A 71,816-nucleotide genomic window follows, 5' to 3' on the forward strand; every position below is an offset into this window, starting at 1 on the left:
TAAAAAAAATGTGTATATATTTGTATATTGAAATATTTCCCAGTGTCATCCCGGTGTGAGGGGGGGGGGGCGTCGGGCACTGGTTGAAGCATAATGTATTCAATATTTTATTTTCGCCTGGGGGAGGGGGGGACGTACTTTGGGGCAGTCCCCCCCCTCCCTCCCCTTCCCCTACCAGACGAGATACGCCTTCCAGTGCCTTCCATATCCTTACGAGAACCCCACCATCTCCACCGGCCATAAAAAAAATCGTACGCCCTCGGTCACGTGGCACATGCCTCAGTGTCACATTGCGTTAGCAGACGTCTATTGACACAGAGCGACTTGACACATGTCAATGCTAAACATACGGCGCTGTTAATTTGTCCGCGGCGTCGCGGAACCCGGATGAACAACCGCAGGGAACTCTCTAACCTCGGTCAACACCGGTGACACGCATGCGCAGGGCGGGAGGGTGTCGTCTGTTTAGATAGGGTAGCTTTAATTACCCGCAGTAAGAAAAACGTTATGAAATGTCAATACAATTTGGTATGGGGTTTTTTTTCTTGTATAATCATGTCTAAAATAGCATACATCTCAGTTTAAACAAAACGCTTGGGTTTATCTTTATGAAATTTTCATTTTTTTTAAAATAAATTGATCTGAATATCTCTATTACAGTGGTTCTCAAAGCTAGTGCTTTATCTGAATAATCTATTACAGCGGTTCTCAAGCCTAGTCCCTAGTGCCTTTGTCTAAATACTTTATTACAACGTTTTCTCAAACCTAGTCCCTATTGCCTTTAAATGAATACTCTATTAGACCGGTTCTCAAATTTAGTGCATTTGCAGTTATATTGTTTTTATATGAAGAAAGTTTGGCATACATAGTTGAAGAAATATGTGTATTATTTTGGTGGGGAAATATCAATCATACCTAGTTAATAGGGTCATATTTAGAATTAGAAATATTGATGTTTGTGTGAATAAATTGTGATTATATTAAGGTGAAGAAATACTGAATATGTTAACATGAAAAAATATTACCCATATTTAGATGAGGAATTAATTATTGGTTATATTTAGATTGAGAAATGTTGGTCAAATTTAGATGAAGAAGTATTGTTTATATCAAGAAAAAGAAGTAGTAGTCATATATGATAAAGATAAAATCGGTCATATTTATTTTCAAAATACTACAAATTTTTAAAAAATGAAGTATAGTGGACTAGGTAGATTTGAACAACTGCCCTAGTTGAGCTTGAGTTGGGGATGAAAGTACTGTAATACTGTACATACAAACATAATTTATATATATATATATATATATATATATATATATATATATATATATATATATATATATATATATATATACATATATATATATATATATATATATATATATATATATATATATATATATATATATATATATATATGCATGTATATTATAAATATACATATGTATATATATAAATATATATATATATATATATATATATATATATATATATATATATATATATATATATATATATATATATATATATATATATATATATATATATATTATATATTATATATATGGTGGAATAAAACATGGTACTGTACTGAGGTCCCACGTACCCAAATAAGTGACATGTTTAACACGGCATAGCGTGATGTTTTTTTTTAACCTGACGTTAGGGCCTATCTTAAAAAACACTCAATTAGATGCTAATTTTGCAGGTGTTACGAGCATTCAAATAGAGGAAATGTTTATCTAAATATTTTTTTCTCCTAATCCTTTCCTCACCCGTCCCCTCCTCTGTAAATGGGGTCAATGGTTAGCCAAGCTGAAACAGGGGTTGAGGAAAATTGAGACCGACAAGGGAGATTATGTTGTGGTTACTGCCCTTATGGTTGTTATACTTTCTTAAAGCAGGGAATAATTTTGTTTTAAATTTACTTGTTGTAATAACAATAAAATACCAGAAAGCCAGAAAAATAAAATAATTTGTATGGTCTGTTTCATATATGATAAGCATATCATTACATAGAGGGAAAGTGTAGTTAATTATATGCAAGTTTTGTTTCTCAAAGTCAGATTCTCATTAAAATGCGTGATCGCAAGGACATAATTATACCCAGTAGCGTAGCGAGGGGGGGGGGGCGGGTGGGGGGGGGGGACATATGTCGACCTTAGGGGGGCGCCAAAATGGGTTGGAAAAGTAAATAGAAAGGTTGAGGGGGTTGCAAATCGAAAGTGTTTGAGGGGGGGGGGTGCAAATGGAAAGTTTGAGGGGGGGGGGGTGCAAATCAAAATCTCGAGGGGGGGTGCAAATCGAAAAGTTTGTCCCCGGGCGCCGGGAAGGGTCGCTACGCCTCTGATTATACCTACTAAGAAATATTATTTATAAATGAAATTGTATGTTTAATGCTGAAGGAGATTTTAAAATTGAAATAGCAATGCAGCAGACGTTTAAAAGTATAAAACCAAACAGTGGTAGAACTAGCGTTATCAAAGGTACATAACTCGATCAGTATGTCTCCATTACGCTTGTCAAGGATTTGCCTCAAGTGGTCCTTGATATTCTCAGTCCCATCCACTCCAAGCGCTGGTGATTAGGATTGGGGACCTAGCCGTGTTTGCACAAACTAGCAGTTTTACCCGTACAGAGTTCGGGCACGCAATGTGGGTGGGTTAAGCGCCAAGCTGAATAAATTCAAACCGGTTGATAAAAGAAAAATTGCTTTGAATTAAAACTATTATATAAGTAATGTTTTTTATATTTGTATTTTTTTTTTGTTGGAGTGGGGGTGGAGGTGAATAGTCAATATGGTTGTGTTTTTGTTTTCGAATAAAAACTTTACTATTATGGTGTAAAATTCGCATGGGAAGTCCATAAGAAAAAAGAAAAGTGCTGTTGCATTAGTGTTGTCTAGGAGGTACGGGAATTTAGAAACAATGCATGCGTGAGATAAGGGGTGAGTGACATAGAAATGTGAGCTATGGGGTTAATTAGTGTAACAAGGGTTAAACTCAACGCGGGATGTTAGGAGGGTTTCTATTGTGTTGGTTGTCAGAGGATTTTTTTTGGTGATTAGTGGTAGAGTAGAGTAGAGTAGAGTAGAGTAGAGTAGAGTAGAGTAGAGTAGAGTAGAGTAGAGTAGAGTAGAGTAGAGTAGAGTAGAGTAGAGTAGGGTAGGGTAGGGTAGGGTAGGGTAGGGTAGGGTAGGGTAGGGTAGGGTAGGGTAGGGTAGGGTAGGGTAGGGTAGGGTAGGGTAGGGTAGGGTAGGGTAAGGTAGGGTAGGGTAGGGTAAGGTAGGGTAAGGTAGGGTAGGGTAGGGTAGGGCAGGGTAGATTAGAGTAAGGGTAAAAGTAAGGGTAAAAGAGTGTCGGGAGGGGAGGGGTGTGGTAATGGACTGGAGTAGGAAAGGATGTGGAGTGGGGTAGAGAGCAGAAGGGGGGGTGGAGTGTGGAATGGGGTGGAGAGAAGTTGAAACGAGTAAAGATGGTGTAGGGAGTGGGAGGGAATAGAGGGTGTATTACTAGGTGGGTATTGTAGGGTAAGGTGTCGCTTTGTTCTAGTAGGGTGTCATGGTGTTCACATAAACTACCTGCTCAGGTAAGATGTCGTGATGTTCACATAAACTACCTGCTCAGGTAAGATGTCGTGATGTTCACATAAACTACCTGCTCAGGTAAGATGTCGTGATGTTCACATAAACTACCTGCTCAGGTAAGATGTCATGATGTTCACATAAACTACCTGCTCAGGTAAGATGTCATGATGGTCACATAAACTACCTGCTCAGGTAAGATGTCATGATGTTCACATTAACTACCTGCACAGGTAAGATGTCATGATGTTCACATAAACTACCTGCACAGGTAAGATGTCTTGATGTTCACATAAACTACCTGCCCAGGTAAGATGTCGTGATGTTCACATAAACTACCTGCACAGGTAAGATGTCGTGATGGTCACATAAACTACCTGCCCAGGTAAGATGTCATGATGTTCACATAAACTACTTGCTCAGGTAAGATGTCGTGATGTTCACATAAACTACCTGTCCAGGTAGGATGTGATGTTCACATAAACTACCTGCTCAGGCAAGATGTCGTGATGTTCACATAAACTACCTGCTCAGGTAAGATGTCATGATATTCACATAAACTACCTGCTCAGGTAAGATGTCGTGATATTCACATAAACTACCTGCTCAGGTAAGATGTCATGATGGTCACATAAACTACCTGCTCAGGTAAGATGTGATGTTCACATAAACTACCTGCCCAGGTAAGATGTCGTGATGTTCACATAAACTACCTGCTCAGGTAAGATGTCATGGTATTCACGTGAACTACTCGCTTAAATAAGAAACGAAGAAACATTTATCTATGTGATCGGAGGCTACTGGGGGCAGATAACGTATATTTATCTGTTCAAGGATTATAAATAACCACTAGAATGCTCATAACAACCCGGTTTTGTTTCTGGTCATAACGAACATTTAAATATTATATTGATTCTTGTTTATATTGCAACTAAATCTAACTCCCAAACTAAATCTAATTAAAATCGCAAAACTACTATCTCGAATATTCCTATGAGGCTAAATAAACCTTCTACAGCTGAGAAAACTAATTAAATTAAATCTGGGTTTTCTCCCTTTTTGTCCTCGACATTCTCTCCTGTCAACTGTCACCACCAATTTATGTCGCATTAAAACTATTTAATTAATTTTAGTTGACTTAATTAATATGTTATTATTGATCAACACAGAGAGGAAGAATAAATGCACCGAAAAATACAGGTGAAATATACATTTTAAAATTCGAATTAACGCTGGTTTCAATTTCGTTGGAATTAGTTAATTTCTTGGATGCGAATTGAAAAGTAACTTTCGATTTGGGGACATTAATTTTCTTTGCTGACACGACCTCAAGGTTAAATTGCTTGTAGGGGAAGTAATCGTCATTTGTGTGTAGAAAGAAAAGGGAAAAAACTACAGGTAGTTTTATATTTCGAAACCACATCTTGTTTTGAAAAAATGTTATTACTTTTTACCAATGTCTTTTTGTAATTTTAATTACTTTGTTATTGAAAACAAGTTATAATAAATACTTTGCCATTAGCTTAACAACCAAAAAGCTTATAATATATTACATTAACGTTTTATATAAATTGAAAACCTATAATAAAGATCACCTAATTTTACTATCAATTAGAATTTCGCCTCAACTATGGAATATTTGATAAGTAGCTACACAATTTTTCTTAATATAAAAAAAAAAACAACATTTCTTAATTATCTAACTCAGGGGTCGGCAACCTTTTGAGACGGAAGAGCCAAAAGTCACAATTTTCAGAATTTCCCAGTTTTTAAAGAGCCACTAACATTTTTAGTTTAATATTTTATTATTTGATTAGGACTAAGTAAATAAATGTGATTTATTTAAATTTTAAAGTTTTAAGTTTTTTAAGTTTTAAAAATTGAAATAATATGTATTCTTATAAAAACATTCCCTTGTTTTGCCAGAATAATAAACTTAGTAATCAAATAATATAACTATATGACTATCCCAATCCACTTTAGAAGCTGTTAACTTTTTTCCTTCTTTACGGATATCACCGGCTCAGGAGGTGTCTGCCATTAGCCAGGCAGGCCTCAACACGGGCTAACTTCCACTAACTAGCTTGAATATATGTTCGTTAACCGTGTATCGGTCGCTTGTCCTTTGGTTCTCACCAGGCTTATCTTCCACACCAATGAACGCAGGGTTAACTCATACCACATAGTCTAGTACCCGGTTCAACAGTAGGAAGATTATAACTAAAAAATAACTACGTCGCTCTCGTCAAATTTATGATTACTGACACATATGGGAATGCATTCTGAATAAAATAATATTCGAAAAAGTCGGCACTAGGGCAGTGGTAAGCATGTAATTGTTGCCACGGGGCTGTGGGGCTGGGCCTGGTGCCCAAGCGGCTGTCAGCTGTCCGTATACTTTCTACTGCATATATTCTCAATGTTCTCTGATAAGTGTTTTAATTCTGTTTAAAGTTGATTTTTTTACATTATATGTTTGATATGAGTTTTGAAAATGAAATAATACAACTATTAATATTTGTGCAAGGGGCTGGAGAGCCGCATCTTGACCGCAAAAGAGCCGCATGCGGCTCGCGAGCCGCAGGTTGCCGACCCCTGATCTAACTGAATTTAATTATTTAGAACTTCAAAACATAATTTTGTTTCTTTAAAATGAAAGGTCACATAATTTGCAATTATTTTGCCATAAAAATGCAATGTTTTTGATGCATCTATGTTTAAAATACAATTAAAATAATACAAATATCTTACATATAAATCATATCCAAAGAAAAGAAAGAGGGCAAAAAGATGTTTAGTTTGCTTAATTAATATTGTAATGTAATAAACTTTTTTCAAATATCAAAAAAAAAAAAAAAAAAAAAAAAAAAAAAAAAAAAAAAAACTTTCGGAATGATAGCCTACATATTACTAAAATATCGGTCTTACATTTCAGATTATGCAATTTTTAATTAGATACATGATTACAACGCTTACGACCAAGTTACGACTGTGTTATGATTATCACTGCACGATTTTGATGGATACATTTATGATTTTAATCTAATTAAAAACAAAGCATAACAATGTCTCTAGCTGATGAGCTTTTAGCCGATTTAGAAGAGGGAGGTGAAGAATTAGAAACTATCGACGAAGATGATGAGGAATAAATTAACGACGTTGTTGATGATATCGGCATGTACAGCGATCGCCAAGTCGCTGGTTCCAATGTTCGCAGTGTTGCAAAACTGAAAGATAGTAAAGAACTAGCAAAAATTCTTCAAGACATAGAAGAGTACTCAGCCAAGCCAAAAAGAAGTGCAATAGCTGGACCAGTAGAGGTTGACCCTGAATACAAGCTGATTGTTGATGCCATTAACATGACAGTTGAAATAGACAATGAGATTAATGTTATTCACCAGTTTGCGAAAGATATTTATTCCAAACGATTTCCAGAATTAGAATCATTAGTACCAATGCCTCTTGAATATATCTGTACAGTGAAAGAACTTAAAAACAACATTCTGTCTTGAACGATCAAAGAATAATGAAATTCTTCAAGAAATGTTAACTCCAGCCACAATAATGGTGGTAAGTGGTACCGCATCCACAACACAAGGAACCGAGTTATCAGAGAAGGATTTAGCATCTGTAATGGAAAGCTGTGACATGGCTATTGAATTAAACAAAAGTAAAACAAAAATATTTGAATATGTTGAGTCAAGAATGACATTTATTGCCCCTAATCTGTCTATAATATAAGGCGCATCAATAGCTGCTAAACTGATGGGAACAGCTGGTGGGCTTACTAATCTTTCAAAGATGCCAGCATGTAATGTCATGCTGTTAGGGAGTCAGAAAAAGACACTTGCTAGTTTCTCTAGCACAAACATTCTACCACACACTGGTTTCATCCAGAGTTTCTTCCAGGCATCTCTTCGAAAAAATTTTACCGCCCCCCCCCCCCCCCCCCCCGAACGAAATGAAATTCATATAATTTATATAGAAAATATATACTTTTAACAGTGTCCGCCCCCCCCCCCCCGAAGAAAATTTACCGCCCCCCCCCGAAAATTTCAAGTGCCCCCCCCCCCCCCCCCCCCCCCCCCGTTGAAAAAAGTCTGGAAGAAACACTGGTTTCATCTATTACAGTGACCTTGTTCAGAAAATGCAACCAGAAATGAGAAGAAAAACCGCTAGGGCGATTGCGGCTAAAAGTACATTAGCTGCAAGAGAGGACAGTTTTCATGAAAGCGTTGACGGAGCAGCAGGTGACAGATTTAGAGCTGAACTTGATACTCAAATGGACAAGATGACAGAGCCGCCTCCTGTCAAATTTTCAAAACCTCTTCCTGCTCCCATTGAACAGTCTAAGAAAAAGCGTGGTGTTAGACGAGCAAGAAAAATGAAGGAGAGATTAGGTCTGACAGAGTTAAGAAAGCAAGCCGACAGAATGAACTTTGGTCAGATAGAGGATGATGCCTATCAGGATGACCTTGGTTTCTCAAAAAAAGTTAGTGGCTCTTTAAAAATGGGAAAGTTTTGTAGATTATAACTTTTGGCTCTTCAGTCTCAAAGGGTTGCCGACCCCTGTTCTAGTGTGAATAAAGGTTGGAAGTTATTTGTTTTCTGATTAGCCTACTCTTGCCAAGTTTTTATGAATGAACCACGTTTTTATTCATAATTATATAAATAGTGATGCATTACTATTCCTAAAGATAAAATTTCCTTCTTATTAATGCACAAATAAAAGCTTGCTCGCCTATTGAGCGCATTGCACGTGTCTTTGTAAAGCATGACCCTATTAAAGCTAAATATAGCCAACTTTGTTAGAAAAAAAAATTCTAGATCTAGATATGTTTAACGAAAGTGCCATCTTTATTTTTTTTCTTTTCTTTGACCCACCACAGTAGAAATAGCTGGCACTTCGTGTTCCAGTATTCGTTGTATCTTATCTTCTGCCCTCACCCCCCCCCCCCTCCACACCCTCCTACGTTAATTGATCTTGACACTTTCCTGACGCCTGTCACTGCCAGAAGATATTCCTGATTCCTCCCCCACCCCCTTTAACCTCCCACCCCTCCCCGCCACCCATAAAAAAAAGAATAACAAGCTACCTGGAACGTGAAAATCTGGTCTGGCAGATTCGTATGTGGTGTGTGTTTGCCGGTTAGTGGTGTGTGATTGCCGGTTTGTGGTGTGTGTTTGCCGGTTAGTGGTGTGTGATTGCCTGTAAGTGGTGTGTGTTTTCCAGCTAGTAGTGGGTGTTAGAGGTGTGTGTTTGCCGGTTAGTGGTGTGTGTTAGTGGTGTGTGTTTGCCGGTTAGTGGTGTGTGTTTGCCGGCTAGTAGTGTGTGTTTGCCAGTTAGCGTTGTGTGTTAGTGGAGGGTATTTGCCGTGATGTGTTTTTTCAGGCTTGTTCGTATGTCTTGAATGTATTCCGGCTGATTTGTGAAAATGAAAAATCATGATTTTTAAAAATCTACTAAAAACGTCACAAATAAATGTAACTTTGTAATTAACTCAAAATAATTATCCTGTAAGTGATTAAAATAATTAAAGTTTGTCCTTTACTTTTTAATGATTTTGGGCATATATTTATAACACGAATTGGGTAAAGGGGTGGCCTATGTGTATGGAGGGGTGCGGGTGATCGGGTGCGAGGTTCCCTAGACATTATATACTAGCGTGGGTTGTGGTAAATGAAAATGTTATTTAACGTTATGTATGTTAAGAGTTGGTTTAATTTATAAAATATTATAATGTATGCACCCATGTTTATACTTAAAACTACTAGCAATTTCTGCCACACAGTCAAAGGGAGGCTAATCTAACATAAACACCAAAGTTCAGTAACTCCATCTGAAACGTTTGTTTTTTTTTTCGCTTGGAGTGACTCTGTTAAATAAAGCCAATTACGTGAAAGACTATCCCTAATCATCTGAAGACGTTTATAAACAGGTCGTGTTATATTTGTGAATACAACCCCACTCCCACCCCACTTCTACCAACATTATTAACATGTCGTGTTTTACCTTCACAGTTACAACCAACGCCCCCCACCCCACTTTCCCCCCCCCCCCCCCCATTCCTCCCACGCTGGTGTTGTAATGTCCTAGCCAATAATTTTTTTTTCCAAATGTATGCCACTTTTCCCTTGACAGCTGTGTGAAGCAAAACATTGCAAAAATAATTAATGTTTTAAAAAAATGCATGCGATGTGTTTATGTTTTTATTTTGGCCATGTGGCTTTTATGTAACTAGAGTGAGTTAACAAGCGCTTGGTTATGTACAAAATATTTTTTATTTTATTTTTTTCAAACACAGGTAATACGATGTGATAAAATAAACGCTTCATATTTCACTATTTTCCCCCATCACCCCCCCCCCCCCCTCCAATAAGTGAAATTTAATTTACATAGAAAATATACTTCTACCGTCCGTCCACCCCCACCCCATGGAAAATTTAGCCCCCCCCCCCTCCCTCCAAAAAAGTACCCCACCCCTAAAAAAAGTTTCAAGTGCCCCTCTCAAAACAAAAGTTTTGCCCCCACCCCCTTCCCGCGGATAAAAAAAATGAAAGAAACACTTTTTAGCTTAGTGCCTTACAGTACATTAAAGCTATCATTTCCAAACAAAACTCTCATATTCTCTCTCTTGTTTCTCATCCAGGAAGGAACATGATTTGAGCGCCATTTTGAAAAAACTCCAGCGCGAGCAGCAGACGAGACAGGCCAGCGACGCCATGAACCGGAAGGAGATGGAGCAGTTTGTGTCAACACACTTCCCCTGGATGCTTCAACTCCACGTCCTTGAAAACTATTTCACACACGGTCATTTCGTATCGGAAAAATACCACCAACGGTACACGCATAGCTCGATAAGCGTGTTGACCTACTTTCAGGACCACGGCGGGAATTTCAGTAAATGTCTTCGCGGAGCCGGAGCAAAACACCACCAAGCCGTTTCACCGGAAATGACATTCGGGAATAGACATACATGGGATACTGTCAACGAAGGTCTTTATAAATTCAAACATAAGTTTAAAATTCATTACGGACACGCTGCTTTTGGGATATGCCAGTCGCCCGTTTGTGAAGAACCCAGGAGTATTTCTGTTGAAAAACCTGCTACGGTCAACGGTCAAGTTCTTATCATGCAAGATCCTTTTCTATTAGCCATCGCCCATTACGGAACTTGTTTGATGGAGCCTGGTGATAATTTTTTATGCCAGATGGCTCATAAGCCAGGTACAACGTTCGAAGACTGGGTTATCCTACGTGGCAGCGTTGTTTTCAAGAGCCTGGTTTTTCATTCTGGAATCTGCAGTAAGCCCAGCACTGCATTAAACAATATTTCTAAAGGACACCTTCCACTTCACGATGTATGTGAGAGGAACCTCCACCAACACTTACAAAGTCTCGAGCCAAAAATGTTGAAGTATTTATTAAACTACATCTTAAACCATCTCCAGACATGGTTCGCCCTTGTTGGAGTTTACGAAGATTTGAATCATTCCTTATACATGCTGAATCATGTTTTTAGATTACCACTTCACGAATGCGAATTTCTTTCCCATTTTGACGATACATCTTTTGATCAACACGTTTTTAAAAATATGAAAGCAAAAGTTAAATCAGAAACAGACCAAAACACTTTTGGCTACACCACAACTGACCTCTCACTTCAGTCTTTACTGAATTCAAGCAGAAGTGAAGTATCCTTGCTGGAATCTTTGAGCCGGTTAGAAGCAGACGTAGCCAAACAAAATGTACAAGAACCAAAAAGTATTCCTACCCCTGATAGTGACAGCACTTTACTATCAGACTATGATATCATTGATATTATCAACACCAGTGATAATAATAATAAAAACGATAAAAACACCTTTCTTGAAGACAATGTTGATATTCCTGAAAATTCTTATTTTGAAGATTTAAATTCTAACGACAGTTCATTAACATTTGAAGAAGATTATGAGGATGAACGTGCAATAGATGATATTTCTAGTCTAGATGATATTTTTACACAGCATATTCTGTCATACAAGGCAAGGAGACTGAAGACAAATACAGCATGGGATGAAGCTTATAACAAACTTGTCAACGATGAGCGAGTTTTAGCTGCTCTGTCATTCGACATCCAGATATATAAAGCTGTGAAAAAACTGTACAAAGTCCAGAAATTGTATTTCATGAATTCCAGATTATGAATTGTGATATGCCTATGTTTATATGTTAATTTAATTTATGCTTATGATGGCCATCTATTTATAATTAAAAAGGTAGCCATATTTTGATAGGATGGAGATTTTTACACATATTTTATGTATGTGTATATATATATATATATATATATATATATATACATATATAGATATGTATATACATATATATACATATATAAATGTATATATATATATATACATATATAAATATGTATATATATATATATATATATATATATATATATATATATATATATATATATATATATATATATATATATATATATATATATATAATATATGTATATATATATATGTATATATATTGTGGCCCATTAATGTGATCCTTTGTAATGGACATCCATTTAAATCTTACAGCTTGTCATTTTTTAAACCTAAGAAAATAGCTCTATAGTTTGGAGTCTTCTACACAAAGTTCTAAAATAGTAAATTCCTGCAATTCCCACTACAAAAAAAGCTAGGTCATTAAAAACTCAGAGTACGGAGTACGGCTAACTGTAGAGGTGTTTAATCAAAACTATTGGATTGATAATTATTTTTTGTATTACCTCACTTATTGAAACTTATTCCTAACTGTTGCTTCCATATATAAAAGATTGCAGTTTCACATTTAGCAACATTTGAAGTGACTATTATTCAGTGAATCCACTGACTTTTTAAAATGTCATTCTTTATTTCACAATAGGAAAAAACCCTTCCTCTCAAAATATTAACAAACGCTTATCAGAATATTAACTACAAAAATTATTTGAACACTGAACTAACAAGTGTTGACATCAATATTTGTAATAAACTACCTTGCTGAGTTTGATAATTTCTTGATAGAAATTTTTTTTTTAAATATTAGCCACTAGTCTATTATAAAGATAATCTGACTTGAAATCAGATTTTGAACAGTAAACAAAGATAATGTACAGAGGTAGCCAGGAGTATTCAGCCAGTCCAGGACAAAACTAAAAAGCTGCCAAATAGGACTTAAATTTTCAATAACAGCATCATTCCTGTCAGTTCACCAGGAATATACACAATGTTCTGGCAATCCAAGATAACACAGTGTATAAACTTGTTAAAGAGGTAACACCCCCTTAGGTCAAATGTCTTGTTTATGTCACATTTCAAGTAAATATTGTCATTTAAAATGAATTGTATTTCATGTTGTTTTGTTTATACCCTCCATATAACTTATAAAGGAAAATGTTTTATTTATTGTTTCATTACTTCTTTTTTTTGTTTTTCATACTTTGGAGGGGATTTCTACCAGCACCATATGGTGGGATGATTCTGACCTAAGCTCCCATAGCCTTAGTCCACCCAAGAAAAATCAGCAAGGCAGCAGCTGTTGGATGTTTGTTTTCTCTCTTAGATGGGTTGCTGTCCCCAGCTAACAAGCCTCATCTGCCTGGGGTCTGAACTCGGGACTTGTGGTCCTAGCAACCATGAGCTCTCACTCCCAACCAGGCTTATTGTTTATTAATACGTTATAGTAACCTTTTTCAACATAAAAAAATGAACACAATTATCATGAGTTAAAATTTTAATGATGACACAAACAATGTTATCACATGTACACACACACACACACACATCCACCTCCCACACCAACCAATTGTACATATACACACAACACACACTATTCCTTGACCTCCACAATCTGTCTCTTGCGCTCTGGTACAAAGGGGACAGCACCAGGTTTGCTGTGAAACCTTCTGTTGCTCTCTCTAAGGGAAACAAATCAATAAGATTAAGATTCTGTTCTACATAGGAAAATTTAAGCTAGAATCAGCATTGCAACTAGTAAAGATTTTAAATATTTATAAAAGTAAAATAACACTATTACTATAAGAATATAAAAATATAATACTTTAAAAATCATAAAATTGATTAAATAGAAAATTAAAAGTCAGTTTATTTATTTCAGAATTTATGAAAATACAGAGCGGTTTGAATACTACTTATTAAACGAAAATTTTAGGAGATATATTTGAAAACTATTTTGTATAGATGAATGTGCTATAGTTTACATTAGGTCCTTCAAAAAAATATTGTTTAAAACTTAAATAACCTGTGTATTTGTTAGAGTTTTAAAAACGTAAAGAATAAAATAAAATATTTGTGAGATCGATAAAAAAACCAAATACTGTTTAAGAATCAAATAATTAGCGTATGTAAGGAGACAAACTGAAGACAATTTTATAAAAAAATATAGGTGAGGATAAAATCTTACTTTTTCTTCTGTGCTTCTTTGATTTCTCTGAGCTCTTTCTTTTGTTGAAAGATCAGCTTGGGCAGGTGCCTGTGTCTGGCAATACGTTTGATCTCTGGGAAGTCTTTGAATGTTTTCTTCAGGGTCTCTGCTGTGTTCATTGCTGTCTTTTCTCTTGGTTTCAGCTGCAGAATTAAAAGTTAAAAATAGTCATTTTTTAAGTATGTTTCTAGTGCATCAAGGCCGCTTATTCTCTCAGTTTTAGTTACAAAATAAAACTGGTCATTATAGTATATTTCAAATACATATTTTCAAATTTTGTCTGCTGTCTTATAGGTCTAGCTATAAAAACTAACATAATTTTAAACTGCATTCTGTTTCCTGCTTAATAATTTACTTTTTCCTTTTTAAATATCAACTTTTTAACTTTCTTAATTTTAGATATGCTAAATATTTTTTGGTCAATTAAAAGGTAAAAACATAAAATACTTTTAACAAAAAGAATACAACACAGGGTTAACTAACAGAAACCACCATGACACAGTCATAACAAGAGAACTCGGCTAAACTGACGTCCTATATAATTTAAATCTATGAGTACTGCGCGGGTACAAGCAACTACTCACCAATCCTAATTTCTCTGAAGCTCTGGCCTTCCACAGACGAACATTCATCTCATCAGATCCAGATAAAATATACTTGTTATCCATAGACCACAGGATGTGGTTAACTCGCTGCATCCGTTTTGTTGTATACACATCTCTAGAAATATATAGATATATATGTTTTAATAAAAAGTTAAAAGCTCAGTTACCCATCCAGATATAGAGGTAGCCAGGGCAGAGTTTATCTGAGTGTGACCTCTGCATATGAAGTGATAGTGTGGCTAGTACTATGCCCACAAGCCTTTACTCTCCCTAATTTTTGTCAGGTACCATCTGAGCTCAATGAAATCATGGACTTTTTACAGACTCAGAACCGGAATCTGAACTCGAAGCTTTACTAGTGGCAGTAACGCATTCTAATATCTGTCCATGTTGTTCCATATATATTCATAAATTACCAAAATTACCCTGACAACAAACAAATCAATTTTACCAGCACCAGTTTCTTGAACTACACATTACAGTGCATAGAGAGTTGGCCTAATACATAACCCAACATTGAAATTTGGGTTCTTAAATAACAGCAGCCAGTATCTCAATAAAAGCAAAGTAACCCATTCAAAATTGAAAGGCAACAGGGCAGATGAAGTAGAGTTCTGTTTGAATGACCTCAGCAAATAAAGAAATAGTGTTGTCAGCTCTATATCCATCTGGCTTTCCGAGTTAGGTTGGGAAGACTCAGGGATGTCCTAAAGACTCTAATCCAGTTACCAAACTCAAGTATTCAGTTCAGCAGTTGTACGCTCTACCACCCTAAACCATCCCACCCCATTATAGATCTAGTATTAGCAGAACTAAAGCAAACAAGAAAAGAAAATCTAAAGCTAGAACAGCAATTTTCACCTGCTATGGCCTTCAGCTACATTGAATATCCTAACAGATCTGTCGTAACCGGCTGTCGCAAATTCTTTTCCAGTCGGTGCGTAGTCCACATCCATCACTAAAATGTAAAGATTTTTTATTTTAGTATAAGAAATGGCTCATCAAATAATTAGAACATGTGGGCTTAAACATAAAACTTGTTTCTTATAGCTTAGAATCTATACACAGTGGCAATCACCTGCTGCTATGTGATCTTCATGCTTGTTGGAAGCTATAGTAAGATTCCTTATGTCGTATGTGTATAAACTGTAAAGAAAGTTAATTTTAAAGTCAGACACAAGAAAATTTTAATTAACAATCTTTGCAAAAATAAATGATACCACGAGCATTGTTTATAGTCATAACAATAACATGAAAAATAAGTTATAACCTGTACCTAATTATAATAATAAAGCCTAAGATTTTTTACTTGACCTGCTTATAATCATATAAAATCTAAGATTATCGACCGCACCTATTAATAATCATATAAAACCAAAGATTATTGCATCCACCTACTTATAATCATATAAAACCTAAGTTTATTGCTTACACCTTCTAATAATCATGAAAGACCTAAGATTATTGCATCCACCTATGTATGATCATATAAAACCAAAGATTATTGCATCCACCTACTTATAATCATGTAAAACCTAAGATTATTGCATCCACCTACTTATAATCATATAAAACCTGATTATAATCATATAAAACCTAAGATTAATGCATCCACCTACTTATAACCATATAAAACCTAAGATTATTGCATCCACCTACTTATAATCATATAAAACCTGATTATAATCATATAAAACCTAAGATTATTGCTTACACCTTCTAATAATCATGAAAGACCTAAGATTATTGCATCCACCTATGTATGATCATATAAAACCAAAGATTATTGCATCCACCTACTTATAATCATATAAAACCTGATTATTGCATCCACCTACTTATAATCATATAAAACCTAAGATTATTGCATCCACCTACTTATAATCATATAAAACCTGATTATAATCATATAAAACCTAAGATTAATGCATCCACCTACTTATAATCATATAAAACCTGATTATAATCATATAAAACCAAAGATTATTGCATCCACCTATGTATAATCATATAAAACCTAAGATTAATGCATCCACCTACTTATAATCATATAAAACCTGATTATAATCATATAAAACCAAAGATTATTGCCTGCACCTACTTATAATCATATAAAACCTAAGATTAATGCATCCACCTACTTATAATCATCACATGCTGCTGTAAATACAAAAGCTTGCATTGGGTTCCAGCTGATAGCATTGGTTTTCATCCTCATGATCAGCTGTAAGGGAAAAAAAGGTTATTAGCTAATTATCATTGATGAAACAAAATGGCACAAACTATACAGAAACTGATCTTATACTTACAATAAAGGTTGCATTTAATAAAAAAAAATACACCATCAGTTTTAGACTATTGCTTTGAGTAAAGCTTAAATGGTGACATGTAACTCAGTTAAAATTATGAGCTAATTTAGTGCTTTCATTACATTTTTTTAGCCTTTGGCATGTAAAATATTGTTAGTTATAATATCAGAAAAAAATGCGTTACAAAAGAGTGTCTAATGACTATGACCAACAACATTTTTGTGGCAGCATTAAAAAATAAACCCATAAAAACTTGTCATGTTAATGAGATTAGCAGCTCTTATTCTTTGGTGGCCAATGGGGAGCAAAACAGCTGCAGCCAAACCTCTCCACCTGACTTGGTTTTGGGCATCTCTCCTTATCTGAGCCCACATGAGCCCCAGCAGCCTTTGCCTCTTCTATCATTTAGCAACACATCAAACCATATTTTAAAAAACTTGACACAAAAATGTACACTGAAAAATATATGAAACAAACCTTCTGTACACCTGAGCCTCCCCTTGTGTCATACAACATTATACTTCTGTCATCAGCAGCAACTGCTATCAGATGTGTCTATATTGACAAAATAAATTAAGATATAAAATTAAATAAATCATCTGAAATAATAAAAACTATATAATAAAACTGTTTACAAAATCCTTTATTAAAAAAAAAATTAAATAAACATACATTAAACACTTTCTACTTACAGGTGCAATATCAAAACTTCATTTAAGTAATTTCTATGTGGTAACATTGCAAAATATTTAAGTGATCAATGCAATAATTAATGTAATCAGGCAGCTCCAGACCATATTGATTGAATGTAGTGCTCATCAACAACAGAGGAAGGGGAGCTTTAAGTTTATTGAAAACCCCTAATTTTAAAATGTGATAAATTATTTAAAGTGCTTTAAACGGATTTTAACTTTTTATATTAAAGTATAAGTAAAACTGTTGCGAAAATTGAAAATAAACATAGTTGGTCTAGAACCAAAGATACTTTTTAGATAAGATATCTGACTAGTACGCTACCATTTACCAATACAATAAGTTAAATAATGATGTAATGGGAAAAGGATGATCCTTATGACAAAATATAGCATTTTACCCTTCTTGAATGAAACAATGTAGCTCATATTTTCCTAGCCATATTAAACTTCATGAGATGCACTCTATCTAAACCCAATACTTTACCTCTATTTTATTAAACTTGACATGATGCATACTGCCTAAACCCAATACTTTACCTCTATTTTATTAAACTTGACATGATGCATACTGTCTAAACCCAATACTTTACCTCTATTCTATTAAACTTGACATGGTGCATACTGTCTAAGCCCCATACTTTACCTCTATTCTATTAAACTTGACATGGTGCATACTGAAGCCCCATACTTTACCTCTATTCTATTAAACTTGACATGGTGCATACTGTCTAAGCCCCATACTTTACCTCTATTCTATTAAACTTGACGTAGTACATACTAAGCCCCATACTTTACCTCTATTCTATTAAACTTGACATGGTGCATACTGAAGCCCCATACTTTACCTCTATTCTATTAAACTTGACATGGTGCATACTGTCTAAGCCCCATGTATAAGACTGGAATGGCTGTGCTCTATCCCCTGCCCATACATCCAGGGACTGACCACATGTAACAAAGATGTCCTCCTTCTCATGGTGGTCAATACTCTGGTACACATTCTAAAAAAAAAATACAAAACTTATAACAAATACAGGTTTTCGGAAGCATGTGAACATTACGGTAAAAACTAAAAGCTTCCAGACAGCAAAGTTCAACGGTTGAAGGCATGACTGCTGAGCTGTAAGTTACATTTTTATTTCCCTGATTTAGACAATACATTAATGTAAGCTCACTTTGTTTAGTATTGTTCTCACTGGATCAGGGTTTATGATCCCCTCTTCAGAACACGCCCAGAACTTTATATTGGCATCTTGTCCACACTAAAACAAAATTAAATAAATATGTTTACTATTTATTTTTTAAAGAAAACTAACTTACGTTTAAGAAATGGAAATTACTATGTTAACCTATTGTGCATGTAGTTAAATAAAAGTAATGGATTCAATTTGAAAAAATTATTTTATAAGAATATTTTATTTTATTTTTTTTTAATTTTTTTTTAACATTGATACAAGCACAAGCTGTTAATCAACTCGTTTGCTTCTACAAATACTATGTTACAACAACAGATATGCAAGCTTTTAAAGAAAATAACCAAATAATCTACTTACAGACAAGAAACGCTCTCCAGATTTGTGTGCACACAAGCTGCGTACTATCCCACTGTGAGCAACAACACTACTCACACATGTTTTACTAGCCAAGTCCCACAAACGAATCTGCAAGTGAGACCAATTTGTAAGCTAAGCACACATTAAAAAATATTTACAAGACAGTTGAGTAATAAATATTTTTTTTAAATCCCTAAATAGAGAAACACATTTTATCTTTGGATGTGGCAAATTAAAATGTACGAGCCGACCCGCAGCGTATCATACGCCACTATTTAGTTGTTTTATTTTTCTACTTTTCAGTAATTCATAATTTGTGAATTCGACAGTACCAATGCTGCCACTGAAAATATTTGCTTTAAAACACTAACCCCCCCCCCCCCCTTTCCCCTAACCCCGACCCTACACCCCCCCCCCGTGAAAGCAGCCTCCTCTTAGTTATTTCTTAGTTACCTCCTGTAAGTTTAAAATCGAACTAAATTATCTGCCCCTAATAGAAACCCGACTCTACGGCTCGACGATTTGTAAACATTTAGAGTGAACACAGCTCACCAGACAATGTGGGGGTGGGGTGGGGGTGGTAGTGATAGTGATAGAGAGAAAGAGAGGGGACTGCAAGGAGGCGCTTGCAGCTTGTTTTCTAACGGCTCCCAGAAGAGAATTATATATATAGATTAAAGTGTTCAAAGCAAAACATTTAAACAACTTTTCAGAAATAAAACTACAAAGTATTTAATACTAATTAGAAAAAAGTTAAAATTATTCTATTTTGAATACCATTTAGTACATTGTTATTTGTACTCTAATGGGTTAAATGTTTAATTCTGATGTGCAATAATCTTGTTTATTTAATCCATGGATACAGTAGTGCTTGTAGCAAATTGGATCTTTTGGCTGGAATCACTGTTAGGATCAGTAAAAAAGCCTATCCTTTCTTAGCACTAGTTTTAGAATGTAAAACCATAACTTACTTCACCATCACTGGCTGCAGACAAAACATGAGACAACCTTGTGGGGAACTTTGCAAGGGCTTCCACACTGTCTCTGTGTCCCTCTAATCCACACAGGAAAGGCTTGGCAAAAACCCTCTCAAGCTTAGTAGCATTTAAAGCTCTTTGATACTCCCGATCCATGGCAAACGGGTGCAGGTATGCATCAGGATTTAAGGGTGCTGTTACAAAAAAGAAGATACAATATAGGTTAGGCTGACGCTCCTCCTGTGACATAGCGGACGGAGTAGTCTAGCGGTAGAGAGCTGGACTGCTAACCCGTAAGTCTCGAGGTCGAATCCGGGATCAAGTCAGCAGACCGTCCCTGAGTCCACCCAACTCAGATGGGTACCTAACTCACGAAAGGGAAAGTAAAGGCGGCTGGGCATAGTGCTGACCACACAATCTCTTCATATGCCGAGGTCACAGAAACAGGTGAACTCTACTTCACTTGCCCCATAGACTGTCAGGTTTGAAAGGGAAACTTTACTTTACTCCTGTGACATAACAAATTCTTTCCAGGTATCTCTGTCCTGGTCTAGTCTCTCCAACTGTCCCAAGGTGTCTCCAATTTTCTTGGTGTATACAATACAGGTAGTAAAATAATTTAATGGATATTAAAATACATAGAGTGATAGTTCTTGTTTCCTTCATTTGCAACAAAGGTCTGCACCTATTAAGCTTTCATCTGAACTAGGGCTCGCTTCTAAAAAAAACGACAGCGCCTATTAAATTTAAAATCTAGCCACAGAGCAGAAATTACCACTAACCCATTTTTTTTTCAGTGTGACCTCAGTCGACTTCTAACTGAGGTCTGCTAGTCTTCTTATTATTAAAATTGTTATTTGTATGTAAGACTATAAGGAAATGGAAGATGTCCAAAATTGTCTGTGCTGTGTCAGAAACTTTTCAGACTAGTTAAGGTTTTTAATGACCCCCACATGGAAACTTTTGTATAACCTTTTAATTATTCAAAAAACCATGTGTAGATGTGGTTATAAAAACTTAATTGTGTTGTTTCAGTATAACTTTTCTAAAGATTGGATGTATTTGATAATTGTAATATTTTAGATATTAATACAAAAGTAAAAGCTTGTTTTCACTCTTCACGAAACCCCTCCTCCTCATCAACCATCATCACAAAAGTACAATAATTGTTTATGGATGACCCTAAAGTATAAAAGGTATTTTAAAATTAGATCTAAACTTGCGACTTTTTGAGTACTAGATGTGGTACAGAAATTGTAAATTTAGTTTTGCTTGCTTGTACGTATAATAATAAATATAATAATACTAGGCCTATTTATTACTATTTAATTGTATTGTATTTTTTACTTTTTCTTTGCTGCTAAAGCAGAGCTTGTGTGCAAAAATTTATTTAATAAGAAGGAAACTGAATAAATTATGATTTATAAATAAACCTTACAGATCCAATAAATTCGCCTGCTCACGTTTTATCCCAACATGGTCGAGTGTTCATCGTGAGTTCATATTCACTTTAACTTATCTCATAGCTCTGATAATAGGTATTTGACATTGTGGTGGTGTCAGTTTTGGGGTCATTGTGAGTTCATACAATTATAATTATAATGTAGGTAGCCTAAATATTTAATATTTATTTTTTTTTAATATAGAGTATCATGCGTGAGGATACTTGATACTTGTAACAACAAGTCAATACAAACTTATCCGCTTTGCAATTATGAGTTTTGTACTTTATCCATTGCCATGAAACTCTTAACTGACACAAACATATTTTCAACAGTAAAGTAAATTATCAAAAACTAAACACAAATTCATAGGCTTGTGTTTTCCTAATGTTTTTGTCTGTTTTTGGTTCAATTGGTTCAATTTGGTTGTGTTAAAAATACGCTCAACTGGAGATGAACGTGAAGCAGGCAAGCAGGGAATAAAATATGCTAAAGTGGAGTTTTATAATTTATTTCAGTCTCTATTCTAGAATCTAGAGATCTAGATCAGTTTGAGTCGCTTTCTCTTCGTGCTCCGAAGTCTCTCCACTTGTGTCCACTACCACTTCACTTCATCCACACTCAAGTGTCGAGTGTGGACGGCACGTTGCACGGTACCCGGTAGGGGTAATCTATCGTTTTGGGTACGTAAAATCGCCCGCAACTTGTAATGTGAAAAACAGGTGACTCCTTAAATTTTAATAATTATTGCACATTTTGAGGAGGATTTATGTTTTGAAAAATACAAAAATGTTTCCTTGTTTCATTTATGTACCTGTTTTTAAACAATTGAATTAAAACTTTTCAATAATAAATGAATACTAGCGATGTTTCCAACAGATGCAACCATGCTCATTTACTATAGCAGCCATCTTGTTTAAGTACTTTCTTTGTTAACTTATAGCGCGAGTCAGGGGAAGGCAACTCTATTTTACAAATGGCTGCTGTTTATATAGGAAATCCTGCTCGCAAACACTGCTGTTTAAAGTTAATTTCTTGCCTATATTGATATATTTAGCTATTGATTTAGGTTTATTATTCATTTATCTATAATATTTGACACAAATATATCACAGTATACTTCTATTAAAGCCTTGACAATGAGGTAACTTTTTCGTACATTACTAGCCGCGGGCGATTTTACGTACCCAAAACGATAGATTACCCCGGTAGGGCCCGGTAGGCTACCCAATTCTCTTTGAGTTTTAGAGGTCCTAATAATACAAGAACAATAATATAATTTATAATTTACACAAATTTAAATAATTCTCACCTTTATGTATATCAAGTTTTGTCTCTCTTCTATAATTCTCTGGGTTTCTTGATAAAACTTTCATTGAGAAAGGCTTTTTCTTTTTAACTGCTGCTGCCATGTTGTTTTTATCTTTAATTTTCAAACTGCTAGGCTACTGCTACACTGTAGGTCTAGCATATAACTATTTCCTACCTCCTTAAAGAAGAATGTACAAGGCTAGTCTACACTGCACAAAATGGACTAAATTTGATATTGAAATGTACGATGTTGATGATAACCAAGGCCTAGATCTAGAATCAAGTAAATTACAATGAAATACGTTTTGTAAATTAAGTAACAAGGAAATGTTCCAATAAAATATTAGATTATTATTAGTCTAGATCTGTCTCATCTACCAACATTCAAAATGAAGTTATTTTTATGAAAACACGGCACCACTCACTGTCAGTACAACTCACAACACACAAGGTACAACAACTTCACTCAACATCACCACACACGATATCAACTTTACACAGTTCAGTTTAACAATACAAGTTCACAGTACGGTAACTAATCCAAATGTTGGTCTTGATAATTCGAAATGGCCTGGTGATAAAAGGCTAGAAGAAAATGCAAGACATAGATCAAGATCTAATCTAGACATACCTGTAATTTTGGAAAACATTTTTTGGTTTCATGCTTTTTAACCTTTTTATGCTTTTTTTTTTTAGATGTGCATTTTAGATCTAGATCTAGATAGATTATGAGTGTAGTAGGCCTATGTTGAGTGATAGTGTGATAGTTGCATTCAGTCAACTGGGGACACCCCAGTGGTAGTACGGTAGTTTCAATTACCTTAGCTTGCCTTAATATTACTATTACATTGTGTCTACACTTGCAAAATGTACACTATAACATCTAGAAAATAACTCACAACAAGTAGATCTAATTATCATTTGAAAACATTTTTTCACACAGAACATGTAGGCCTATTCTTAGGTAAGGTTTTTTCTAGACATGTATAGTATACACGTCGCAAGTGTAAATGCGGGTTTAGAAATATCAGAAGTCGATACTTCAAATAAGGTGGTATTCGCAAATGGGTTCGCTCATAAAAATGTGGGTTCATTAAGATTGATGGTTTGTTTACCCTTCTTGTATTTTACCCCACCCTTAATAACTTTATCATACTCATAAAAATGTACTCCATGTATGAAATGTTAATAAACTATTCTAAATTTTTTATATTTTTATCCTTAATTTTGTATTTCAGCTACATATGTAACAAGACCACAAGCATCAGAACTTGTTTGTTTGAACTAGTTTCACCATGTATATTCAAGTGTCAACAATTACAAATCCCAGATGTTAACCTGCTTTAATTTCAAGCCCAAATTGAACATCAGTCATGTCGTTGGCTAAGTTTTTGCCTATCACCCCTGAGCAGGAAGAACTGCTTTGGGAGAAGAAGCATTTAAGTCTCGACTCCTCCTCTGGTCTCCTCCAGGCTGTTATTTTTTACCTGATCAAATGCTTTGGGCTATGGCAAGGTAAATTTGTACGTCTGCTCACCACAAATCATGTGACATTTGGCGAGGATGAGCTTGGTAATTTCGTAGCCATTGATGTGCCTTCAGTTACGAAATCCGGACGAATTGTTAAGCGGTACGACGACCCGGATAATCCGAGAAGCATTTATAAAATTATTAAAATCTATCATGGGTACCTAGCCAACGAAGGGCCTTTTTTAGTTCGTCCAATATCATCGATTAAGGAGTATGTGTGTTATAGTCCATGGCCAATAGGTATTGGTGGCATTGATCAAACAGTCAGTAACCTTATGAAAGAAATTGGCTGTCATGAGTCGTACACTAATTGTTCAGTCAGTCTACTTTCAGTGGAGATTCTCAAGAATATTGGAATAGGTTGTCACTGCATCGGAACTTGGACGCTCCGGCTGTGCTTTAAATCTGCTAAAGCATTTTTTAAAGATGCGGTGAAGTCGTGTACAAAAGTGAACTGCGAGGAGAAGAACCAGCAGGTGTGCCTGCTAGTCAGCAGACTGCTGGATCCGCCCTACCCCCCAGAGAGTGCCATGCTACTGGCAGAAAGAAGACATGTAGGGGACTTGTTTAAAAATAAAACTATTCACTCTATACCTCCACTGAATACGCAAGCTTTCAACTCCTGGCTGGGGAACATTAAGACAGAACCCATGGAGTTTAATGAGGAGGTGGTGTACCAAAACACTGAAGAGCTGGCGCAGTCTTCTTGCACCACATTCTCACAACAGTCTACCTTAGGGAGCAGCCATAAAGTCAGGGTCAACACAAAACTGAACAAGTCCAATGCCGCAAACTCTTCTGCTTCGCCGGGTAATAAATCTCTTTCAAAGAAAAATGATTTTAAAATTGTTGCTGTTAAGTCTATTTCTGAAAAAGATTTCTGCGTGCAGGAAAACGGCAGGGAAAATTCCTCAGTAGCGGGTGTTTCAAAACATTCGGATCCGAGCCATGTTGGTAAACGAAAAGTTCCGTCAAGTGGTCAGGATTTAAATGACGAGCCAGCTCTACAGTCTAAAATACCAAAGCTGGAGCCTGGTGAAGAAACGACAAATCCAGAAACTGAGAAATCACATTTTATTGGCAGGCAGATAAAAGAAGAAATAAATGAAGATTTAGTTGATGATTTGCCAGTAACTTTTATTAAAAGTGAAGTCACTGACCCCACTGAAGATGAGGGGTATAATTGTTCTAACGAATTCAATGCGACAGATGAATATAATGCAACGAGTTGTTGTAATGATTATGACGCAACTGGTTGTTCTAATGAATGTGACACAGCAGGATGTTCAAATGAGTATGATGCAAGTGATGTATCTATTAAACAAGAAGTAATTTCTAATGATGATTTAGTGGAAGAGGCTGATCTTGAACACGAGGATTTAGATGAGAACACACTTTTATCTAGTAAAGTGATCCATGACAGTAAATCATCATTAGTATTAGGACATGACTTTGTGTTAGAGGATTGTAAAAAAGAAGGAATCACACCTGGTGGGATAGCCCACATTACACCTAAAAGTAAAAGAGGCAACATAAATGACCTGTCTTCAGATAGTGCACCAGGTGAGAATGATAATCATGATGACTGTGCAGATTTGAGCCAGGTGGGGGTACAGTCCCACGTAGGGACGGTCACACTAACACCAGGTAAGAATGGTAGTATCAGACAGGTCAGGGGTGACAACACTGCCAGTACTCACATGCACACAGAGCCTGTTGTGGACACAGAGGACAGTGCAGACTCACTCACTGGCACTGAACCCATTTTATCCAACACCATTAAACACGGATCTACAACATCCTTGAACAATCAACCATCAACGAGTGTTAAAATTCTATGTAAAAATACATTAGAATCTATGAATAACCAAACTGACTGCTCATTACCATATTCTGATACTTCAGATTCGAATCTTAATTCTAAAATATCTTTGGCTTGTTCTTCAGATTATATTCCCACAAAACAGAATTTCCAAAACGAAATTTCAAACTCTTCAGCTATTCCATGTAAAGTACCAAAACAGAATTTCAAAAAGTCAACCAGGTCTAGACCTGGCTTAAGACTGAAAAGAAATCAAATCTCACATTATCTTAAAAGAAAACAGCTCCAGCACTTGACTCCGTACATATCTGCTCTTAAATCAAAATCTTTTCCCACCACCTCCTCTAGCTCTGAGCCCATCCCACCCCCGGCGTCACTTCTTGACTCGGAGAGAATCAACATGGTCACTAAAAGTGGTATCTACTACTTCAAAAGCGACCACGGCATGCAGGTGACTAACCAGGTGCTTGAGATTAAAGAAGAAAACAATTCCCGGAGGATTACAATCAGTGATATCCCATGTGTTAATCCATCCCTACCCCAGGCTAGGTCGGACACGGCAAAGAGCAGCGAGTCCCCGCCGTCTGAGTTCAAGTTCGGCAACTATTTCCCCGAGGGCACAATGATACCAGCCAGTGGATTAAAACTTTTAACAAAGTGCGGACCTAATGGATTAGAAGTTGTTCTTAAATTTGACTTCTGCAAAGATTCTTAATGCTGAAGTAATAATATTGTAATGTTATTGTTTTGTTTATTTACTACATTGAAGCTATCATCAAGGGTAAACTTATATACATATTTTATTTCAGCCATATAATGTTGAGGTTTAAAACAGTGAGAGGTAACTCTTATATTACTTAATCGTACTCCTTTATTTAATATACCATTATTTGGTATTGATAAATCAAATGAGAATACATTTTATCACAATTCATTGAGACTGTTAAAGATGTCTTATAAAATAAGTCAATAACAATTAACGGCTTAACTAATTGCCTGTCTAGGTATCCATGTTGTGAAAGCCTGCAGGCAGTTAAACCAGTAGCATAGGGGGGGGGGGGGGGGGGGGGGACATATGTCCCTGGGTGCCGACTGTAGGGGGCGCCAAAATGGGTTGGAAAAATAAATAATAAATTGAAAGGTTGAGGGGGTGCAAATCAAAAGTTTGAGGGGGGGGGTGCAAATTGAAAAGTTTGTCCCCAGGTGCTGGGAAGGGTCGCTAAGCCCCTGAGTTAAACTCCTATTATAAGACGTAGACCACTTAATTTATCCTATTTAAAACTTGTTCAACCCACCGGTACATTCTGTAGCAGCTCCAGAAATCATCAGCATTGGATTATAAACCAATTAGTTTATTTACCAATCTTAATATTACTCATTGGTCATTTTGTGATATATATTAAGATAATAAAGATAAGTATGATGGTACATACATTTTAATCTTTAAAAAAGTTGGGTTGTTTGTTCTTTAATTTGCAGTACAATACTGTAACCATTAGGCAATACCCTTTTAATAAGGTTTTTATCCATTCTTTCTAATTAAGTAAAAGTGAAGTTTGTGTAAACAAATTAATCTACTATGATAAAGTACTTAGTTCCTCGGTAAATAACACACTGTGTACTCATAGCGGAATTAAATTTGTTTTTGATTGTAATATTTTTTCTAGCTAGCACACAGATGAGCTATTATTTTTCCTTGAAGTTTGGAAAACAAGAATTGTATAAAATAAATTTATTTATTTCCATGTAATGTTTTTTGAATTGTGAAGTTTGTTTTCTATTGAGTAATATTGACCTTGTCAGCAGATAACTGTGTTGTTGATTGTTTTTTATTGATTTATGTTGATCTTGTCAGTTGATAACTGTGTTGTTGTTTGGTATTTACTGATGTTGACCTTGTAAGTCGATAACTGTTTTGTTATTTGTTTTTTTATTGACAAATGTTGACCTTGTCAGTTAACATGTAAGTTACATGTAAGTTTTTTGCAAACACGTACAATTACAAAAGCGTTCAATTGTTCACTTTGTTCTCTGTAGGGCTACTGTGATCTCTCTGTGGCTACTGGCTAACTCTCTGGCTACTCTACTCACTCTATCATTACTTATTAAGTACCTGAAGTAGTAACCTACGTTATTACTAATAACAGGATCCATACTAACTAATCCATAGATACAGTGATATTTTTTCAATGTGTGTGCCCTAAGCCAACATCCTCTCAAGAAACTTTAAAACTTCCATTTGTCTATTACAAGTTTCTTCCTGTATTATTAGTTTCCCCTTTTTCTAGTTACAATGCTTTTAGCAATTACGATTCTTTTGGGAAATAGTCTGGAATATAATCTGATGTACTTTCTTGCTTGTTTTTTCCAAGTAAAGGGAAATAACTTTCACTACCTTGGTAGCAATATAGGAATCATCTCCCTTCGATATTCACACATGACAACGCCATTGAAGAGATATTAAAAGAAGTATGGATTTTCCATGGCACTTCTGAATAAATATAACGTTTAAAGTGTATTTTGTCAAGTCGTTTGAAAAAATAAATTTTCTATCTTGAACTTAAAAATTATTTTTAAAAAGTACTTTAACGCTTAGACTTAACCAATGCCGAACCAGTACAGCCGTTAACAACTCAACCTAATGCTAATTTAGTAGCACGTAGATCTTCATAAAAATGTAATTTTAATCATTTGTTTAAAAGGACGAGTAGGCCTATATCAATCTTTTTACTGCTCATGGGCACTGAGAACTATGTTTCTTAAAATAATGTTTAAAACTTTTCTTAAAACTATTTTAAGTGCATGGGTCCGTTAAGCAACGTGTCTACATATGACAGCTTCTGGTAGATCAGAAAAATTTAATAACGCATGTTTATTATAATTGATTTGTTCAGCGGCTATAGCCTCCATGCAGAAAAAAGTAACTCATGTTACGCCAACCCACCACCGCACACTCTGTCAACACGGAATCGAGACACTAGTTTGATGGCCACAATTTGAGAGTCCCTGTATAAGTGCTCAGCTGGAACAAAAAAATCAATAAGTCGATGGACATTGGAAAATATTTAATGGTGCGGCAAAATGGTCTTTCGACATGACATTGTGCGGCAAAATGGGCGTCCGGCACGGCGTATTGCGGCAAAATGGGCGTTTGACACGGCATATTTTGTTGAAAAAAGGGCGTACGTGACGGGATATTGTGCGTCTAAATGGATGTTCGATACAACATATGCGGCAAAATGGGTGTTCGGCACTACATATTATAAGTTAGATCATATTGTTTCGGAAGCAAATACCTATTTGTTTTTTATTTGGAACGTCTTTTATTAACCAGTAATTGTGGATTGTCTTTCTACATCAATTAAACTCGTGTTCTTATATTGTTCGGTTTTCTGGTAATCAGAGAATTTTTTTGTGAAAACAAAATGAGCTATCTCAGAAAACTATCATTATGAACAAGTCATATACGTTTTTTTAATCGATTAAAGCGAACCTTTTATGGCACACCAAGTGTAAGGTCCTTGTCACAATACATGACGGCTGTCGACAAAACAGAGACAACACCAGTTATCGGTACTGACATGACATATACCATCACTGACAATCAGAGGCGTAGCGACCCTTTCCGGCGCCTGGGGACAAACTTTCAATTTGGCGCCCACCACCCCCTCATATATTTTTATATTTATAATGCAAAACTGCAGCTAAAATGAGCTTTTAATTTTTTTTTCTCAAACCCATTTTGGCGCCCCCCCCCCCCCTAGGGTTGGCGCCCGGGGACATATGTACCCGCCCCCTCCCCTCGCTACGCCTCTGCTGACAATACATATAGCCCTGCTGACATTTGAAATAGCAACTTAGTTATCAGTTTACACTCGGACTTGAATACACAACACAGTATCGTCCACTTAACCTACTGATATCGATTACGCCCGCGCTGGCTTGAAGCAAACATGCGTTCACCTGCATGTCAATAAAACAAAAAAAAAACAATACAACCTATTGATAAAAAAAATTGCTAGTGGCTGTTCTGGTATGTTTACTGGCTTGGGCGTAACACAGAGACTAATCAATGAATAACTGAAACAGTAGTAACTTAAGCTAGTTAGTTATTTTTTTGGATATGCTGGTCAGTAGATGCAGATGAAATAGTTTACCTGTTCTTGTCACCACGACATTTGAAGGAGTAGTTTAGTGGATTCTATGCTTAGCCGCATTTACTTTCCCTGGCATGAGTAAAGTCAGGTACCCATCATGGCTGAGTTGACTCAGAGACGTCTCAATGTAACAAACGAATCAATTTTTTGATAATTGGTCTTCATCGGTAATTAAAGTTTTAATAAATATTTAATTATTCTGGTCCGAATATAAATGGAACTCATTGCATGCCTGATAGTTCTATGTGTGTATATATATATAGGCCTATATATATATACATAAAAGTACATATATATATATATATATATATATATATATATATATATATATATATATATATATACATATATATACATACACACATATATATATATATATATATATATATATATATATGTAACTAGGGTAGGCCTAGCTACTAGTTACAAATCTGATAACGAACGATAAGCCGAGACGCAGTATTACAGTCTGACGCAACATAGCAGGTGGCTTATTGGATCGGACTGATAACAATCTCAAAGCCAACGCGTGCTATTTTGGGAAACGGTACGAGGGGATTCAGACGGCCTGTCAACTTTGATTGATAGGATGCAGATGTTATTTCACGGACTGTACGATTAGAACTGCGCAACTAGTGGTCGGAGACATCGAGTACAAGTATCGATTACGGAGGAATACAAGTACGAAGACGAGTACGGATACAAGGGATAAATAGGAGGGGACGGCGAAGCTCGCTCTCTTTCGATAGCTCTTCCATCTTCATCGCTCGCTTTAGATCAGTCAGTCTGTGTGACATATCAAGTTGGTTATATTGTGTTAAGAAGGACAATAGACATGTGGATTCCGTTACATGAAGCCTAGTGAGGACTGTTAGGGGTCAGTTGATTCAGACTATTATTGTGAAACATTCCTGTTGATTCATTGTGTTATATTGAAGCATTTCTTGATTCATGTAATAAAAGGATCAATAGCGAACCTGCATCTTCGAGTCTTTCTACTGTAGTCGATGTTGTGTAGCATGAGTGGTTCAACTCGTTACAATTGGCGTTGTCGGGCAGGATAGACTCGGGGAAGGTCACATTTGGCGCAGCGAGCAGGGTAACTGTTCGCTCGTTACAATTGGCGTCGTCGGACAGGATGAATTCAACTAGACTTGCCGCTTTAGGCACCCATAGTCAACCTTGTGCATAACTGTGTTTAGTGTGTGTGTGAATTCGGACATTCAGGAACTGTGAAAATTGAGGAACGAGGAAAATTTTTTCATACACACACGGTAAGAAAGAACTCTTTTGTTTTACTTACGGAATAAAATGTCTACTCTGGACGAGAAGCAGACCCATATAGTGGTCCTACCCAGAGAGTCCCACATTAACAAATTTTACGGGGACGGGGATCCAACTTTAACCAACAGGTTCAGTGAAGAGGTCAAAGCGGCCTGGGCCTCGAGAGGTATGTCACCAGAGGAAAGATTAAGACTACTGATGGGCAGTATAGGAGAGACGGTTAGGGCAGAGGTCAAATGCCACGATAAAACCATCCAATCAGATCCGGATAAGGTGCTGGATCTGATTATGGAGACCTTTGGGGAGAGACGGTCGGGATCGCAACTGCTAGCAGGGTTCGTAGGCTTGAGGCAGAGATTGGCGGAGAGTGTGATGGAGTACTCACACCGGATGAACAGGGCCTTTGATTCGGTAAAGGTCAAAACACCTGACATTGATGTGCGCCTACTGAGGGACCATTTCATTGAGGGGCTGGCAACCCCGATCCTAAGAAGAGAGTTGAAAGAGGAGGTCCACAAAGACCCGCAGTTGACCTTCCTTCAGGTCAGGAACTCAGCGATCCGCAGGTCCGAGGATGAGGACCAATCGAACTGTTCGGTGGACAAAGTCTCTGTGCCTGAACAGAGACAATCCCCACCCACAGGGGCCGACACGATGGAGACCATGATGGCTCAACTGTTGGCCCACCTAGATAAGGTTGACCAACGTTTGGAGAGGTTGGAAAGCAGGTCAACAGCTGAGAATCAGGAAAAGAACGGGACAAAACAGGGACGGGTTGGACGGCCGCGTCCTGCCAAGCCATCACTCCAATGGACGGCCGACGGTCGACCAATTTGCTTGTCCTGTTCACAACCCGGACACATGGCACGGTACTGTCCGGTGAAACGATCGCCCTCTGTAAGGCAGGTCAAGGCTACAGAGCGGCGAGGTAATGACTTAGTAAACAAAATGACAAAGAAACACAGTAAGGAGAAAAAGAAAGGTAAAACACAACTAATAAAAAAAATGAACTGTGAAATGAACTGGGATGTTGAAAAGTTTCAAGTGAACAATTTGTTGGTAGAGAAAAATGATGATAAGAAGGAAATTGGTAGACTTAAGAATGAGATCTCAATGTTAACCAGGAAACTGGATAGGGAAAGGTCATGCAAATTAAAAGCACAGGAGGAATGTTCATCTTTAGAGTGTCTGTTATCGGAAGAAGTAAATAAAAATAGTAGACAACAGAACAGTGTTGGCAAACTAGAAGAAATGAAAGAGTCTCAAACAAGACTTGAAGAGAAATTATCCGATATTGAAAAAGAACTTCAAAGTACAGCAAGGCTGGGATCCATCGAACAGCGATGGGCAGCAGAATTGGCACTCGTTGACCTAGAGAGAAAACATCGCCCGGGGCGGTCCAATGGCAATGCGGACGCCTTATCAAGGAATCCTTACGAGAGACCGGGCGATGAGGAAGAAACGCTGACAGGAATATGTGAGGTCAGAGCGTCAACAGATATCCCTCACGGGGTGCAAGTGAGGCAGAACGGACAGACCGGGGTGGAGCACATATCCACAGAGCCCGGACATATGGACAGTAGTGATTTTAATTGCCTTAATCACAAAAAGATAAGAGATGCCCAGAGAACGGATAGTGGCTTACAACCGCTATTGAAATACGTCCAGGAACAAAAATTCCCAGGAAGAAGGGAAAGAGAACAATTTGGTCGAGAAACAAAGAAAATACTGAGTCAGTGGGACCGTCTCAGTATAGAGGATGGTGTTCTCATGCGGAGAATCCATGACCAAATTGATGGGACAATACACCAGGTGGTGGTGCCTGGACAATTACGAGAAGAAGTGCTAAGGTTGGCACATGACAGGGCAGGACACCAGGGTCAGGACAGGACGCACAAAATTTTACGACGGAGGTGTTACTGGCCCAATATGGAAATGGAGGTCAAACGCCATTGTGAGGCTTGTGTGAGGTGTCAGCATGCGAAAATGCCAGTTGTCAAAATGAGACAGCCATCAGGACACCTACTAGCGACAAAACCACTAGAGATTGTGGCTATGGACTTTACGTCGTTGGAGCAATCATCGGATGGGACGGAACATGTGTTGGTAATGACTGATGTATTCACCAAATGGACGGTGGCGGTGCCCACGCGAGATCAGACTGCCAAAACAGTGGCAAAGGTCTTAATAGAACATTGGTTCATCAAATATGGCATACCAAGACAATTACACTCTGACCAAGGAAGGGCTTTCGAGTCAGAAGTAATTAACCAACTGTGCAGCCACTACGGGATCAACAAATCTAGAACAACCACATTTAATCCGAAAGGAAACGGACAGTGTGAACGGTTCAACCGCAGCATGCATGATTTGCTGCGTACGCTAGAACCTGAACAGAAAAAACGTTGGCCTGATTTTCTCCCAGAGTTGGTATATCTATACAACTGCACACCCCATGCCACAACCGGCTTTGCGCCACACATGTTGCTGTTCGGACGGGAGGCTCGACTCCCTCTTGATTTGTTCCTAGGAAAAAGGGAGAGTATGACTGGCTCATACACCGCACTGGAATATGTGAATGAACATATGAGAAGAATTAGAGAAATGTACAGGGTAGTACAGGAAAGACTAGAACATGAAGCACGGCGAAGGGAACCGCCGGTACAGACAAAGGACCCGCCACTCAAACTGAATGACAGGGTATTACTGCGTAGCCACCCGTTAGGCAGAAACAAAATCCACGATCTCTGGGGACAGGAGATATGGCAAGTCGTGGAGATGCCTAAAGTAGCAGGTGGCCCCTTTAAGATAAGACCCATCGATCACGCCAAACCGGATCGGTGGGCGAATATTGCTCAATTAAAGAAATATTGGAATAGGCAAGAAGAGCAGTTACACACAAGGAAATCCAAGACAATTAGGGAACCGGAAACTATAACGGAAATTCACATACCCATCCCGGAACCATATCACCATCAACAGAACAACCGCGATACACAAGTGGAGGATAACGGCAACAAAGAGGATCCCGTTCCTTCCAGAAGCAGAGAGACAGTAGACCATCAGATAAGTGGTCCGCGGAGAAGTTTGAGGAACAGAAGGAAGACGAAATTTTTTGTCAGCAACCATCAAGTCTTTCATGGTCGCGCTGGTATGAGAACAGACGGTTCAAAAAGCTATAAAAGTAAACTGGTGAAGGCACCAAACGAAAAGGGTGGATGTGAATTCTAGAACTGTTTTGTGTCTCAGGAAGATGATGTAGACACAGTTGATATGTGAAATAGGTATAACTGTCAATCGTATACGAATGGGACGACGTGGACAGTGAGTGGAACAATAAATTTTTTTTTTTTACGATTGTGCGATTGACTTTGGAGGAGTGCACCTGCCAGGCGTTGTTTGTGGTGGAAAACACACAAAAAAAGCAGGGGTGGATGTAACTAGGGTAGGCCTAGCTACTAGTTACAAATCTGATAACGAACGATAAGCCGAGACGCAGTATTACAGTCTGACGCAACATAGCAGGTGGCTTATTGGATCGGACTGATAACAATCTCAAAGCCAACGCGTGCTATTTTGGGAAACGGTACGAGGGGATTCAGACGGCCTGTCAACTTTGATTGATAGGATGCAGATGTTATTTCACGGACTGTACGATTAGAACTGCGCAACTAGTGGTCGGAGACATCGAGTACAAGTATCGATTACGGAGGAATACAAGTACGAAGACGAGTACGGATACAAGGGATAAATAGGAGGGGACGGCGAAGCTCGCTCTCTTTCGATAGCTCTTCCATCTTCATCGCTCGCTTTAGATCAGTCAGTCTGTGTGACATATCAAGTTGGTTATATTGTGTTAAGAAGGACAATAGACATGTGGATTCCGTTACATGAAGCCTAGTGAGGACTGTTAGGGGTCAGTTGATTCAGACTATTATTGTGAAACATTCCTGTTGATTCATTGTGTTATATTGAAGCATTTCTTGATTCATGTAATAAAAGGATCAATAGCGAACCTGCATCTTCGAGTCTTTCTACTGTAGTCGATGTTGTGTAGCATGAGTGGTTCAACTCGTTACAATTGGCGTTGTCGGGCAGGATAGACTCGGGGAAGGTCACATTTGGCGCAGCGAGCAGGGTAACTGTTCGCTCGTTACATATATATATATATATATATATATATATATATATATATATATATATATATGTTACGGTCAAAGCCCGAAGTGCGGCCAAAGCGCGGATTGGCCGGCCAATGCGCGCATTGGCCGGCTCTCTTGGCCAAAGCCCGAAGAACATAGCACTAAGATCGTATTTCATACATTGGCCGGCCAATGCGCGCACTGGCCGGGATGTCCTGGCCAATGTTCTATCTAGACTAAGATGTGATCGTATTATTATTATTCTGGGTGCGTTTTCATTGAGAGTAACGTATTGTTTAGCTCTTGTTTGTATAGCATTCAATATGCAAGGCGACATGGATCAAAAGGGCCGTCAGACCATGAGACAGACATAGCAGATGGCTGTCAAAAGAAAAAAATGTAAATCCATGTTAGTTTCCATATATGGGCTCCCGATAAAATAGTTTCTGAGGAAGATCTTGAGAACATTGAACAAGAAATGGAGGTTGCCATAAATGCAACGACATCCTCAGCTAACACATCTACTGCCGTGGCGGAACGTCCAGACCAGTTGCGTGACAATAATGTGGCCAACAGATTCTGTATAGTTTGTGAAAAACATTGTAGTGCAGCTCATTCTTGTGGATCCTGTGGCAACGATGTCCATGCTATTTGTGGAATACCCAATGAAGCAGACGAAGGGTACGGAGGGAACATTACCTGCAGATTGTGTCACAACAAACAAGACGTCATGGAACACAGATCAGCAGCTCATACTGGCTTGCAAACTCAAGGTGCTAAGATGCTTAAAAATCAACTACAAAGTTTAAAGATGGTGAAGTGGGTGACAATGTACGCATCCGTTTTCCAGATGTTGACAGAGGTCACGGTGATCCCCGAAGCGTGATTGCAGTTGTCATGAGCGTCGAGGGCGGTTTCTACAAATTAGGAACAACTGTATGCTAGAAGTGAGTTTTCAATTCTTCACGAAAAACTGCTCTTATTGTCGTCAGTTGGCACTGAGGAAAATTCACTACGAACCATCGCATCTTCACAATCATTGACTGGGGACCAAGGCTACACTCGCTGCAATTGCACAACAAAGTGCACAACAAATCGCTGCAAGTGTAAAAATAACAAGCTGCTATGTAATTCTAAATGCCATAAAAGTTCAATTTGTTGTAACAAATGATGATATTGTTAGATTGAGACTATAGTACAATAAAAAATTTGAATGTTTCGGTCATTTAATTAATAATCAATAAAGACTTAATTTCATGATCCTTACGGCATTTAAAAAAAATCTGCTCATGATCTTCTAATTCGGACTTTGGCCGGTCGTCTCTAGTCAGATGATCTTCTAATTAAGGCCGAAATCAAGCAAAGTTTCGGACATTGACCGACCTATGGGAGGCGATATTGGCCAATGCGCGGATTGGCCGGCCAATCCCAGCATTGGCCGACTTCGGGCTTTGACCGTAACATATATATTCATATATATATATATATATATATATATATATATATATATATATATATATATATATATATATATATATATATATATATACTTGGTTTCGAGGGGGCGGTGCCTAAATGCATCACGTAGAAACTGCTTCAAACGATGTGGCTCTATTTTCGGTCCTAGCATTCCTCCGTAAACATCTCTGTAATCATCTGTGTCAGACCAGGTAGGCCTACGTCAATACAGGCCAAATGGGTCTACACCGATACATGCCAGGTAAGACTACACCAATATAGGCCAAATGGGCTTCTACCAATACATGCCAGGTAAGCCTACATCATATATTTCATCAAGGTAAAATATTTACTACTGGTTTTTTTTCTTTTTTAAAGATCTATTCACAGAAAACGTATTATACTGACTTTATTTAATGATTAACAATATTATATCCCTATCGGGGAGTCAATCCAATATCGTAGCGGTGTGGGTTCAAATTCCTAACCACTAGACCACTTTTTACTTTTTAACGCGTGATGTTTACACTCAAATTAATTACTTTCAATTAGTACAACAACACAATAGTGAGCAGTTGTTTACAGAGACCAACATGTACAAAAAAACAATGATAAAAAATAAGCCAATACAATCCATATCAATTACGCGAAGCAGTAAGAAAACAGATAACTGTATATTTTGTATATCTTAACTTTATTTGTTTACAATGATAATAAACAATAACGCACAATATAAAAGTGATTGAAATTGAGAGATATTTGATAAGACTGAATTAGTTTAAAAAGTGGGAGCTAATAAGCTAAGTAAATTCTTAATATGATTATATAAAGAATACGGGACGGTGTGGCCTAAGCGGTAGAGCTAACTCAGAAGTCTCGAGTTCGAATCTGGGTCCAAGTCAGTAGCACGTCCCTGAGTCCACCCAGCTCTGATAGGCATGTAACTCATGTTAGAGAAAGTAAAGGCGGCTGGGCAAAGAGCTCACCACAACTTTATATGCGGAGGTCAAGAAACGTATGAAGTCTAGTTCATCTGGCAAGAGGATTGTTGTATACATAGTTTTGTCAGATTTTGTCAAATTTTTAGCCGATTTAACCCCCACCATCGTGTTGGAACAATAGCTCCTACCCCCCCCCCCACCCACCCTCCCCACCCCCACCCATTCACCTAGTCTCTAATATAAACCCATTGAGTCGAAAACATAATATTTAAAAAAAAACACATTCGAAATAATACAATGTCTGTCTTGTTTTGTTAAATCAAATTTTCACGCTATGTTAATATAACCTCAAATGTGACAGTAATTAATTAGGCTAATAATAATTACATCTTTGTAATCACTGCACCGTGACGTTCAGGAAATTAATGTCTCGAATCACGTTCTAATTAATGTTTCAAGTCTAAAAATTCGTTGCATATCGCCTATTGTTTTTATTTTACCTATTCTTAATTAAAAAAAAATAATTAGTTTTATTACGTCGTCGTAATAACCGAGTTTACAATTACGACATGCATACGGCTATACATGTCGAGGGAAAGGAAACATTATTGTTATTCTGATACTACTTGTTTTTGTTTTGTTTTAAACTGTAGGCAATTCCAGTGCGAAATAAAGGTTGTTCTTATGCTAAAACATGTTTACAATAAATTAATAATCAAAGGTTACGTTAGGGACTTATTTGGAGTGGTAAACATACCACGCTTAAAAAATGCCTTCTCCTCACCCCCCCCCCCCCCCATTTTTTTCAAACAGAAGAGGTTGTTTCCTATACATCGTTTTTATATTTTATATGTATCTACCTTTCCGCGAAGCTCATTTTCTGTCATGCACAATTTTTACAATAATAACTTTGTTTGATATGATTATAAAAATACACATTCACAACAAATAACGTGTTATTATATTAAGAGGACGATAACATTAACAAGAAGGGGGAAAAATGTCACTGTGAGTTATTATTTTTCGTTGTCTTCGGCGTATTCAAAATAACCTGGACACAATTTCTCCACACTTTTCTCTAAATCCTGGCAAGGTGCCGGCTGCTCTGCCTGCTTGCACCCTGCCTGGCTGTACTCTTTCTCCACCTCCGCGCAATCCTGCGAGTAGCAGGCGACCATGGATTGGTAGTAGAGCTCATCGCAGGAATTGGGGTCATTGTCCTTGGGTTCGCACGCGTAGTAGGCGTCGTTCGCTGCGTCACAGTCTTCTTCACTTCCGGCTCGGACGTGGCAGACGACAGCTAGCATTGCCACCCCCAGCAGGAGGGCGAGCTTCATCCTGTTGTCCATTGTTCTCTGCTGATGTATACATTTTAAATATTATACCGAAATATTTTAAGCCAGTATAATATTGCTAAATGAGCTAAACCAAAATAACAACAGTTAAACTAAGAGCCTGCGATTTTGAAACATAAATTGTAGATCGAATTATAAATATATATATATATATATATATATATATATATATATATATATATATATATATATATATATATATATATATAATATCGGGGTCCTATATCACAGATTTACAGATTTTATATTTTACCCAACCGTAAGCTATCTTACGATGGTTTCTTTCAGACATTTTATGTCCCCGGGCGGGTCACTTAAAACATCCGGAGGGGGTACTTAGAAGTTCCGGGAGGGAGGCAGGATATGGGTCTTTGATTAAAGTACACATTTTCTATATAAATATATTTACATTTTTATAAAAATATAATTTTTTATTCCGTCCAGTGTGTGTGTGTGTGGGGGGGGGGGGGGGGGGGGATAAGGCAATGGGCATGTTGCCGAGAGTGGGCTGGGCAACGCCCCATCCCGGAGGGATGCCTGAAAGAAACACTGCATCCGTCGTTATATAATACTTCCACAGACTTCCACCCATGATATGAAATAAACTTCCATTTCACGAACTAGGATACAAAACTGTATTACAAAATTGTTAAGGTTTCATTACTTTTTAAAGACCTATAGTCATATAGCAACACGTCATTTTCCATCAACAACAAAAAATTCTGTGTTACAAATTATAGCATCGCTAGAAAGAATTAAAATATTTTTTTTGTCCATACAAAATGTAAAATAAAAACAATGTGTAAGATTGTAGAATCTATTAATCCAGACAACCGTATTAAACAGTGTACATTTCCCTAATATCAGAATAAGTTTAATCAAGACATTGCGCGCTTTCTTCTGAGTGCGCATTTTTCTGTTTGCGCTTTTTTTCTGTGTGCGCAAATTTCTGTTTGCACAAGTTTCTGTTTGCGCTTTTTTTCCGTTGCACATCTTTCTGGGAACCGTTATCAACATATAGTTAAATTAAATATCCTTCAACAATTTAGAACAATTCCTAAAAAAAATTAGGACTAAATTTTTTTTTTCAAACTTGCCGATGTTACGATCCTTTCGTAATTGATATGGTACCCTACCAACCCTTACATGATATTACAATTATAAACAATAACTAATCTCCACCTTCTTGATGTGTATTTTGATATATGCAGTCAGTGTTTCTTCCAGACTTTTTTATCAGGGGGAGAAAGGGGGTGGGGCACTTGAAATTTTCGGGGGGTAGGGGGGCGGAATAAAATTTTCGGGGGGGGGGGGGGAGGCGGAACTGTTAAAAAAATATTTTCTATATGAATTCCATTTCGTTCGGGGGGGGGGGGGGCGCTAGACTTTCTTCCCCAATTGCAAAAAACGGCTGTTAAAGCGTTTAAATTAATTTCTATATTTATCGACATCAGTTCTCCACTTGTCTAAGGATATGTTTCATTTTTTTTTTCATTATGATGAAAAATTGGGTCTTGTTTCCGACTCTGTTAATGCGTTGCTTATGGCAACGAAATGACGACAGATATCTTCTTTTTGTCACGTGACACGGCGTGCACGGTAATTGTCTTAGTTGGCATATTTTGATGCATGTCTTGTGGCATCGAGTACACGCAGCTATTGCCATATCGAGTACATGCAACTATGGCCACATCGAGTACATGCAACTATTGCCACATTGTGTACATGCAACTATTGCCACATCGAGTACATGCAACTATTGCCACATCGAGAACACGCAACTATTGCCACATCTCGTACATGCAACTATTGATACATCGATTAAATATAACTATTGCCACATCAAGTACATGCAACTATTGCCACATGAAGTACATGCAACTATTGCCACATCGAGAACACGCAACTATTGCCACATCTCGTACATGCAACTATTGATACATCGATTAAATATAACTATTGCCACATCAAGTACATGCAACTATTGCCACATCGAGTACATGCAACTATTGCCACATCCAGTACATGCAACTATTGCCACATCGAGTACATGCAACTATTGCCACATCTCTTGTTTATGTCGTTTATTTTCATTGGATGATATTAATATGATCACGCGTATGTTTTGTTTTAAGGTTAAGGCCAGTAATAAGTTAAATTATGGTAATTGTTAAGTTCAAGGTTGAATCAGAGACCTGTGCTGGCATCTATAGAGCGAGAAAAGTCCTCGGATTGTGTGGTCACGATTATGTTCAGTGTGTCTTTACTTTCCCCAACTCGAGTCAGGTACCCTATAAAGCTGAGGATGTACTCAGTGAACCAATACCAACTGAACTGCTGGGTGATTGATCGTGTGATCGATCACTCGATCACGCTGTTGCAGCGAGTGATAATGAAGTTTAAAAAAAAAACGATAATCAAAAGAAAATTACATGAATGATACACATGGCAAAATTGAAGGAATGATAATAAAAGCAAAACTACAGGGCCGATAATCAAGACTCGGTCACGCTGTTGCATTGAGTGATGATGAAGTAAAAATAAAAGAACGATAACTAACACAAAAATACAGGAACGATAATCAAGACTAAAATACAAGAACAACAAAATACAAGAACGATAACCAAGACGAAAATACAGGAACGATAATCAAGACAAAAACACAGGAACAACAACATAAATAATTCAGGAACGATAATCAAGACGAAATACAAGATGGAAGCGCAAAGTAAAAATACTTAGCATTAACCAAGACAATATAGGCCTATTATGTGTTATTTATTTATGCATTTATTTTTAAAAGCTGCTCTGTCTGACTTGGCGGTCATTATGGTAGTTGAAGTAGAGCTCACTACTACACTCCTTTTACTTTTAACACTACAGATTAGTGCCTGAATTCTAGGATACTAATTACGCAGTAACAATGGCAAAGTCCAAGAATCACACTAATCACAACCAGAATAAGAAACACCACCGCAATGGCATTCACAGGCCTAAGTCCTACAGATATCCCTCCATGAAGGGGGTTGATCCCAAGTTATTGAAAAATCTGAAGTTTTCTAGAAAACACAACAAAAAGGCTGTTGCTGCTAAATAAATGTCTGTTAATAAAAAAAAAAAAAAAAAAAAAAAAAAAAGAAGAAGTAGAGCTCACTAGTTTTCGTGACCACCCCTAACAAGAGAACTATGCCCTGTCGAATTTTACTTCCCCCAACTTTTGCCAGGTACTCATTAGAGCTGGGTGAAATGAGGGAGGTCCCTCGGACTCTCGATCTTCGGGTTACTAGTTCGGCGCTCTTCTTCCTGACCACACCATTCACGCTGAGCAGTTGAAAGTCGTAAAAAACCAAAGGTCAAGTCAGTAGCGTAGCGAGGGGGGGGGGGGCGGGGGGGGGACATATGTCCCCGGGCGCCGAAAAATAAATTGGGTTGGAAAAATAAATTGAAAGGTCGAGGGGGGTGCAAATCGAAAGTTTGAGGGGGGGGGTGCAAATCGAAATCTTGAGGGGGGGGGGGTGTAAAATCGAAAGTTTGAGGGGGGGGGGGTGCAAATCAAAATCTTGAGGGGGGGGTGCAAATCGAAAAGTTTGTCCCCGGGCGCCGGGAAGGGTCGCTACGCCTCTGGGTCAAGTACTACAGTGTCAGGAAAACGAGGGGAAAAAAAAACAAACAAAAAAGCAGCAAGACAAAAAATATACAAGCAAAAAAAAGGGATATACAAGATAAGAGAAGTGACAGTTACATCATAGGGATAGACATCGAATATGACAGAGGAATGGAGGAAGCTGGTCTTAAAGACACCTGCAGTGTCCCAGTGGTCCACCTAGTCCACGGAACAAGTCGAAACAAGATTATACAGGAATGGTAATCATGACGGAAATACAGGGACGATAACCAAGGCATAATATACAAGGGAAATAACAAAATTTTAAATAATATAAGAACGATAAGAAAGATGAAATTTTGCGAATTAGTTGAGCAAAAATAAAATATTGAAAAGTAGGATATATAAATAATGTTGTTTAATTTTATTTGAAATCGCAATTCGATTCTTTGTATAGAAAAAATATTTTTTATTTTACGTTATATTTAAAGTTAGGCGCCCTATGGTTTCCTAACATTACTTTCGCTTAAATAAACATTAATTTTCAATGTATGGTATTCTTGATGTAGCACAATATCCGACTAAATTATTGGTTTCAAATGATGCTCAATTTTTTTTTTATTTAAAAAAAAAATTGTTTTGACGTTTTGTAGTAGAATTAGATAATCAAGAAAAAAATAGAGGAACAACAACATAAATAATTGAGGAATGATAATGAAGACGAAATACAAGATGGAAACGCAAAGTAAAATACTTAGCATTAACCAAGACAATATAGGCCTATTATGAGTTATTTATTTATGTATTTATTTTTAAAAGCTGCTCTGTCTGACTTGGCGGTCATTATGGTAGTTGAAGTAGAGCTCACTAGTTTCCGTGACCACTCCTAACAAGAGAATTATGTGGTTGGGTCTATGCCCTGCCAAATTTTACTTCCCCCAACTTTTGCCAGGTACTCATTAGAGCTGGGTGAAATGAGGGAGGTCCCAAGGACTCTCGACCTTCGGGTTACTAGTTCGGCGCTCTTCTTCCTGACCACACCATTCACGCTGAGCAGTTGAAGGTCGTAAAAAATCAAAGGTCAGGTACTACTGTGTCAGGAAAACGAAGAAAAAAAAACAAAAAACAGCAAGACAAAAAATATACACGCAAAAAAAAAATTAAAATTTGGATATACAAGATACGAGAAGTGTCGGTTTCAACATAGGGATGGACATCGAATACGACAGAGGAATGGAGGAAGCTGGTCTTAAAGACACCTGCAGTGTCCCAGTGGTCCACCTAGTCCACGGAACAAGTCGAAACAAGATTATACAGGAACGGTAATCTAGACGGAAATACAGGGACGATAACCAAGGCATAATATACAAGGGAAATAACAAAATTTTAAATAATATAAGCACGATAAGAAAGAAAAAATTTTGAAAATTAGTTGAGAAAAATTAAAAAAATTAGAAAAGTAGACTATATAAATAATGTTGTTTAATTTTATTTGAAATCGCAATTCAATTCTTTGTATAGAAAAAATATATTTTATTTTACGTTATATTTAAGGTTAGGAGCCCTAAGGTTTCCTAACATTACTTTCGCTTAAATAAACATTAATTTTCAGTCAACAGTATTGTAGCACTTTTGTACTATTTCTACTAAATGATTTATTTTTTAAATGATGATTAATTTCCGGAAGGATATTCAAACAATAAACAAACAATAGATTTTGAATTATAAAATGGCCGAAAATTTACTTTTAGACGACAGAACAATGCTTATGTTTATTAAGAAGGAGAGGCTTAAGACGTTTAAAGAATGGCCAAATGATAGTTCTTGGCACTACTCCAGAAAAGCTTGCACAAGCTGGATTTTACTTCAGCCCATGTTCTGATTGTCCTGACAATGTGTGCTGCATATTCTGCCTGAAAGAATTAGATGGGTGGGAGCCAGATGATGATCCAGTCAAAGAACACACAAAGCATTCACTCAAATGTCTCTTTTTGACTCAGAAGAAGCCAGTTGAAAATCTTACTACCACTGAATTTGTAAAATTAGCCATGGAAATATTGATGATAAAGACCGAGAAAATTTTTGACAAAAATATCAAGGAGTTTGAAGAGCAAGGCAAGGTGAACAGAAGTGTAATAACAGATCACATAAATGGAAACTAATGTAAAGAACATGACTCACATTTGTATATACTTGCCTTTGTTGCTAATGCATTTTAAAAATAAAACCTTGTATACGATAATTGGTTGAGTTGTCACAGTGCCTAATACTTTTTGCCTTATGTTATCAGCATCACATTTATACAATACATTTTTTTACATTCATCATGTCCTAATCAACATGTGGTATTGAAGTATTGCTTTTGTAATAATTACTTTGGCAATCATTTAATGAGGACCACCACTATTCTTTACCTAATAATTATTTAGCTTTTCGTTGCTGTGAATTTTGTATTAAATAAAACCAACACTTTTTATGCAACAAAAAAAAAAAAAATTAAATGATGCTAAATTGTTTTATTTTTAAAAAATTTGTAATATGACGTTTTGTGGTAATTGGATATATGTATAAGTAAATCATCTAAAACGATTGAAAGTAGGCTACACGTAGGAAAGAAATATTACTATTGTAAATCTGTATCAGTCCTCACAAGCCGATAATGAAAACTGTAATACTAGAGCGAACAAGTAAGGCATCATCATGTACTGATCCATTAAAATGAGAATATTGATAAAATACATCAGATAAACACGAAAAATCTGTAAAGAGGTGGTCCATAAATGACGTAACACTCGGTGTGACGGTGCGTGATGAGGGGAAGGGGGGGGGGGTGTGTGCGTTCAGATTGTGTGACGTCACAGTTTTTTCATTATAAAAAAGCAATGTTAGCGAACGAATTTTAGCCGTTATTTCGCGTTTTTAGAAAACCGTTGCAATAAATTGTAATAGAAATTGATTAAAATACTCTACGTTGACAGAGTTCAGATAAGATTTTGGGAAATATCGCTGTTTTAAGAAAAATTCAACTGCTTCTCTTCTTCTTTTTCGTTCTTAATCAGGTATATGATAGAGGATTTAAACAACAAGTCCAACTTCGTGTATGAACTGGACTGTGGTCTCCAGATCAGCGGGTGCCCCATATAGTTTTTCCTTGAGTGGGGTGTGAAGGGGCCAGTGTTTGAATCGCGCCTGGCTATTTAATGCAATATAAACTGCAATTTTGGAGGGGTTATAGGCTGAGGTGTGACGTTATTTTAGGGCGGGGGAGGGGGGGTGGCTTTTTGTGACGACGTGTGACAGAGGGGAGGGGGGTGTTAAAAATCTTCAAAAAAAAACGCGTTATGTCATTTATAGATGACCCCAAACATAGGTATAGCAACAAAGTATCGTGGACACATAAAAAGTCATTTTATACTCTCAACTCTAAATAACGCGTTATAACATTTATAAATACCACCCGGCCTACAAACATTCCACATAATACTCAACACCCCCACAACACCTTCTATGATAATAAACAATGTTTGTTTTTGTGATGTGATACAATGGTGACATACTATCTGTCTTCAAGAAACAAGTTCTATGTAAATAATAAACATATACGTGCATATATGTGTACATGTATATATATATATATATATATATATATATATATATATATATATATATATATATATATATATATATATATATATATATATATATATATATATATATATATACATATATGTGTATATATGTATGCGTATGTGCATGTGCATGTGCATGTGCATGTGCATGTGTACGTGTATGTATGTATATATATTTGTATACACACGCCTACACACACACACATACACACACACACACACACACATATATATATATATATATATATATATATATATATATATATATATATATATATATATATATATATATATATATATATATATATATATATCAGCAAGATTTGAAACATTATAAAATAAAACAATTTGTTCTTAATGATTTGGGTGTGGGCTCATAATGAGAGCAGACACATTGGCTAAGACAGCTCTCAGATGCACATCGCAGAAAACGAGAGGGCGGCCAAAAGTAACACGGAAAAGATCAATGGAGACAATGTTAAAGGAGAGATGTCTAACATCCCAACAGGCAGAGGTTAGACCTGGAGTCATGAGGAGATGGCGCTCACTTGTTGATGCCTCGTACGCTAATAAGGGTTGGGAGATGGTGATGATGATGATGATGATGATGATGATAATAATGATAATGATTATGGTGATGGTGATGGTGATGGTGATGATGATGATGATGATGATAATAATGATAATGATGATGGTGATAGTGATGGTGATGGTGGTGATGTTGATGATGATGATGATGATGATGATGATAATAATGATAATGATGATGGTGATAGTGATGGTGATGGTGATGTTGGCGATGTTGATGATGTTGAAGGTGATGATGGTGATGATGGTGATGATTATGATTATGATTAAGATTATGATGATGATGATGATGATGACTGTGGTGGTTGTGGTTGTTATAGTTTTGGTAGTAATAATGATGGTAATGATGATGATGGTAATGTATGTATAATACTAACGTTGCAAAACCTAATTTATACATCTCGGCCTTTTTTCTATTTCGGTCATTTTCCTTATCGTCATTTTTTTTTATCTAGACCTGCCTGTTGGATCAGAAGTCCAGGAAGGAAAATACAAAAATAGTAACCCAGAATAATAATAAATTAAGGAACGTCCACCAAAACTTATACAGTAATTAAAATAACAACAGCCGTAGTAGTAAAGCAAAAATAATAACACAGGCACGTTATGCAAGAAAAAAATATAATTATACAGGAACGATAAGTAAGGAAATAAAATATACCGAAGAAGGATAAGCAAGAAAAAATATAATAATAAAACAAGAACGGTAACCGCATAGCACTTGGTAGTTCTATTGTGACGTAGAAAGTCAATATTGTTTACAACCGGGGTTTATATGGTCGCATGTCCAATATCTTGTTATATATGTTCGTGGGTAGATTAATATGTATTGTCTCAGTTTGTTTGTATAAGAACAAGTTTTCTTACTGTATATTTCTCTGGGTGTAGAATGTATAAGCTTACATAAGTATTTGTGAAGAATATGTATCAATGTATTAATGTGCCTAGTATATATAGGCCTATATATGCGTGGAAGTATGTAAATGACATATGTGTTTGTGGAATATATGTAATTGTACCACGAAAATGACAACTGTTAAAGATATTCGTGCGAATTTTATTACTTAAAACTTCTAAATCATAAATGTAATAAAACCACAAATTAAAGTTATAGCTTAGACGCATATATATATATATATATATATATATATATATATATATATATATATATATATATATATATATATATATATATATATATATACAAACCTTGACAAATTCCTTCCTAAGCTAATTATTAATTAACCACTGCGTATTTACTAAAATCGTTTAGGACTCTTTCACATAGTACAACAGATTAAAGATAAGGCATTTACAATGAAACTTATTTTGTAGCTTACCTTATTTCGAACAAGAGTTCAGCTCAAGAAAGATAACTCAGTTGCCTCGCCCTAATGTATTATTCAACCTGTAGTCAAGTGTCCTACACAGGTGATAAATTACACTAGATCGATATCCTTGAACTATTGATTTCAATAATTGAAGGGGGGAAAAACAGCAGGATGTGATTCAGCAAATTCAGCATCAGATAAACTATATCGGCCAACTCATTCGATCTAATTCAATTGGGAGTTTTTGTCAATTTTTCCTTTTAATAAGAATATAATTGACTGAGTGAAAATTGCTGTTGAAGAAATCAATAGGATCAATCAGTAATCGAACTCAATAAAACTCACCCTCCCCTCTTTTTTAACTTGACGAAAATCAATAACTACAGTTTTCGAATTGTCATAATATATATATATATATATATATATATATATATATATATATATAAAATATATGATATATATAATATATATGTGTATATATGTACATAAATATATGTATAAATATATGTAAATATGTAAATATATATATATATATATATATATATATATATATATATATATATATATATATATATATATATATATATATATATATCATTAGTCAAATAATACATCTTAATTAAATCTAGATATATTCACAACGTATATCTTCCTACCACTTGAAAGTATCTACGAAAGAAACTACAGATGCCGAATTATGAAAGATAGCGCTCAACAGCAGAGAACCAAAACAAATTGTTTCCGTCTCAGAAAGAAATTTTTTTAAAAAAATCCACGCCAACAAAATGTGGCACAACTACAATTATCGATTACCAGAAAATAATCTACACAGAAAATCTGAGCGTTAGAGTAGAAAAAAAAATACGCACGCTTCCCTCGCATGCACTTCAACACTCCCACACTCACCCACACACTCACGCACACTCGCACACACTAAACTCATGCATTAACGCATATACAGACACATAAACGTACACACAGTCGTTTAGCTAGTTCAGAACGCTGATGAAAATTTAAAATTTGTATTCCTGAAATCAAATTAGCTATACAAAACTCAATTCATAAGAATTTTTTTTTATAAAGCTATGTTTCGGTTTAATGTCTTCATCAAATCAAACTAGCAATATAAAATCCAACTTTTAAGAAATAAAAACAAAATTTCATTTTAATGTCTTCGTCAAATCGAATTAGCAATATAAAACTCAACTCTTAAGAAATAAAAAATAAAAACTATGTTTCGGCTTACTGTCTTCGTCAAACAAAACTCACGATCTAAAACTCCACAAACTATATTTGGACTACTTCATAATTTCACCAAACTTACACCACACAATATTAAAATCCAGCACTAAAAACACTTCTACTACTCAGACCACTATGCCAGCGAAGAATGCCAGAAAAGGCAATCGAAAAAAAAATTTGCACTAGACTCTCGCGGAGAGAAATACGCTACGAGCTTTACATGCTTCGATTGTGCTCCATAATTGAACATAGTATTCCCCTCCCAATATCAGAACCAACCCAAGCATCAAACGCAGGGCTGGGGGAGGTGGAGGAGAGAGATTTGACAGGGACTTTAAGGACGTAAAATGGTCATAAAAACGGTGGGGACTGGACGGTGAGTAGGGGGAGGCTTGTGCGTGGTGCTGTTCGCGCCCGACCAGATCTGACCCCGGGGGTTCTAATGTTGTGAGGGGGTGGCGCCTCGGGGGTCACTGGAAGGGGAGTTAACAGGGAGGAGATTTTTTTTTTACAGAATTGATTTTTTTTTTAATCCGTGGGAAATTTTGGGTCTTAATGTTAGCAGCTTGAATTGTGTGAATTTGGTGCTTGTGTGTGTGTGTTTTGTGTGTGTATGTTGTGTGTGTGTGTGTGTTGTGTGTGTTTTGTGTGTGGTGTGGTGTGGTGGTGGTGTGTGTGTGCGTGTGTGTAGAATAGTGTAAATTTGGTGCTTGTTTATGAATGTGTGAATTCGGTGTTTGCGTTGAATAGTGTGCATTGATGTTTGTATAAAAAGGTGTAACTTTGATGTTCGAATGGGCATGAGTAGTGTAAATTTTGTATCTGTGTGAAATAGTGTAAATTTGGTCTATTTGTCGTCACGCAGATAGTGTTATTAATCCAGTGTTTATGCTTGTTTTGCAACTAAGTTATACTAAACGATTTGTGTATCTTGCCCATCTTTGTTACAAGAATTCGAATCGATCAAGTTCAAAAGAAGGGTAACCAAACTTATACAGACCACATTACAATAACAAAACATTGACACCAATTAACTTTTCATTACACAGTCCGTATTATACTTCGCGGATAACATTTTGTTTTAGTGCCTGTGTTATACTTCATAGCTAGAAATTAGTGTGGGGCTTGCGTTATATTACACTGCACAGCGAACATTTCGTTATACTACCTGTATTAAAAATTCGTGTTGTATTTTGACTATGTAACATTATTTCTTTATTCCAAATCATGTTACTGCTATGTGTTTATTACTCCATTGATTTTTATTGCAGTGCTGTTATTATGTTATTTATTTATTTTTTAAACGGCCAATGTGAAAAATGGCCTCCGTGCCTACCGTTGTTACCGTTATTGAATGAATTGAATAAATAAATTGTCTATATTATACGTCACAACGAACATTTCGTTACGGTTCCTGTACTAAAGTTGACAACTACCATTTCGTTATAGAGCCTGTCCTAAAGTTGACCACTACCAATTCGTTATAGTGCCTGTCCTAAAGTTCACCACTACCATTTCGTTATAGAGCCTGTGCTAAAGTTGACCACTACCATTTCGTTATAGGGCCTGTGCTAAAGTTGACCACTACCATTTTGTTATAGGGCCTGTGTTATACATCCGGATCAAAGGTTCAGCTAGTTAACGAAACATGCTTGAACTCATTACCACGGATCCGCCATCAAGTGAAGCATTAATAAATCACCTCATCACGACACGCAGCTAATGAGATTATTCAAGCTTGACTTTTTTTTTGTACGAGAGAGTGTCAAGTCCCAGCATGACTTCAAGGGTCTCTGGTGTGGAAATAGTGCTCACAGAGACGAAAATAGAATGGTTGGAAATACAATAGGGACTAAAGGACATACAATAAGACTGTTGGAAATCATACAATAGGACTGAAGGACGGTCCTAGGACCTTTGACCACAGGTGCTTTGACCATAGGGGGTTTGACCATAGGGGGTTTGACCACAGCGGACCTTTGACCATAGGGAGTTTGACCATAGGGGGTTTGACCACAGCGGGGCTTTGACCATAGCGGTGCTTTGACCATAGGGGGTTTGATCATAGGGGGTTTGACCATAGGGGGTTTGACCACAGGTGTTTTCTCGGCAGAGAATCTTTGATCACAGGTGGTCTATCAACTGGTGTTTGATCACAAGCGCTGTGTCCGGCTTTGATCATAGGTGTTTTGTCCACATAGGGTCTTTGATCTCAGGTGTTTTGTTCAATGCTGTCCATTTATGGTAAGGATTAATTTTAAAAGTTGCTAAATTATATTTTAAATTTCGACATGATGTAATAATATGTTAAATCATCATGTATAAATACAAGTCATCTAAACTACTCTATGTCAAAACCATGGAGAATCTTGGAGAGTATAGCACGTCGAAAAAAGGTAAAAGAACTTTGTTGTATCGTGGCCACGAGTTTTGGCTACACAGAGAACGCCAGGACGGGTCACGCTTTTGGCGGTGTACCGTGTACGAAGAATCGCACTTGTAAGTGCAAAGCTTCAATAGTTTCCTTGAAGGTCTACAGATGGACTGCACACGGCAAAAGACAACTTTCTTGCAAGGTGTCGCAGGGGCAAGCTACCCAGCTGAGAAGCGATACAAGATGCTGCACGAAAAAGTACAACGTGCTGTCCAGACATATGGTCAAACAGATGTACTGACATATTTGCGTGCTATAGCACATCTGTCATTTAGTTAACCATTTTATGTATTACATCTTTGACTATATTGTTGGCAAGTTTTGTATCATTTTTTATCCTTGATATATGCTATGTATTTTCAAGTACATCTACATTATTTATTTGTGAAACTTGTTATATGTCACATTATTTGTGTTTCATTTATATTTAAAATAAATCTATGAGGCCTAGCACCAGCCTTTATGTGGAGACTAAAATATAGTTCTTGGCTTTTTAAAAATACATGTTAATTTCTATTAACGTACTCTCAGGAAACATGTATAAAATCGTGTTAATTGTATCACACCTATGATCAAAGCCGGACACAGCGCTTGTGATCAAACACCAGTTGATAGACCACCTGTGATCAAAGACCCTCTGCTGAGAAAACACCTGTGGTCAAACCCCCTATGGTCAAACCCCCTATGATCAAAGGTCCGCTATGGTCAAAGGCCCGCTGTGGTCAAACCCCCTATGGTCAAAGCCCCTATGGTCAAAGCACCTGTGGTCAAAGCACCTGTGGTCAAAGGTCCGCGCACCCTGAAGGACATATAATATGACTGTAGGGTGATACAACAGGGCTATAGGACATATATTAGGACTGTAGGGAATACAATAGGACTGTGGGACATATAAAAGGACTATAGATGTGATACAACAGGGCTATAGGGAATATAATAGGACTGTAGGAGATATAATAGGACTGTAGGAAATACAATAGGACTGTGGGACATATAAAAGGACTATAGATGTGATACAACTGGGCTATAGGAAATATAATAGGACTTGGAAATACAATAGAACTGTAGGAAATACAATAGGACTATAGTAGGAAATATAATAGGACTGTGAAAATATAATAGGACTGTAGGAAATACAATAGGACTGTAGGAAATACAATAGGACTACAGTAGGCCTACACACAAGAGCTAGAGCTAGACTACACTTGCGAACATTCTCACATGCGCATTGCCCAAAATGTTTGCCTGGAAAGTGTCAAAAATGATCTCTTAAATCGATTCTCAGAGTGCAGTTGTTTTTGTATTTTTAAATGAATCAATTATGGCTCCATTTGGAAAAGAAAATACAAAATTGCAGAGATTTAATTAAGCGGCATTAGCAATGACGTCACGCATTTTCAAATATTCTGTTGGGAACGCGAATGACCTGCTCCAAGGTCAAACAAAAACAAGACACGACTGTCATTCATTTCAGAGAGACCCGATTCAATGTCATCCAATTAGAATAACATACATACAACATTACAGATTTCATTCAAAACTCAGAGACTATTAAGTATCATAGTTGTTCTGGGCGGAGAAAGAATCGATGCCCTTCCCCCACCTCATGCTTCCCCCGCCCCACCCCCTAGTCAGTCGATGACCTTGACCACTGCAGACGTGGCATAGCGTTGTACTGCATACAACACAGGTCGTTGAACTCGCCTTCTTGAAATAGCTTTGGTTCTGTATTAGCATGTCAGAAACTTGAAACATAAAAAGAAATCTTTCATGTTACTTTCGGGCATCTCTTCGAAGGAGGGATGTGGATGATATAGAAACAATATATGTATATAGAAAATGCATAATTCCTTCCCCCCCCCCCCCACCCTTAGAAATTTAAGCTCATCCCCCACCCACACCCCTAGCACGAAATAGAAAATACTATATATTAACATAACCCCCTCCTTCACAATTATTTCAAGTGCCCCCTCCCTCTCGGCTAAATGTCTGGAAAAAAAAACATACTCTCTTCCATACTCCCATTACAACGGAACATTATTGTTCTAATTCTGGATTACATAACCACATTACTCCAACTCTGTGTACATAAATATAAAGAGCAAACCCATTTGCTGCTTTTGTTTTCTCTTAGAATTAAGCTCAATATATTGACTGGGAGCCTTAAGGTAACTATAGCAGACCATGTACCGGCTGTGACTGCGCATGCGTAAGGTCACCGGTGTCTCGTGTCTTGGGGTGAGCGATCATTAACACAAAGGTCTCCAGTTATGTACTCATCTTGGTTGGCTGAATGTGCTGGGCATGTTGCTGATCATACAATCATGATACATGCTGACCACACAATCATATTATATGCTGACTCCACAATCATGTTATATGCTGACCACACAATCTTTGTTACATACCTACCACACAATCTTTGTTCATGCTGACCACACAATCAAGTTACATGCTGACCATACAATCTTTGTTATTTGCTGACCACATAATCATGTTACATACTGACCACACAATCTTTGTTCATGCTGACCACACAATCATGTTATATGCTGACCACACAATCATGTTACATGCTGACCACACAATCATGTTATATGCTGACCACACAATCATTTTACATGCTGACCACACAATCATGTTAAATGCTGACCACACAATCAAACATGTTGCATACTGATTACACAATCATGTTACATGCTGACCATACAATAATGTTAAATACTGACCACACAATCAAACATGTTGCATGCTGACCACACAATCATGTTAAATGCTGACCACACAATCATGTTATTTGCTATCCATACAATCTTTGTGCATGCTCACCACACAATCAGTCTCCATGCTAATATTGACCACACAATCATATACCATGCTGACCACACAAACATGTTACATGCTGACCATAACATTATTTTAAACACTGTTCACACAATCATTCATCATGTTGACCGTACAATCAATTGCCAAGCCAACCACGCAATACTTTAAAATTCAGTCCACTTTTCGAATTTTTAAAAAAACGTGTTTATACTCGTATTTTTGACAAGTCAGACCTTCTTGTTCACGTCGGGCCTCTAGAAAAAGAAAACTATTAAGTACAGCTTTCCATGACAAACTCACACGAATATTTTGATATAACAGTAAAGTTTTCTGGAACAATGGAACCAACAGGAGCTTGATGTACACATTCTCAGGTTAATGGTTACATGGTAATTAGAGCTAAGTGGATAATTAAATGTCAGGTGCATTGATGGAATGTATAAATGTCAAATTGTAGCAGTCAAGAACACGAATCCACTGATACAATTTAATATATAAATATATACACACACACACACAAACACACACACACACACACACACACACACACACATATATATATATATATATATATATATATATATATATATATATATATATATATATACATATTTATATATAAATATATATATATATATATATATATATATATATATATATATATATATATATATATATATATATATATATATTATATATATGAAGATATATATACCAATATATATATATATATATATATATATATATATATATATATATATATATATATATATATATATATATATATATATATATATACATATATATATATATAAAATGTACATATATATACAGATATATTTACCAATATGTAATGTAATGTAATGTAATGTAATGTAATGTAATGTAATGTAATGTAATGTATTGTATTGTAATGTAATGTAATGTAATGTAATGTAATGTAATGTAATGTAATGTAATGTAATGTAATGTAATGTAATGTAATGTAATGTAATGTAATGTAATGTAATGTAATGTAATGTAATGTAATGTAATGTAATGTGATGTGATGTGATGTGATGTGATGTGATGTGATGTGATGTGATGTGATGTGATGTGATGTGATGTGATGTGATGTGATGTGAGTGTGGTGTGGTGTGGTGTGGTGTAATGTAGTGTAGTGTAGCGTAGCGTAGCATAGTGTAGTGTAGTGTAGTGTGGTTTGGTGAGGTGTAGTATGGTGTAGTATGGTGTAGTGTGGTATATTGTGGTGTGTTGTGGTGTAGTGTAGTGTAGTGTATTGTGATATAGTGTAGCGTAATGACACGAGTTGTATCGTACTGTAAACCACCAAATATGAAAGCTAACAGCGTCAAACATTTTCTTACTAATCTCAAATCTGAAGCCCGAACGCTATCGATTTTTCCTTTATAACCGCCAACCAAACCAACACAGCACTCGATGTACAAGACATTCTGTCTCCTGCAGTATCTGACCCCCCAGCCAAATTTGGCCCCTGCAGTGCGTTTATTACCGGCCCTGGTGATGAATAAATCTAACTTGCAGTGCCGCAGTCGATGATAAAAAGTCGATTGTTTCCCTTTGATGAGGCAGGAGGAAAAGAGAACTCTGCAAAATATAAATGAGTTGTCGTTCTTGCTGTCTCGGGTTACGTTTACCACATGTTGTCATAGAGATGTTTTTTTCTCAGCAGATGGGGGTGGGGGAATGCTAGACTATTTTTGTTTTAAAGCAGACGATTTTTAAAATGTAACAGTTAGCGACATAATAATTTCCAGCATAAAATTGTGATATTGTATAATCAACCCCAATTTTATTTGGCATGGATGGTAAACGTGTATTTTTAAGTAGGGAGGCATGTACTAAAACACGATTCCTAAACTGTAAGAGGCCACCCCCCCCCCCACCCCCACCCCCCGATTGTCGCGATCGTCATTATGTACTTCTAATATTTTTTAAACTCTTGTTAACCATTCATTGAACTGGCGAAAACATATTTATTCTATAATATATCCTGAAATTATTTTTTTTTTTTTTGCCTTGGTGTCACGCCCCCGTCTTGTGACGCCTCTGCTCTGTCCCATTCAGTTCCAAGAACATGGATTCTGATCACGTGGTTCTTCTTTTCTACAGTCCAGAACGCTGGTTGCGAAGGAAATTTAAATCGAGTCATTAATTGAAAAATGTACGTACAAAGACAACATACAACAAAAATTGTGCGATAAGTGATAGATGTAACATATCCAGCGGCCAAATTAAAACTTAAAACCTGAAACTTCAGGGGGAAGAAACCAAATATTATTAAAACTCGCGGAGGAGCGGGGAGGGGAGGGAAACGGGGGGGGGGGGGGGATTTGTCATGTTTGTAATCTGCAGGTGAAATAAATGAAAATCTGAGATTAAAAATGAGATTACTGAAGAAAAAAAAACTATTCTAGATCAGAGGCGTAGCGACCCTTCCCGGCGCTCGGGGACAAACTTTCAATTTGCACCCCCCCTCCCTCAAACTTTCAATTTGCACCCCCCTCCCTCAAACTTTCAATTTGCATACCCCCCCCCCCTCCCTCAAACTTTCAATTTGCATACCCCCCTCCCTCAAACTTTCAATTTACATCCCCCCTCCCTCAAACTTTTAATTTGCACTCCCCCCCTCCCTCAAACTTTCAATTTGCACCCCCCACCCTCAAACTGTAAATTTGTACCCCCTCCCTCAAACTTTCAATTTGCACCCCCCCCCCCTCCTCAAACTTTCAATTTTCACCCCCCTCCCTCAAACTTTCAATTTGCACCCCCCTCCCTCAAACTTTCAATTTGCACCCCCCCCCCCCTCCCCCAAACTTTCAGTTTGCACCCCCCTCCCCCAAACTTTCAATTTGCACCCCCACTCCCCCAAACTTTCAATTTGTTTTTCCAACCCAACATATGTCTCCCCCCCCCCCACCCCCCCCCCCGCCCCTCGCCCCTCGCTACGCCTCATTTCTGGACTACATTGCCACGAAATCTATTCTCTGCTTTTGTTGATATAGTCAGCTCTCCCTTTAGACAACATGATGCATTTTTTGGATTAGCAGTACTATGATTCCTCGGAAATGAAAGATTACCAAAACAATCCTGGTGGCTTATGTGTCATTCAAACCAAAAAGTGACGAAGCTTGTCTTTCGAGTTTTATTTCAATTGTCTCCATATTTCTGCTAACCTAGATTTTCAACTTTGTTTAATAAAAAAAAATTTAAAATAAAAAAACAACTACATAAATAAATAAAATGTTAAGAGTGATATGATGTCAGAGGCGCAGCGACTTTTCATTTGCACCCCCCCCCCCTCTAACTTTCAATTTTTTTTCCAACCCATTTTGGCGCCCCCCTCTAAGGTCGGCGCCCGGGGACATATGTCCCCCCACGCCCCGCCCCCCCCCCCCTCCCCTCGCTACGCCTCTGTATGATGTATGCGTTTGCAAAAGCACACCTAAGTAAAAATAGGGACAATAGCACATTAAAAAACGGTGTCGTTTTAACGGGTTTGTCAATGTATTAAAGCTAAATAAAAATCATTTTTATCCTATTCTAATGTTGTAAAGGATGATTACCATTTCCTGACGGGTACCTAAAATATGAGTTTTATGGTATTGGTTAAAGACAGCCTAATTTTAGATATTAGCTTTGTTGTCTAAGGAGTTCTTTTCGTGGACAATTTTTTATGTGCAGAAAAATCGAAGTTGTAAGTTAATTCAATGCAAATACACCAAGTGAATTTACTAATGTAAATAGACTTGATTAAATCAAATAAAGAAAAAATGGGAGCCACAGTAATTAACTAGTGTTACAGTGAATTTTTACAAACTATTCTAGTTGCTTCCCATATATAGATTTAATAAATAATGAGAAACAACTTAAAACTATGCTCCAAAAAAATAATTTAACAAAAAGTTAAATCCGAGAAAAAAAAATCAACACATGTTCGATTATTAATAATATTTTGAACACCATTAATATAAATTTTTCTAAAATATTTATGTTTCTATTTTAATAGAAAACTATTAGCGACATTAAATATTTCATTTTTAGACAAAAGAAAGTTTACATTGATCTAGGCCAGGGGTCGGCAACCTTTTGAAACTGAAGAGCCAAAAGTTACAATCTATAAAATTTCCCAGACTTTAAAGAGCCACTAACATGTGTATGTGCACTTTGGTAGTGGAAAGCTTGGAACCATTGCCACAGAGCTGGCCACAATATAGTTGTGAGGCTGGGCCTAATGTCCTAGGCTGTCAACTGTCCATATACACTCTACTCCACCTATTCTCATTGTTTTTTTTTAATTTCGTTTAAAGTTATTGTTTTTACAGTATAATTTTTTTTTACTTTCTATAATACAAGAATATAATTATGATAGAACTAGAGAGCCGCATATTGACATCAAAAGAACCGCATGCAACTCGCGGGCCGCAGGTTGTGGACCACTGCTGCGAGTAATTTGGTTTTTTTTTTTTTTTTTTTTTTTTTTTTTTTTTTTTTTTTTTAATAATAATATAGAAGAAATATTTATTTTTTAGTTTTAAATTACAAAACATTTTAAAGCATATAATAATAATGCAGTAGTTGAAAACAAAATTGACAATTATCGAAAATTTGTAGACATGTTTGACAATACTTTTCTTTCTAGCTCAAATGTATAAGGGTAAACATTGTCATTCACTTTGGAATATTCCAGATTGGATTCCAGCTGATAGAATGCATTTGTTAAAGTTTTGCTGTGCTGTAAACTTTCTGACAATTTAAATAAGACACCTTCGAGCTCAGCAAATCCATGCCCTCTTCCAATAGTCATGTAACGAACTTCATCTATCTGATTCTGATGCCGCTTGCCGTACAAAGACATGTCTATTTTTTATTTGATGAAACTAACTAGATCTAGTGTCAATAGATATTTATAAATTTACTAATTAACAACAAGATCTAGCCTGTTAGGCTAGTACTCGGGTCTAGAATCTAGATCTAATTTTAGTCTTTATTTTTGGTTAACACAAGAAATCTTGTAAAATTTTTTTTTTTTTTTTTTTTTTTTTTTTTTAAATAATTTTATTTGCAATTAAAACAAGTACATCAACATCACATTTTTTACATAATTTCGAACATCAAATGAAAACGAAAGGTTTTGCAAATGTAATTAATGTACATTTACATGATGTCATGTATATGATTCTAAAAAAAATTTGAAAGGACTACAGTAAAAGGGGTGAAGGTCAAATAAAAGTGTCAGAAGTCTGGGTGGGGAGTGGAAAGGAAATTTTTTTTAGAGAGGGTCAATGGGACAGTGAAGCATTTTCTATGTAGGGAAACAAATTATGTTGACTAGTTGAAAGAGTGTTTTTGTACTGGTCGCGTTGAGTTTTCAAAAGGTTGCTGTGTGAAAGATAAGGGGAAAGAAACAAGATTTAGAACTTTAATTAAGTAAATGAATAGATATTCGAAATTGATGTTGGAAATCTTGTATAAATATTTAGAGAATCTCATACGGGTCATAGTAGCAGTGCTTAATAAAAAGGAATTCATTTTATTAAAGCGAAGTTATCTTACATAATTACAAGTTTCGTAATTTAATTAGGGGTATTTTTTCTTATAATATCAATAAACTTTTAAAGGCAGACAAAATTAGTACATATATTTTATTAATACCTATAGAAAAGAAATAAAAATCAACAAGGATTTACATAATTATTATATTTCCAATGGGGTATTGGTATTTTTTGTCAATTTGATAACATAATTTTAGTTGTTTCCCTTATTTGTATAAACTAGTATATGGGAAGTAAGAAAAAACCCAACCCATATAATACATATTTATCAAGTTGCAACATTGCTGTGTCGTATAGAACAGGGGTCGGCAACCTTTTGGGACGGAAGAGCCAAAAGTCACAATTTACAAAATTCCCCACCTTTTAAAGAGCCACTAACATTTTAATTTCAATATTACTATTACGATCTTTGAATAGGATAAGGTATAGGTATAGGTGTGTGTATATATATGTATATATATATATATATATATATATATATATATATATATATATATATATATATACTTAATAAAATATCATAATATTGAAATTAAATTGTTTGTGGCTCTTTAAAAACTGTGAAATGTGGTAAAATGTAACTTTTGGCTCTTCCGTCCCAAAAGGTTGCCGACCCCTGCTATATAGGCTTAATTATAATATATATCTTCTTAGAATCTTATTACTGGACGTCTATAGTATCAATAACCTACTCTATCATTCTCTATGAGTTTATGAGTATTTTTAATTATTATAATTAAGTCTAACTAATAGATCTAGTAATAATTAAAAAGCATTGCCTACTATAAAGGAGCTGCAAAGGAAGCGGGGAGAGCTGCCACTCTACTGAAGAAAAGAGCTCGTGAACAGGAAGAGGCTGAAGCTAAAAAGAAAAAGATTGAAGAAGAACTTGCTATTGGGAACATCCATAATAAATTTGCCACGCATTATGACGCTATTGAACAGTCCCTAAAGTCAAGCACAATTGTTCTGGTCACCTTGACTGAGATGAAAGCAAGACAAGAGAATGTCATTAAAGAACGGGAGAGACAACTTGCAAAGAAAAATGCCGAGGCTCGGCTGATTGCAAAAACAAAAAGAGATAAAAAGAAGAAGGATCAGAGGAAGATAACAATGCTGTCATTTGATCTGGAACAAGAAGCAGAAGATGATGATGACGACAAGGAGGAAGAGGCCAGGCCTTCAGATGATACTGATGATACAATGTCAGAAACAGAACTGTCAGAAGAACTCCGTGATTTGGCAGAAGAAAAGAGAGAGCAGAAAAGAAGAAAAAGGCTGGGTATGAACCCAGATGTTGACACCAGCTTTCTACCTGATAGAGACAGAGACGAGGAGGAAAACAAACTAAGAGAAGTTTTGCGCCAAGAATGGGTGGCTACACAAGAAAGAATTAAAAATGAGGAAATCACAATTACCTACAGTTATTGGGATGGCTCTGGACATAGGCGACAGATCAAGATGAAAAAAGGAAAAACAATCCAACAATTTTTACAGAAGTCTCTGGAGAACTTACGTAAAGAATTTAATGACCTAGTTCCAGTATCCGTGGACCAGTTGATGTATGTGAAGGAAGATCTGATCATACCCCACCATTACTCCTTCTATGACTTCATAGTAACCAAGGCGCGAGGTAAGAGTGGACCCCTATTCAACTTTGATGCTCATGATGACATAAGAATTGTCAATGATGCTAAGATAGAGAAGAGTGAATCCCATGCTGGCAAGGTCTGTTTGAGGAGCTGGTATGAAAGAAACAAGCACATATTTCCTGCAAGTCGCTGGGAGCCCTATGACCCTGAGAAAAACTGGGACAATTACACAATCTTTGACAAAAATGCTGTCAAAATTACTGTTAAGTAACTGAATATTTTAAAATGCTCTGTCAAGTAAAGTATTACATTGTGTCCTAAATTATTAAATATGCTACCATTAATACAACCTGTGAATAACATAATAAAAAACAACCAACTATTGCAAAAAAAAAAAAAAAAAAAAAAAAAAATAAGCTTAACAAAAAAAAATTAAGCTTACAAAAGTCATAAAACTAATTCGATTTTCCTAGATTTTCTAGCCTACTCTTAATAAAACATATATCGTTTTGATTTGAGTGATGTATATCAACGATTTTTAAAAAAAAATATCTGCAGACGTTGTACCTAATTCAGAAGCAAACCTTAAAGAATGCAGAAACTCAGCATTGAGTGGTAAATCAACAATTAATGTATCATTACTGAGGCCGTTTTTTTTAAAAAATCCACTCGTCTTTAGGTCCCTCGTAACTCAAATTACTCGAAGTTTAAAGCAATATATATATATATATATATATATATATATATATATATATATATATATATATATATATATATATATATATATGTTTATTTATTTATTTATTTATTTATTTATTTATTTATTTATTTATTTATTTAATATTTTAAAATACCGTTTTATATTTTTTTTTAAACAGCTCCATCAACAAAGGGAAATTACTCACACATTATCTATTCGTGTTGTTGCCGTATTATATAGAGCTAGCGCACCCGTCGCGCGTTGCTGCGATCTCAGAAGAAAGGAAATTCAAACTGTGGCAACATTTTAATTAGGATTTAATTAGATTTCATTAACGCCTCACTAGTTATGTATGTTAAGACGTGTGGCCTTGTTTTCTAAAGCTGGGTTATTTCAAACGTGCCGGCGCTATATTTCTTGGAACTTTGTGCGAGAATGTACTTCAACAGTAAATGCTGTAAAAAAAATTCTTCATTTTACGTTATACGTTAATCGTAAAAATAAAAGAAATAGAAAAGGTTGATCATATATAATATATATATATATATATATATATATATATATATATATATATATATATATATATATATATATATATATATATATATATATATATATATATATATATATATATATATGACAAACTTTTTTTTTACATAGACGTTATTAGCTTACACACCTCAGTGCTGTTGTATTGATTTCTTTAACTTGGTATCATTTGATTGATACGAGATGCGAAAGTTTTTTTAAAGACAGGGGAGGTAACTAGTTATTTTTGTTTAGAAAATAATTTCTATGATAATTGCTTGTTTAAAACTTTTCACTTGTGTGAGCTGTATAAGATACTACTGATACTTGATTTTTAAAACTAAGGGAAATAACTATAGCTAACTGTTTACCTGAAAATATTTCTATAGTTATTTTTCCTTTAACTCGGAAGAAACCAGTGATAGGAAAACTTTTTAAGCCTTAACTTTTTTTAAACAATAAACTCTGTCAACTATCAAGTGTTAAAATACGCCTTTAGAGTTGATTTGTTTGAGAAATTCGCAAGTTCATGTAATCTATATTCTAGTATTCGATGTTTAAAAGTAATCGTATCTTTTCGAAACTGTCGATCTAAGTTTCTTAGATCTGGGCATACAAAGAGATAGAGTGGTCAGTACTATGTCCAGCCGCCCTTACTTTCCCTAACGAGAGTTAGCTACCCAGCAGTGCCGACCAGAGTTTCTTCCAGGCATTTCTTCTAAGAAAGTCTACCGCCCCCCCCCCCGAACGAGATGAAATTTATATAGTAAACATATACTTTTACTAGTGTTTGCCCCCCCCCCCCCCACGAAAATATTAAGTCCTCCCCCCCGGAAGAAAAAAGTCTGAAGAAACACCGCTGATGATCTACTAACGTAATTTTGTGACTGTATGTAATGAGGGGAGAGGGGGGAGGTTCAGACGGTGTGACGTCACACTTTTGCATTATAAAAAAAGCAATGCTAGAAAACGAATTTTAGCACATTTCGCGTTTTAGAAAACTGTTTTAATAAATTTAAAAACACTCTATGTTGACAGAGTTTAGACAAGATTTGGAAAAAATATCGATGTTTTAAGAAAGAATCAACTGCAGTTTTGAGGCGGTTGTAAGCTGAGGTGTTAAGTAATTTTAGGGGGGGGGGGCTTTTTGTGATGAAGTGTGACAGATGGGAGGGGGTTGGGGTTAGAGTCAAAGTTTTCATTTGCTTGAAAATAAAATTTTGATGCCAAGCGATTGCGAAAAAAAAAAAACCTTTAATTCGGTGCTAAAAAAAAATCTGTGTAGTTGAACTTACTTCATTGAACGTCGACACATCAAAATCCTAGTCTGAGTATAGGAACCCTCATGTTTGTGTGACTAGGAATTAGTTCAGTCTATAACTCAAAGAAAACTAGAGATAGGGTAATTTTTTAGCCTAACAGTAACACTGCGTTTACATTTGCGACATGTATACTATACAAGTCTAGAAATTGTTTTATTTTAAAATTATGTTTGATATTGAGAGAGACCCGCCCTCAATGTTGTCATTAGCTGGAGGTCAGCATCATTTTAGAGCTGTTTATTTTTAGTTCTTTTCAGCACTATTACGTACGGTGGATGGGAAGGGATGTGGGCACTGTTCTTGAGAGATGCATGCAGAGGCGTAACTAGGGGAGGACGAGTGTGGGTGTCCGCCCCAGGAGGTGACAAACAGGATAAAAAAAGTAAAATTAAAAAGTTCATTTTTAGCTGCATTACCGAAATAAGCACTGTCGGTGTTGAGAAAATGGACTACAAGTTGCCTTAATTAAACTGTTTTCTACACCAATTCTGTGTCTGCAAATAACAAATTTATGGCACATTGACTGGTAAAAAGCGCCTCCAACCTTTTCCAAATAAGAAGGAGGGGGGTGCCTTTCCGCCAATGTGAATAACTACGTAAAAAAGGGGTCGCTACGCCACTAGATGCCTGAAAGAAACAACGTCATTCTGGAGGTCCGGCCTACACCACTGATATCAACATCCTAACTTATTTTTTGAAGCTCATAATCCGTCACTGGTAAATCCTAGTAGAACTAGCAGAACTACTCCACGAAAGGTCTCACTGTTACACCTCTCTGAGTGTGAGTTACGCGAGTATATCACGCCTTATTTTCTCCTCTATATCCACCCCCTACCCGCCTACCCCCCCCCCCCCACACCCACCCACCCACCCTCCAGTAGCTGGACACATTTAGTAGCCGCCCTTAGGACTGTCACACACTCGTCTGAGTGAGCTCAGTATCGAACCATCGAACGCAGTATCGAACCATTGAACGTAGTCGTGATCTCGATCCACAACACACTCCCTCCCCCGCAGCACGCTTTATCGAATTACAAATTTAGCCAATGGATTCATGGCGACATTCTCGCCTCAGCCAATCGCCGGCCGTCTTACGTCGTGTCGCGTGCTGCAAACAAACAGATTCATAACACGGATTTTATCGGCTAGGCGGCGTGCGAAAGGGTGAGTGCATTCTTTCAAATTTTTCTTTTATTTATTGCCGTACACATGTTGGAAGGACATTTACTGTGGTTGGGTGGAGTACATCATCTAAATGCTAAGCGAATGAATGCCAATGACTGATGGTGTAGATATGACAAGCTTTCCTTGCTCCTACACCAACAATGCGAAGCTGCGATCTTAGCTGTTTGGAGGCATCTCATTGATTTTTTGTTCTTGCATGAATGTGGGAAAGGGAGGGGGGGTATGGGGTCTAGGGTAGGGAGGGGGTGGCGGCGTGGTGTGGGGGTGGTGGCGCTTTGGTTGGGTAGGTGGGAAACAGGGTGTTGATGGCGCTCTAGGTGGTAAATTGTTGATCTAGCACTTTTAACGGCATAGAATTGGAAAGATTTTGGTGGGCAGATGAATTAGAGTTCATTTGTTTCAATGACACCGGCATACAAGGGGATAAGGTGGTCAACATTATACCCAGCCGCCTTTGTTTTCCTAACCTGAGTTAGGCACGCATCAGACCAAATATCATCCGAGCCCCCAGCCTAATTATATAATATATAATAGCTTATGACAAAAAGTAATCCTAATCTTAATCCGTTAGCTCTGAGATAAGTAAAACTAGCTGAAAAACAACCTATGATATATTACAATTGTAAAATCAATTAGGGTACTAATTAGTCAAAGTCATTGCACAAATTGGAAGGCGTGTCGGACGACTGCTAACCCGAGAGTTCGGATCCCAATTGGGCTGGTAAGTAGGTCACCAACCAGTTCTATGTCTCATGCAGGTTTTATTGAACCGTAGAACTGGTTGGTGACCTACTTACCAGACCTATTCTGATGGCTGACACGTTAGGGAAAGTAAAAGTAGCTGGGCACTGAACTGGTCGCATCTATCTCCGTTCTGTGTCAAGGTCACAGAATCATCTGTTGAGTATATAACCCTTAACGGTGGCCCAGAGACATCGACCTTGAATGATGTCACATTTTCGTGGGGAGGGGTTGTGGGGAGCACTTGTTTGTGGTGAGGGAAAGAGGGAAGGGGTTAAATGAAAGTGCGATGCCAAACTTTGGCATAATAAGAAGCGTTTTATAGATTTATTATTATTTATTTTGTATCTGCATTTTTAAAGGCATTATTAAACTAAATGTTAGCAGATATTTTGCTTCTTTAAAGGCATTTTTGTACATTGTAATTGAATCCGATTAATATTTCAGAAATTACTTGTAGACACCCCCCCCCCCCACCCCAACTCATTAGCCTTCTTGCCAACAAAAAAAAAACAACATGCAAATGTCCTACCTGCCTAGTTTAATTGTTTTTTTAAAATCTGAAACACGTGTGCACTCATTTAATATGCGAGGGTTTTAGAAATCTTATTTTTGTGCATGTGTTAGAAATATGAAAACTAGCAACACTTTGTTCAACAACGCCCCACTCCCATGATTCTCCAGTACTAGCAACACTTTATTAAACTTCGTCCTACTCCCATAATCCTCATGTAAGCACGTCACTATTGAAGAAATCTTCTATGTATCATGAACTCCTAACCCACTATCCACTTCAAAGTACGCGAAAAACAAATTATCAACATTCCTAACGCAACGTAGTTCATCACATATTTCTTCTAGGGAATAAAAATAAAACAGAACTGGTCTGAAGACGCGTTGATTTCTTCTTCAGTTTTCATTGAATCCTAGAAATAGCACCCACGATCAAATGTTGTTTTTTTTTGACTACTCTCCGAATGTGTGTGTAGGGGGAGGGGGGTAGGGAGAACGTCCATACATATGATTTATTTAGAGAATACATGTATATACTTTAACCAATGCCCGCCCTTCCCGGAAAAAAAATATCCCCAATCGACCTCCACATCCCCACCCCCACTCTTCTATTCATTCAAAACACTTAGAGGCGCCTCGATTGCATTGACATTTTTTTCCCCTTACAATTTCATCATTGGCGCCTGTTTGCGTATCAGTCTAAAAATAACTCAAATCTTACCGTAATATCTTGATCGATACTTGTCAGCTTAGTATCGCTTACGTCAGAAAAGTATGGCTTTGTGTACAAATGTAATTTGGACAATCCAGGTCGAGCATTAGGATTAGACACCATTATTATTTTAGAAAATAAGGAAATCCCAATGACTTCGGGTAAATCGAATCTATTTTTGCATTTTCTTGTACTGATTTGAATGTTTACATTAAGATCGATACCGAGACTTGAAGCCTAGACTTGACAGCGATACTAATTCTTGATTCCTAGCATTGACAACGATACCGATAAATTATTGAAACAATACTTATTGTTGGGACGATGTTCATAAAAGAACCGAAACAAGCATATTGTAGACCATATTGTATTTGGTGTAGCTACATATTGTAGACCATAGTGTATTTGGTAAAGCCACATATTATAGATCATATTGCATTTGGTAAAGCCACATAGTGATGACCCTATTGTATTTGGTACAGCCACATATTGTATTTGGTACAGCCACATATTGTATTTGGTACAGCCACATATTGTAGACCATATTGTATTTGGTAAAGCCACATATTATAGATCATATTGTATTTGGTAAAGCCACATAGTGATGACCCTATTGTATTTGGTACAGCCACATATTGTATTTGGTACAGCCACATATTGTATTTGGTACAGCCACATATTGTATTTGGTACAGCCACATATTGTATTTGGTACAGCCACATATTGTAGACCATATTGTATTTGGTAAAGCCACATATTATAGACCATATTGTATTTGGTACAACCACATATTGGAGACCATATTGTATTTGGTAAAGCCTCATATTCATCTACTGTGATAAACCCCAGCATACATTTAAATCTAAACTATATAGCTAACCCAAACTACTGCATTTATCCACTATTAACAGTTAACAAGTGGTTAACTGTGTAGATTAATATGTCATCATTTCTCTTTGTATAGCTAAGATTTGATTTAATTAGCGTTGTTTTTGATGAGTTTATATGACAACAACCTAACATAAAAAACGTCGTTTATTGATTATTGATTTGGCCGCAAGACTAATTTTATAATACAACTTTCGCTGTATTACATTTTACTTAGCTTTTGAATGTGAACGTCGTCACTATCTGTAAAGTAATATGTCCCAACTACAAAAACCAACACACATTCACCACCATCCCACCCCGACACATACCATAAAAACTTCACTCCTTATATTCCAATAATGACGCATCTAATTACCATTTAAAGCGAGGGTGTGTGAATAATCATTAATTAGGGTACGGCCAATCTCAAAACTTGACAACCCACGGTTTTTAACTATTTAACACAACGACAACACACTAACTACGAAACCCAAATTTTCATGTAAAAAATAAATAACTGAAGAAATTATTTCGCAATACGAGGTTCTTCGGAGCGTATCGGATTAATGCATTTCAATATTCACACAAGGCAGTGTAATCATTGTACTGAACACCAGCTGTTTGTTTAGTTCGATAGAATATAACTTTGTAGTTCAGAGTAACTGTTCCTTACGTGTTTAAAATAAGTAGGTGGGGATGCGATGTTAACTAAATATGAGTAGGCCTCTTTTCTGTTGTGACGGTAAGGGTGTCATCCATAAATGACGTCACGATTGACGATTTTTACCTTCCCCTCTCCCCTCCGTCACACATCGTCACAAAAAGCCAGACCCCCCCCCTAAAATGACGTCACACCTCAACCTACAACCCCCTCAAAATTGCAGTTGAATTTTGTTTAAAACATCGATATTTTTCTAAAATCTTGTCTGAACTCTGTCAAAATAGAGTATTTTAATCAATTCCTATTACAATTTATTAAAACAGTTTTCTAAAACGCGAAATAACGTCTAAAATTCGTTTTCTAATATTGCTTGTTTATAATGCAAAAGTGTGACGTCGCACCATCTGAACCCCCCCCCCTCCCTAATCACACCGTCACAACATTACGGACCCCCTTCCCCCTACGAGTTTGACATCATTTATGGACGACCCCTAAGTCTGTAGAAACAGTACAACTTCTACGAAGACGATAAGGTACCAGTGACTGTGAAAACATTTACTATTTAAATATTCTACTACACTCCCCCCCCCCCCCCCCCCCACCATTTTTACCTAAATTACCCATCTGTTTAATGGAATCCTTGACTTAATACACCCACGTATGAAAAATCGATTCTCAAGGGGGATTCGAACTCACATTTTGAATCAAGGTTCTGAGACAAAATTAAGCAGCTTGCTATGGTGAAAGAAAGATACCACTGCAACCGAAACTTTGTATGGAAGTAGAATTCAGCTGTTGTGTAAATCAACGAATTCTACCATATATTATTTTGTGAACGATTGTTTTTCATGTCATTGAGACTTAGTATAGGGCTTGTAAGTCTACGGTCTCGAAATCTTCTAGCTGGCAAGTACGAGAACGAGAAGTTGTGACCTACTTACAAGCCCTATAGAGGGGCATTTAGCTCGAGTTTAAAGGACGTCCCTAAGCCCACCCAGCTTTGATGGGCACCCGACTGATGTGAGGGAAACAAAGGTGATTGGGTATAGTGCTGACCACTTTATCGATCTGTATGTCGAGGTCCTTAAAATAGATATCATCATTATTTCCCGTTCGTGCCCAGGACACATGGAGCAGATGAAGTAGAGTTCATCTGCTTCAAATACCTCGGCATATGAAGGGGTAGTGTGGTTAGTACTATGCACAGCCGCCTTTGTTTCCCTAACGTGAGTATGTACCCATCAGCGCTGGGTGGATTAGAACCCGGATTCGAACTCGAGACTTTCGGGTTGACAGTCTAGCTCTCTACCGCTTTGCCACTCCCATTGAAACAGATATACTCTACTTCATCTGTCCCAAATGTCTTGGGCACGATTGGAAAAGAAAATGATCCGGAAATTAATCATAAAACTCGTATGTATATATGAATACATATTATTTAAAAAGCAATATTTCTAGCATGTATAGACGTCTCCATACATTTATTTACTCCTTTTATAAATTTTACTTTAATATCAGGAAAAGAAACGATTTTTTAACTTAGCGGAAAAATTGTTCCTCGCCGTATCAGTGTAGTTTCCAGATTATTCAAAGCTTTAATCAATATCCTCTGTTGTGAACCATTAAAAACTACAGTGGGAGGGATTGTGTCCGAACGATTGACAGGATATCAGAGAGAGAAGCCTCGAAACAGTGTTAGATTAGGACACATTTGTCTATTCGGAGCCGGGATTGACAGGATATCAGATATAGAAGCCTCGAAACTTAGTGTTAGATTAGGACAAATTTGTCTATTCGGAGCCAGGATTGACAGGATATCAGATATAGAAGCCTCGAAACTTAGTGTTAGATTAGGACACATTTGTCTATTCGCAGCCGGGATTGACAGGATATCAGATATAGAAGCCTCGAAACTTAGTGTTAGATTAGGACACATTTGTCTATTCGGAGCCGGGATTGACAGGATATCAGATATAGAAGCCTCGAAACTTAGTGTTAGATTAGGACACATTTGTCTATTCGGAGCCAGGATTGACAGGATATCAGATATAGAAGCCTCGAAACTTAGTGTTAGATTAGGACACATTTGTCTATTCGCAGCCGGGATTGACAGGATATCAGATATA

General features: G+C 36.7%; 4 protein-coding genes, 1 long non-coding RNA gene and 1 pseudogene across 6 annotated transcripts; 4 read left to right on the forward strand and 2 right to left on the reverse strand.

Moving 5' to 3' along the window:
- The first annotated feature begins 6,480 nt into the window (after positions 1-6,480).
- LOC131950639 (U4/U6 small nuclear ribonucleoprotein Prp31-like) lies at positions 6,481-8,118 on the forward strand (annotated as a pseudogene).
- A 2,099-nt stretch (positions 8,119-10,217) lies between these two features.
- LOC131950642 (uncharacterized) lies at positions 10,218-11,863 on the forward strand. The gene has a single exon (XM_059312853.1). The coding sequence runs from the start codon at positions 10,308-10,310 to the stop codon at positions 11,772-11,774; it is 1,467 nt and encodes a 488-aa protein (XP_059168836.1). The 5' UTR covers positions 10,218-10,307; the 3' UTR covers positions 11,775-11,863.
- Positions 11,864-13,374: 1,511 nt separating this feature from the next.
- Positions 13,375-23,181, reverse strand: LOC131950644 (DDB1- and CUL4-associated factor 13). The gene is made up of 12 exons (XM_059312855.1): positions 22,949-23,181; positions 20,189-20,388; positions 19,218-19,325; positions 18,840-18,926; positions 18,510-18,665; positions 17,447-17,524; positions 16,802-16,884; positions 15,739-15,806; positions 15,522-15,618; positions 14,640-14,775; positions 14,035-14,198; positions 13,375-13,528 (listed from the first exon to the last, which is right to left on the reverse strand). Exons 1-12 carry the CDS (start codon positions 23,046-23,048, stop codon positions 13,441-13,443), a joined length of 1,365 nt encoding a protein of 454 aa, XP_059168838.1. The 5' UTR covers positions 23,049-23,181; the 3' UTR covers positions 13,375-13,440.
- On the forward strand, positions 23,150-27,277 carry LOC131950643 (uncharacterized). Its single transcript, XM_059312854.1, has 2 exons — positions 23,150-23,230; positions 24,186-27,277. Exon 2 carries the CDS (start codon positions 24,321-24,323, stop codon positions 27,012-27,014), a length of 2,694 nt encoding a protein of 897 aa, XP_059168837.1. The 5' UTR covers positions 23,150-23,230; positions 24,186-24,320; the 3' UTR covers positions 27,015-27,277.
- An 11,789-nt stretch (positions 27,278-39,066) lies between these two features.
- Positions 39,067-50,238, reverse strand: LOC131950624 (uncharacterized). 2 transcript variants are annotated; one of them, XR_009388331.1, is made up of 3 exons: positions 50,113-50,238; positions 48,798-49,081; positions 39,067-39,639 (listed from the first exon to the last, which is right to left on the reverse strand). It is a non-coding gene; the product is annotated as an uncharacterized LOC131950624 (long non-coding RNA). The 2 variants fall into 2 exon arrangements; XR_009388330.1 differs by lacking the exon at positions 50,113-50,238 and adding an exon at positions 49,445-49,576.
- An 11,396-nt stretch (positions 50,239-61,634) lies between these two features.
- Positions 61,635-62,729, forward strand: LOC131950610 (protein FAM50A-A-like; the record flags this gene model as incomplete). The annotated part of the gene is made up of 1 exon (XM_059312815.1): positions 61,635-62,729. A coding segment is annotated over one exon (1,095 nt), but the record flags the coding sequence as incomplete, so codon positions are not given.
- Positions 62,730-71,816: the final 9,087 nt, after the last annotated feature.

This window comes from Physella acuta, unplaced genomic scaffold (assembly GCF_028476545.2).
Source record: "Physella acuta isolate Inbredline_101_S28 unplaced genomic scaffold, ASM2847654v3 ptg000774l, whole genome shotgun sequence".
Classification (NCBI taxonomy): domain Eukaryota; kingdom Metazoa; phylum Mollusca; class Gastropoda; family Physidae; genus Physella; species Physella acuta.

What these genes read in the sequence shown, in the direction of transcription:
- LOC131950642 (XM_059312853.1), top strand. Translation starts at nt 10,308, where the DNA reads ATGAACCGGAAGGAGATGGAGCAGTTTGTGTCAACACACTTCCCCTGG.
- LOC131950644 (XM_059312855.1), bottom strand. Translation starts at nt 23,048, where the DNA reads ATGGCAGCAGCAGTTAAAAAGAAAAAGCCTTTCTCAATGAAAGTTTTA. An exon ending in CTGGAGAGCGTTTCTTGTCT is followed by an intron (nt 18,927 to 19,217) that starts GTAAGTAGATTA and finishes ATTTTGTTTTAG; the next exon opens with TGTGGACAAGATGCCAATAT. An exon ending in TGAAGATCACATAGCAGCAG is followed by an intron (nt 15,619 to 15,738) that starts GTGATTGCCACT and finishes TTTACATTTTAG; the next exon opens with TGATGGATGTGGACTACGCA.
- LOC131950643 (XM_059312854.1), top strand. Translation starts at nt 24,321, where the DNA reads ATGTCGTTGGCTAAGTTTTTGCCTATCACCCCTGAGCAGGAAGAACTG.